The sequence below is a fragment of the Syzygium oleosum genome, unplaced genomic scaffold (genome assembly GCF_021117445.2).
Source record: "Syzygium oleosum isolate NSW1041296 unplaced genomic scaffold, Sole_v2.1 Sole_v2.26, whole genome shotgun sequence".
NCBI lineage: Eukaryota > Viridiplantae > Streptophyta > Magnoliopsida > Myrtales > Myrtaceae > Syzygium > Syzygium oleosum.
Window position 1 is genome coordinate 4,669,109 of NW_026607510.1, and position 71,233 is coordinate 4,740,341.

Here is a 71,233-nt window from a genome sequence, read left to right on the forward strand (position 1 = left end):
GGGTAAAAAGCCTAGTCTAAAGCATTTACGCGTTTGGGGATGTCCAACTGAGGCAAGGCCTTATAAGCCTAATGAAAGGAAACTGGATTCAAGAACAATAAGTTGCTACTTTATTGGATACCCTGAAAGATCAAGGGGGTACAAATTTTATGATCCTACAGCTAAGTCGATTTTTGAGTCGGGAATTGCCCGGTTCTTTGAGGACGTTGAGTTTGCGAGAGGAGATACAGTTAGGGACCTTGACTTTGAAGAGGAATCTGTTAATGTTCCTACACCTGCCATTGACATTGATCCCACAAATGCCATTGTCATTGATCGGGACACAGCTGATCAGGACGATGAAAGAGAACCTCCCATTCAAGAAATTATTCCAGAAAATCAAACTCTACCACCTCAAGAACATATGCCATTAAGAAGATCCACTAGAGAGAGGAGAAGTGCAATGCCAGATGACTACATTGTATTTCTCCAAGAGCATGATTTTGATATTGGAATGATGGAAGATGATCCAATTACCTTTCGTCAAGCCATGGAAAGTTCTAACTCTCAGAAGTGGAATGATGCCATGAAGGAGGAGATGAAGTCCATGAGAGACAATGACGTTTGGGATCTTGTCCCATTGCCAGAAGGTGTGAAGCCCATTGGTTGTAAATGGATATTTAAAACCAAAAGGGATTCAAAAGGCAATGTGGAGAGATATAAGGCTCGTCTTGTCGCAAAGGGCTTTACACAGAAAGAAGGCATTGACTATAAAGAGACTTTCTCTCCAGTTTCTTCGAAAGACTCTTTTAGGATTATAATGGCATTGGTGGCGCATTTCAATCTTGAGTTACATCAGATGGATGTAAAGACAGCGTTTCTCAATGGTAACATTGATGAAACAATATATATGGTGCAGCCAGAAAACTTTGTATCTGGAGATCCAAAGAGTATGGTTTGCAAACTTAAGAAATCCATCTATGGGCTCAAGCAAGCATCTCGACAATGGTATTTTAAGTTTCATCAAGTGATCGTCTCATTTGGCTTTGAGATGAATTTGGTTGATGAATGTATATACTATAAGTTCTGTGGGAGCAAGTACATTTTTCTGGTTTTGTATGTTGATGATATCTTGCTTGCCAGCAACGATATAGGCTTATTGCACGAAACCAAGAGATTTCTGTCTAATAACTTTGAGATGAAAGATCTTGGTGACACCTCTTTTGTATTAGGTATACAAATACACCGGGATCGCTCTCGGGGTATTCTTGGATTATCACAAAAGAGCTATATCGAAAAGGTTCTCAAAAGGTATGGCATGCAAGATTGTAAACTAGGTGATACCCCTGTATCTAAAGGAGACAAGTTTTGTCTCAATCAGTGCCCTAAGAATGATTTTGAAAGAAAGGAAATGGAGAAGATTCCTTATGCATCTGTAATAGGGAGTCTGATGTATGGTCAGGTTTGTACGCGTCCAAATATTGCGTACATTACTGGAATGTTGGGCAGATATTTAAGCAATCCAGGAGTAGACCATTGGAAAGCAACCAAACGGGTCTTGCGATACTTACAGAAAACAAAAGGATACATGCTCACATATCGGAGGTTGGATCAGCTTGAGATCATTGGTTATACTGACTCCGATTTTGCTGGATGCCAAGATAGTTTGAAGTCTACATCAGGCTATGTCTATCTGTTAGCCGGAGGTGCCATCTCATGGAAGAGTGCCAAACAGTCCATAACGGCCTCTTCAACTATGGCAGCATAATTCATAGCATGTTATGAAGCATCCAATCATGGAATATGGCTGTGAAATTTTGTCACGGGACTACGGATATTGGATAGCATTGAAAGACCACTCAAGTTATTATGTGACAATAAATCAGCAGTTTTATATTCTAACAACAACAGAGGCTCGTCGAAGTCAAAGCATATAGACATCAAGTTTCTTGTTGTTAAAGAAAGAATTCAGAGTGGACAGTTGTCTATAGAACATATTGGTACAAACTCCATGCTTACGAATCCGCTTACTAAGGGATTGCCACCCAAGGTGTTCCATGAGCATACTGCTCGTATGGGTGTTATGTTTATTGAGGATATTCAGTCTTAGTGGGAGTTTGTAATTTAAATGTTCTTAATATAGACATTTTCAGTTATTTCAGTATATCGATTTTTGAGGTTATTTTCTGCAGAAATATCAGGATTTATTCACACTCTGATTTTGGTAAAGTCTGATCTCACTAAGGTTTAAGGTGGACCAGTTGGAAATAGGCATGTTAATATCACATTTCATGAAATTTCCATGCTACACATCCACATCATAATCCATGTTATTCAGTTGTATCAATTTTGTGACCATTGATGGGTTGAGTTACGATAGACGTGACAAAAGCCGCTTTGATCCTATATTGATATAATTGATGGACCGGATTGGTTAGAGATACATTTCGGTAATGACAGTAAAGTTGAGCTCAAACAGTTGTTATTGCAAAGCATAATTATAAGGATACACATATAATCCAAGTGGGAGATTGTTGGATCCTTAATCCAACGTTGGGTTATATGTGAAATAATAATGCAATGCATACTGTCATATAAAGTTAAGCCCTTTAAAAGTGATAAATTAAGTTAAGGTAATTTAGGGCTTTAATGTATCAAATAGGGTGTGGCCCTTTAATGTGTAGAGACTAAAAGGGGAAATTACAATTTTATGATGGGCAAAATTGTAATTTCTAAAGGGTAACATTAGGGTTACCTTATAAGAGCGGTTATGGTCCCCAGAACGTACGTAAGTTACTGATTCCTCTTCATCCCATCGAAAGAGAGAAACACAAAGAGAATTCAAAGGGAACTCTCAGACAAAACGTATTGTTCTGGAAGGCTACCCGCACGACACCGAACAACAGTCTACGCTATGGATTCAGGTACGCTTCCGTGTTTATGCTTTCTCAATGAATTATACATGTATGATCTTGTTTCGTTGATGGTTTTCAACCGTTCATCGGTTTTCGGAATCTAACAGCAACCTGATCCATTATACGTGGACAACTCTTTAAAATGAGTATTCCAAATAATTACAGATGAGATGGTGACATTTGAAAGTGGATATTAACTTACAAAGCACTTGAAAGATTTACGATTTCGCAACAAGACAATAATGCCATCTCAAAGGTTCTATGAAGTTTGCGCATCAATTTTGGTTAATTTGATGGAAGATAAGAAGAAAGCGAACAACGATTTGGAGGTAAATTAATAAGAAGAGCAATACTAACGAATCAAATTGACACATCAATACATATTGTGACAAGCAAGCCGAATGGTCACGTCATACAAAACCCCATACTAACACGACCGAATTAACAGAAGGACTAAATTGTGTTCATCTAAAAGAGAACGAGAACGAAATCGACCGGACAAAATCATGATGACTTTGTTGAACGAAACAGAAGGTCAAGGACTATTTTCCACATTTTCCCAAATGCTAAAAGAAATAATTGTGGTATGCAGAGCAATAGAGCTAGGTTACATGTGAGTGCCAAGATGCAGCTAGACAAAGAGAATCAATTGGTTAGATAAGTTAGAAAAGTAAATTTTATTATTTTTGCGTTTATAAAAATATCACAAATGCAGGTTTGCCCATTACTTCAATGAAGCTGTATATGTAATGACAATATTTGCCTTTTTCCTCCAAAAAAATATCTGAACTCGTGTTCTCACATCCATTTTACTCTTGCCCATACTTCACATGAAATATTTCTTTAAAAAATTTTAAACTAATTTTTAATTAATGAAAACTTACATTATACTTTTACAGTTTCAAATTTCACGAGTATTATAATAGATTCTATTGTATTTTGTATGATGGAGTTAATTTTATCATTTATTTATATGAGTTGTGATATAGATAATTATAGAATATCTCTCTCTTAGTATATTCTAGTGTGAATTTAATGTCCGAAAGTCTATTTCACTGTAGCACTAGTATATTTGCCCATGTTTCGCACGGGGGTTTGTACATAATTTTCTTATTGAAAATATATGCCTATTAAAACTTCTTATGTACTCTTGCACATTCAATTTATATGAAAATAGTATTTTTAGAGTTAGAGCAGTGACAACGATCACTTGAAAATAATATAAAATCCATTTGGAAGTAAATTGAATATTATGGGTACAATGCTTAACATATAAATTCAGTCCACACATACCAAGCATCTTTATTGTCATAGTTTACAAAAATTGAATATATCAAGAGCTATTTATATTTAATTGAACTCAGTCATTTGGTAATTTCTTTATAAGTAATTGTTATCCTTTAAGTAACATTAACTCTATTATTGTATTTTACTACATGTTGTATTGGATGGAATGGAAGTAATTTAACTCTATATGGTGTATTATATTGTAAGCGACAAAATCAATTTGCTCTCCTTAAAATTCTATACATATATTAATAGATTTTTTTATGTAAGTATATCACATCATATACCATATATATTTGATAGAGTCAATTTTACATGAAATATTAAACATAATTACTTATTTGAGTTAGGAAAAATGACACAAATAGTCCCTGAACTTTGGCCCAATGTGCAATTTGATCCCTGAACTTTTAATTTGTTCAATGTAGTCCCTGAACTTTAGACTAATGTTCAATTTAGTCCCTGAACTTTCAATTTGTTTATTGTCATCTTTGAACTTTTGATACATGTTCAATTCAATCCCTGAACTATATGAAAATGATCAATGTGGTTCCTGAACTTGAATTAATGGAAAAGAATGCATTGAACATTTTCATATAATTCAGGGATTGAATTGAAAATGTGCCAAAAGTTTAAGGCTGACATTAAATAAATTGAAAGTTCAAGGACCACATTGAACATTAGCCTAAAGTTCAGGGACTACATTGAACAAATTAAAAGTTCAAGGACCAAATTGCACATTGAGCAAAAGTTTAAGGATTGTTTGTGTCATTATTTCTTTGAGTTATTGTACTACTTATTGTTTATGCCACCATACATATGAAATATTGATAATTATGTTAATATCTACAAAAGATCTCATTCTCATAGGTCCTTATTAATAAGATATTCCCTCTAAACTTTCACTTTTTCTTGGAAAACTTCTTAAATTTCATTTGGAGATGAAAAGACCCATCTTCATTAGAATCCAATGCATGTAATGCAAAAGTCACCTTGAATACATTTGATATTAGATAGATCATAGATGGTCAATTTTAAAGTTCTAGGGGAGTGAATAGAGGGGGACATTCCGGAAATTTAAGTGACGATTTCGTAAATAAACTCACGACGATGGCCAATGTTAGATGTGAGTTGATATATGAAAGTCAAAACTCATTAATTAATGAATTCATTAGAAGTAGAGGGAGCAAATTAATTAGGTCACAAGATAGAATCGCAATGCTTACGAATTGGACAAAACCTAATAATTATGGTGCGTTTGTTTCGCAAAAAAGTAATGGTTTGAAAAATATTTCCTAAAAATGATCACTTGCATCGCTTACAACAGATGAATTAACGAAAAATATTTTCATTGCTCACGAATATGTTCAAACAAAAATTATTGTTGATAACGAAAATATTTTTCATTAGCTAATTATTTCAAGCGATCATTTTCAGAAAATGTATTTTTTAAATTATTTATTTTTTTTGCGAAACAAACGAAGGTATACAGAACAGAGCCATTTTCCTTGGGGATATTATGTTTCGATCTTGGTAGAATCTGTGTTCAATTATTCTGTAGAGAATTTGAGGACCATATGAAAGAAATAAAATATACTGATTAAATAATGCAAAAAATATAAAAATAAATAGAATAGAATAGAATAGGAAAAGGTCGGTCGATTCATTGGTTAAACCGTGTACCGTGTATTGGTGGGGATTCTTCCATCTCTTCTGGGACTCTGGACAGCTGGCAAAAGGGGAAGCCAGCGACGGCGAATGAAAGCCAGTGCAAGGACAACGTCACTCGTCCTTAACACGTCGCCGCCGAAAGCCCTCAAACCGTGTGTGCAAATAGTGATCGCAGTTAAATAGGTCGCTTTTGGTCCTTTCAGCCAGCCAATTAGACGCAGAGATAATGACAGAAACAGTTCTCTAACTTTAACTTAACAGATAACGTGATATCTGAATTTTTAATTTATTTAATATAATTTTTTAACTTTAGCCTATACGTAATATGATTCTTGAATTTTTAATTTGTTCACATGATCCCTAGACTTTGGTATATGTTCAATATATTTTCTGAACTATAGGATTACATTGAACATTTTCATATAGTTCATGGACTAAATTGAACATGCGCCAAAAGTTGAGAGGTGGCATCGAACAAATTAAAAGTTCAGGAACTACATTGAATAAATTAAAAGTTTAGGGATCACATTCCACATTGAGTCAAAGTTCAAGAATTTGTACCAATTGAAAGATAGACGAGGTGCGAGAGCCACTAACAGTACTTAGGTAGCCTCGGATCCCAAACTTAAATGACCTACTTTTTTATGGGTAACCAAAATCAAATAATCTTTTTTTATGCCAGAATACCAAAACCGAAATGTTTTTTTTTTAATGAGAAAGTCTCGTGTTTTTGTGCAAATGATATTTTATTTTTGGTATCGAGTGCAAATGGTTGAGATAGTGCAAAAAGCTGCCCTGGCGGAACTGTAGATTTTCTTTTTACAAGTCAAAAGCGGAACTGTAGATTCAGCGAAGTAAAATTTGGGGGCGTGAATCGAGCTGTATATAAAGAAGAAGAAGAGGGCAAGAGAAGTGCAAGCAAAGCCCATCAGGCGTTAGTCAGGCTCGAATCCTCATCGGTGCTGTCTGTCACCCTTTCCTCGCTGTATCGTTTCTCATCACCATCACCAAACCAAGACCAGACCAGACCAGACCAGACACACGCAACACTGTTCCTTCACTCCCCTGGTCACCCCTCTCTCTCTCTCTCTCTCTCTCTCTCTCTTTCTGTGTTCCAGAGAGACCACATAAAAAGTCGATAGCCTTCAGGGACCGACCCTCGCCTTCTTGCATCCTCTACCACAAAACGCATCGAGGGCCTCCCCCCCCCTTTCTCTTGCTCGCGTAGCTCTTTGACCTCCTTCGCACCCGTCGATTCAATGGAAGATCGCAAGGAGGTATCCCCCTCTCCCTCTTTCTTTGTCTGTCTGTCTGTGTTCTGGTTGTTGCTGTTCTGTTTTTGGCTGCTGCTGCTGCGAGAGCTGAGCTCTGTCCAAAACGTTCGGTTTCGTGTGTTTTCTTGAACAATCTCCTCCTTTTCTCTTCTTTCTTGCCTTTCGTTTATCTGTGTCCTCTGGGGCGAGTTATGAACATGTGGGGGGGCTTCAGAGACTTTGGAAAGCGGTTCTTTTGGGGAGAATTCACGAGACCCATTTGAGTTTTGACGATCATCTTGAACTGAAGCTCGTGATGTTACTCAGTTTCCCATGATTTTTTTGGTAATTAACTGTGACGAACTGAGGGCGTCTTGTTCCCCTTGTTGTTCCCTGTTTCTTCAATTGAATAACAAGACATGCAAGAATCTGCTGTCCGTTGGAAGCAAAGTACGGGCGAAACTGTGAATGAATTTAGGCGGAAACCATTCAATCCCAAGATCATCTTGCTCAGATTTTATTTTCTGAAGCGTAATGAAATTGGTATGATTGCTGATATTAAAGTCGTCCAGCCATTTTCCAGACAGTTACCCGTATAATCTTCCTACCGACTTGTCAAATTTGTCGCCCTCTCTCTTCTGGCATTTCCAGCTTCGACCCTTTCCACTTTCACTTTTGTTTTTTCTTCCCATCTTTTTTCCGTCAAGATCATTCCCTGTTCTTTTCCCTGTTTTCAACTCGTAATTATCATCAGTTAAAGAACCCATGTCATGATTCCAACTCCTATGATTTATACTGTTCAAAGTTTGAAACTTTGAACTGAATTAAATAAGGAAGCACCGAGAATATTTTATTTTAGGGACATGCTTCTTTTTAGGACTGGAATGATCGCATCCTCAATAATCTAAAAGAATTGCAATCTACCGTAAGATATTTGTTTGGGGTTTGTGGCGTTTGTTTCTTGAGGAGGAGGTGAATTGGTCAACTTGCGTTTTTGTCACGCCGTTGCTGAATACATCCAATCTTTTGCAATCACTTGACTTTAAGCCAAGATTTAGAGGGTAACTATATGATGTAATGTAGATACCATTGGTACGCTGACATGGTTTCATGGACCAATGAAGCGTCTGCTTTCTTAGTAGGTTCGAAAACTATAGATGCATGTGTTTGGATTGGTCTGTGATATCATGTCAGTCATGTGATTTTTGCATTGCGTATGATAGCTTCTCAGTTTGAACAGCTAGCCTCCGTAACCATAGATTATGGACTGAGCAAATGATAAGCATGTTTAATCCAAAAAAGATGCATAACTTGGTCGAGTTAGCATCACTTGCACGTGATGGCATGTGTTATCAATTTTATAGACGTTGAGACTGCGACAATTTTTTGAAAATGCTTTTTAATGTTACCAGCGATGTCAACACAGCAAGAGTTTTAGTGTAATAATTCCTTAAAGTTCGATTGTGCACTGCTTCTAAGCACTAATGACTTTCAATGAATGACAGAAGAACACTCCATGGCTATCAGTCCCGCAATTTGGGGACTGGGACCAGAAGGGGCAGGTTCCTGATTACTCGCTAGACTTCTCAAAAATAAGGGAAACGAGGAAGCAGAACAAGAGGGACGTCTCAAGAGCCAGTATCGGGAACGAAGAGGAGCTCGCTTCTGCGAAAACCGTTGCCCCGACTGCCACCCCTGGCGACGACCACCACTACCACGAAAGTGACCACTCTCCCCCGGTAAGATAGTAATCCATGAATTTCTCCTTTTTGGGGCGACATCCCAGTACAGAAATTGCATGACCATTAGTGTTGTTTTGATGCATAATTGACTTAAACATGGTAGGTTGAGGAAGCTATTGAGTAGGACCAACCACTCAATACCTTATTAGGTGGATTGCTTTTTTAACTAGTGGACACAATAGATAATAGCATCGGATCAATCAAATCACGTGAAGAATAGAGTATTTTAAGGAACATCATACTTTTTCAGGGATAAATTAATGCTCCCTTTCTAGTGAATTTGAGCTGTCCTTGTTAAGATTTTAAGTTTTTAATGTAAATCACCGGGCAAAGATTATTCCTCTTCTTAATTATTTTATCTTTTTCCTAGTTCCTTGATGTTCTGTAACCGTATAGGTACATTCTCTTTTGAAAAAGCAACCATAGTACCAAGCAAAGCGCAGAACTACTATTAATTAATGTCTGATCCGGTGGTTTGATGTGTTGTCTTAGGAATATGTATCATTGAAAAGGGGGGACAAAAAATGTGTGCATGCTGCGTTCCTCAATTATGTAGTTTCCTTGAGATGACAATTATTGTGCATGTTTTTGCAAGAAAATTCCTAAGACAACCAAAGTGGGGTGATCCACAATATCAGTGAAAAAGGGGGTCCTCTCACGATGTCGTGAAGATAATCCGCAATAAAATTTTCCACTAATTAGCATATGGGTGATGCATGCGCTTCCACATACGTGCATAAACCTCAAGAGTCATGGATGAAGATGAATTAGATAGGAAAAGGTATGCCCTAGAAAATTTATGCCAGTGCAATCTGGATAGATTTATTAGACAAGAGTATCAAACTCATCAGAGACATGTTCTTGAGGGTAACCACAAAAGGGAAAAAGATGGACGACTCGTAGCATATCTGCACTTAGGCCGAAGGCCAAGTTCAAGTGGGGCTCGAGTAAGATGCTTTTCTTGTATAATCTTTAGGGCGCCCCATGTGTTGTGGCACATTAAAAGCGAATATTTCATCGTCCTAATTCAAACTTTAGATGATGATGATGATGATTATTGCTTTAGTTTTGTGGGTCATAGATTGATCGTTTGCTCTCTTTGACAGACGAGGAGGAGCATTCTCAGCTGCTTCAACTGTTGTGTAAAGGCTTGAGATCGGTGCTTCTTGAGAAGAGCTTCTTCTGCGTCAATGATGTCGTGGGATGTGTTGGTCCCCCCCTGCACATGTGCATCGTGATTGTTTTTCGGACAGAGATGGTCTATGTACTTTTGAAATTTGATAGTGATTGTTGTTTTCGCGTAGTCTACCGGTCCCCGGTACTTTGTGGGTAAGTGAATATTAAATGTGACGAGCACGCTCGATCGACGAGGGTCATGCTTCCAAAACGAGTATTCGGTGCCTATCGGACACCGGGGGATTAGAGAACCGCATTAAAAATGTGGACTCCAAAATGTAATGTTTGGAAAGTCTATGAATCTAAGTCCATAAGATCTTTCCATCCCTTGTTCCATTTATTTTGCATATTCATATTTTAATGTTAGAGATGAAAATCTCTTCTTTTCATAACTTTGAGTTAAATAGGACTAAATGATAAATTATAATAGTTATTTACCACGTATTAAATCCATTGTACATATGGTCCTTAGTACATTTCTATCCTTACAAGTCAATTATAAGTATAAATTTAATTAGAACACCCGAACGTCGTGTCGCGCGATCAACAATATTCAGCATTTATAATATTATTAATCCTCTTGTTAGACGAAATTTTTTTATATTGTAGGTGTGCTTGATCGTTTTTCGAATTTTTAGCACTTTATAAATCTCAAATTATCTAAATACATTTTCGTGGTAAAATTAAGATCTTTTTTATCTATATGTAAATATTTGAGGACCCTTCTATGAATCGATAAAAAAATAACTTCAAAACAACCTTTATACGTAGGAATCCATCTCAAATTAAAGTTGGATGATTTATTAAAATGGTTAATTCCTAAGCCATTCATTTTTTTGTCACAATAAAACTAAAGGGTTAATTTTTCAAATGAGATCTCATTTTAACTTAAATGTGTCTCATTTGCTATAATGAATTGAGGATCTTGCATAGGATATGTTCACATGCAATCATTATTATTAAAACTTCAGAGTAGTTTATCAATAGTGTAAACTTATTTTATTTAGAAACTTGAATAGAAACCTTTTTTTTTTTGGTCGAAAAAACTGACATTTACAAATTATTAGTATCGAAATTTCTACACTTTAAGTCATGTATCCTTATAATCATGCAATTATCTAATGAAAGAAAAATAATTAATATAGCTTGAAAAATAAAGAAAAAATATAATAACAAAGAGGAAAATTACAAAAATCATCTTTAGTTTTTACTCACATATCAATTTTCATGTTGATCTTTCTCTAAATCAAAGGGAGAAATCCAATGGAGTAGCTATGTGCACCATGCACTTGAATTTACATATAGTAATGTTCATCTTTTACCACAAACAAGCCATTTATGGATGTTATCATGGGATTTAATATAAGCTAGAACGACCCTCACAAATTGCAAATACTAATTTGTTAAGAATTACTCGAGTTGAAGCTATAGTGTTATCATTTGTTGGAATCAAAATATCTGCAAGATCCAGGTCAAAATTTGTAACGACTCAACAAATTATTGGAATTCTCAAAGTGGTACATTCTCGAAGAGTCGTATGTTTTTTTTCAAGGAATTTGAATTATTTGATTTTTATTTATTGGATCTTTAATATGAACTTCTTTTCATTTTCAGCAATTCATGAAAAAGATGCTAAATTAAGGCTTCGTTCGTTTGCAGAGCCATTTTCCAGGAGAATATTTTCCAAGAAGCCATTTTCCAAGAATATGCCATAATTTTTCGATGTTCGGCTGAAATCTGAAAAAGACTTGGAAAATTTTTCCTTGTTCAGTATGGAAACTCAAATCAAATTTTGCTCCATACACTACTTTTAATAATTTTTAATTTTTTTATTTTCTTAAATCGATTTTTTAATTATCTTTTTTATTTTCTTTCTTTTTACTTTCTTCTTTGGCCGGTCGAGGCTAGTGACCGGCCACATGGAGCTCGAGCATCGCAACCAGAGAGTAGCAAGGCTTGGGCCTCGCCAGATCGGCGACACGTGAGTGCTGCCAGAGGTCAGCAAGGCTCGAGCTTCGCCAAATCAGCGATGCTCGAGTGCCACCAGAGGGCGGTGAGGCTTGAGTACTTTGGCGGCACTCGAGTGTCGCCGATCTAGCGAGCTCGAGCCTCGTCACCCTTTGGCAATGCTCGAGCTCATTGTGGCCGGTTGCCGGCCTTCGCCGTGGCTGATGACTGGCTAGAGAAGTAGGTAAAAAAAAAGAAAAAAAAAAAGAAAAAATATTATTAAAAATTAGAATTTAAAAATATAAAATAAAAATAATTAAAATGAATATTGAAAGAAGGAGGAGGGAAACTGTTTTCCATGATTAGTTTATTTTCCGTAAAATGAACGCCGGAATATTCGGAAAATATTTTTCTGGAAGTTTTATTCCATGAAACGAACGGAGCCTAAATCCTCTTTTAGGTGAAGCAAGTATGTCTGCCTTACCAATAGTGGAGAATGTTTTAGTTTATATTCCTACTAATGTAATTTCTATTTTAAAAAATCCAAAATTAGCTTCTCTCACCCACAACCTACTAACAAAAAATCTAAACTACCCACTCGGAAAAGACACTAAAAGACCCATCACTTGCCACCAACCGTTGTTTCTGTGCACCCATAGCTAGACCTGTTAAAATGGGTCAATGACCCATTTCTTAAACTACATTTGATGGTCTGAGTCATTATATGGGTTAGACATGTTCAATAAATGGATTCTAAATGAGTTTATAATAGCAAAACTTAAAAATGTATGGGTGTTAAATGGGTTCACAATTTATCCAAATCTAACTCACCTTTGTGACTCTCTCTTTACCTTCTCTAAGAAAATAATGGACTCCTTGGATTGTTCCAAGTTTAGATAAGTCTTAGTGGGCTCGCAAGGTGAAACTGATTTCACCTTTACTAAAAATATCAAGATCGCTTCTTCTTTTTACCACTGTTTTTAGTTTATTAATCTTGTAAGTTTTTTCTGTTGGTTATTAGAGTATATCTTTCCTTGGTTGCATTTGGCATTGTTATTTTTATGTAATATTCTACTCTTAATTTTTGTCATTGCAAATCAGGGTTAGCATAAAATCATGTTCTTCAATATCTTACACCCCATTTAATGAAAATTTCAATTCCCCCGTGTTATTTGTTATTGTAATTTAATAAATTCACTACCAAGTGCTAATTTTTTCTTATTCTTCGTTGTGAACTCTATGCATTGTAAAAAGCCAATTCTTTAGCATTTTATAGTCGAAATAGCGATTTTATCCAAATAATATATACACATGAAGAGTTTAAAGTGGGTTGACTACGTGGATAAGAATTTTCATAGTTTAGATTAAATATGAAATAATTTAATAATTGGGTTGAGTTGGATATGAGTCACTAAATTTAGTATTACATATAAAAGGGTTAATTTGAGTCAAACCATATTCGACCCAACCCAAATCCGATCCAACCCATTTATTCGACAGCCCTAGCCCACGAATACTGCTAATTTGTCACCTCTATCTCGCTTTTCCCACCTCTCTCTCGATACCACCCACCGGTCTGCCATCTCGCCCTCCTCAAGCCACCATCCACACTGCTGCCCATGTTATGTCACCGCTATCCACCTTAGCTATAAAAGCCCACCAGCCCATCACATCAAGATATGGGATTTTGAATGTGGTATCTCGATGCCACGAATGGCCTCGCCATGGGCTCGAGTAAGGCTCGGAATACATGGCAAAGCTCGCAATGGCCAGCAGTTTCCCATGGCCACATCCAAGGGGACACAATCTGGTCCAGATTGACGTCGTTGCACCATATCCGAGGCAACTTATGAATCCAAGGTCGGCGATCGGCGATGGTAGTGACGGCAGTTGGCTCGACGAATAGAAGGTGGTGATTAGGAGAGAGATGGTGGAGGAGAGAGGAAGCGAATTAGGATTGTTAGGTTTAGTTTTTGAAGTAAAGGTAATTTGGGTTTTTTTTTTGTATTTAAAATTAAGATTTCCTTTTCATACATTGTAAATATTTCAAAGCATTTCATATCTTAAGATCCTTTATCCACAATATCTATAAATGTTTATGACACAAATTACTAATTTTAAGACTGAATCATACAATTCGATTTGATGTTTGATTCATGATTGATAAGGTTAAGAATTTTGATCATGATACTGTCTCTACAAAAGTTGCCAGACAAAGAACAGGCCTCAAGAAGGACTTTCCAATTCAAAGAAGCTCGCAATTGGCATTAAAACACTGTAATGTTCGTACTATCGTTCAAACTATTATAGTCTAGGAAGGAACATGATATAGACTAAAAAAGTTAAATTAGAACTAAAACCCAATAACACAAGCTCAAATCAAACTGATAAGAGCGAAAGTTTGGTGGAACAAAAGATGAGAAACAAGAACTTGGATAAAATAAGCTAAATCTTATTATTGGTTGAGTATGCATCTCCTTCTTCTCTCCTAAGATGTCTTTCTATAGTCATTGTTGAAAAGATTTCATGTGATAAAATAATTTCACAAAAAATAATGAAGTTTCGATTATCAACCTATTCGGCCCTTCTCTAAGTTGCATATATAACCATAACAGTCGTGAGCTTTTGGGATCTTACTTTCCAATTCTAATACTTGCTTTCCTTGTTTCAATTGTGTTCCCTACATTTTGGGTGTGCCCCCAAATTCCAGTACCAATTTCTATTAACAAGTTTGGCATCATGCCACATGCTTTGGGTGTGCCCCCACGTTCGGTTGTGTCCCCCACATATATATAGCCCCATGTAAGCCTAACTTATCACCACGTGTCTGGCAATGATTTCCAATGCTCGATATTTTAGACATAACATTGAACCAGAAAATAACCGCTGCTGCACTTTTTATCGGTGTACTACCGATTTAACATGATGCCAAGAGCTTCTTCACGTATGTTAATGCGCTTCAACCACATGCTTGGTCATGATCTCCATCACTCATATATTTTACGATGACAGACCAAAAAACAACCGCTCCCACACTTTTCTCAAACTTTAATCTGTTTGGCATCATTTTAGCCATAACTCTATGTATGCCAACTGCTCATGCCACGTGTCGACCGACCGTTTGTGCCATGCACTAACCATGATCGTCACATCTCGAGATTCTAGGGTCATGATGGCTTAAATGCCTCTTCCTATGTTGGAAGAGCACGATTGTCCAATGTCAATCTCGCACATGCTAAACCTTTTGTCGGCCAAGCTCATGCCAGTCATAACCTAGCTGGCCTAATCTCTATAACATATAGTCAACATTCAGTTTAATATGACCAATGCCCCACAAGGCGATGCCTATTATAAAATTGCCAATACCTATTTTGGTTATCTTTAGGTATTAACAGATAGACCTTACATTACATTTAGTTCAAGTGAGCCCCGGACCATAGGACGAAGCTCGCAATGGCCAGCAGTCCCCCATGGCTGCATCCAAGGGAACACGATCTGGTCCAGATTGTGGTCGTAGCACCATACCCAAGGCGGCTCACGGTTCCGAGGTCGGTGATCAGCACAGCCGCGACGGCGGTTGGCTTGGCGAATAGAAGGTGGTGATGAGGAAAGAGATAGGGCAGGAGAGAGGAGCAAATTAGGATTGTGGGGTTTTGTTTTTGAAGTAAGGGTAATTTGAGTTTTGTTTTTGTGTATTTAAAATTGAGATTTCCTTTTCATACATCGTAAATCTTCCAAAGCATTTTATATCTTGAGATCCTTTATCCACAAAATCCATAAATGTTTATGACACAAATTACTAATTTTAAGACTGAATCATACAATTCGATTTGATGTTTGATTCATGATTGATAAAGTTAAGAATTTTGATCATGATATTGTGTCTACAAAATTAGCTAGACAAAGAACAACCCTTCAAGAAGACTTTCCAATTCGCAGTTGACATGAAACACCGTAATATTCATACTATCGATCAAACTATTATAGTCTATGAAGGAGCATGATATAGACTTAAAAAGTTAAATTAGAGCTAAAACCCAATAGCACAAGCTCAAATCAAACTGACAAGAGCGAAAGTTTGGTGGAACAAAAGGTGAGAAACAAGAATTTGGATAAATTAAGCTAAATCTTACTATTTGGATGAGTGTGCATCTCCTTCTCTCCTGATATGTATTTCTATAGTCATTATTGAAAGACTTCCTGTGATTTAATAATTTCGCAAAATATAATGAAGTTTTGATTATCAACCTATTCACCTCTCTAAGTTGCATATATAACCATAGCAGTCACGAGCCTTTGGGATCTTATTTTCCAGTTCTAATACTTGTTTACCTCGTTTCAGTCATGTTCCCCACATTTTGGGTGTGCCCCATATTCTGGTACCAATTTCTATTAACAAGTTTGGCATCATGCCAAATGCTTTGGGTGCGCCCCCACGTTCGGTAGTGTCCCCCACATATAGATAGCCAAACATTTTTCCATGTATGCTTATCCTATCACCACGTGTCTGGCAATGATTTCCAATGCTCGATATCTTAGACATAACGTTGAACAAGAAAATAACCGCTGCTGCACTTTTAACCGGTGTACTACGGATTTGACATGATGCCAAGAGCTTCTTCACGTATATAAATGCGCTTCAACCACATGCTTGGTCATGATCTCCATCACTCATATTTTATGATGACGGACAAAAAAACAATCGCTCCCACACATTTCTCAAACTTTAATCGGTTTGGCATCATTTTAGCCATAACTCTATATATGCCAACTACTCATGCCATGTGTCGACCGACCGTTTGTGCCATGCACTTACCATGAGCCTCACATCTCGAGATTCTAGGGTCATGATGGCTTAAATGCCTCTTCCTATGTTGGAAGAGCACAATTATCCAATGTCAATCTCGCACACGTCAAACCTTTTGTCGGCCAAGCTCATGCCAATCATAACGTAGCTGGCATAGTCTCTATAACATATAGTCAACATTCAGCTTAATATGACCAATGCCCCATAAGGCGATGCCTATTATAAAATTGCCAATACTTATTTTGGTCATCTTTAAGTATTAACAGATATGTACCTCGATTAAAGGAGTATACTCCAGATAGACCTTACATTGCATTTAGTTCAAGTGAGCCCCGGACCACATGACGAAGCTCGCAATGGCCAACAGTCCCCCATGGCTGCATCCAAGGAGACACGATCTGGTCCAGATTGAGGTCGTTGCACCATATCTGAGGCAGCTCACGGATCTAAGGTCGGCGATCAGCGATAGCTGCGATGGCGGTTGGCTCAGCGAATAGAAGGTGGTGATTAGGAGAGAGATGGTAGAGGAGAGAGGAAACCAATTAGGATTGTGTGGATTTGTTTTTGAAGTAAGGGTAATTTGGGTTTTTTACGATGTATTTAAAATTAAGATTTCCTTTTCATACATCGTAAATCTTCCAAAGTATTTTATAATCCTTTATCCACAAAATCTATAAATATTTATGACACAAATTACTAATTTCAAGATTGAATCACGATTCGATTTGATGTTTGATTCATGAATGATAAAGTTAAGAATTTTGATCATGATATCGTATCTACAAAATTAGCCGGACAAAGAATAGCCCTCCAGGAAGGACTTTCCAATTTAAGAAGTTCGTAGTTGGCATGAAAACACCGTAATGTTCGTACACTATTATAGTCTTGAAAGGAACATAATATGGATTGAAAAAGCCTTAATCAGAGCTAAAACCCAACAACACAAGCTCAAATCAAACTGATAAGGGCAAAAGTTTGGTGGAATAAAGATGAAAAATAAGAATTTGGATAAAATAATTTAAATCTTACTATTGGGTTGAGTCTGCGTCTCCTTCTCTCCTAAGACGTCTTTTTATTTTAATTTTTTTGTTGAAAAGACCTCCTATGATTTAATAATTTCGCAAAATATAATGAAGTTTCGATTATCAACCTATTCACCTCCTCTCTAAGTTCAAAATATAATAGCTATTACAGTCACGAGCCTAGGAGATCTCACTGTGTTCTAATACTTGCTTTCGTCGTTTCAGTCATGTTCCCATATTTGGGTGCGCCCCCACATTCTGTAACCAATTTCTAGTAACAAGTTTGGCATCATGCCAAACACTTTGGGTGTGCTCCCTATTCAGTCGTGTCCCCCACATATATATAGCCAAATGTTTATCCATGTATGCCTATCCTCTAGTACCCTGTGTCTGGGAATGATTTCCAACACTCGATATTTTAGAGATGACATTGAATCAGAAAATAACTGCTCCCGTACCTTTTAATGGTGTAACGTCCTCACTTCGGGGGTTATTGTTGCAACGTCCCAAGCTCGTCGCCGTCCCGTTTCTTTTATCTCGTTAACATGAACATGCGGAAAACGTGTACAAACAAACTCCCAGACAATACAACAAACAAGTAGCTAGGAAAACACCATATATAACACACTACTTCCTTATTGCCTTAGTACATTTTCAATCCCCTTTTTTTCTACAGGTATTTCTTGTTTACATTATCCTCCTGTTCAAAAACACAGGCCAGGGGATTCCTATCTCCTCTAGCAAGGCTGCAGCTCCAAAATTGATACACCATGACAAAAAAGAGGTGAGACATCCATACCTACAAGTTTAAAAAGACAACGGAGTGAGTCAATGACTCAGTAAGTAAAATCACGAATCTTGAGTTAGGAGGATGTCTCGTCGTCGAACCCAACATGCGAACATCACTCGCACCACAACATCAATAACAATACTACTATACCTCGACTATATGCATGTGATCAATTCTGGCTTACCGTCAAGGCACGATTTACCTTCGGTTTATCAATAAACTTAATAACAACACACATCAACATGCATCAAAGGTTCATTAACTGTCTCACACGGTTCTTCCCATACTTTCAGGGTCTTCCAGCCTCAGGCTAGGCATCCGGAATCCACCGGGCATCCCATACTCTCAAGGGCTTCCTATACTTTCAGGAGCTTCCAACTTCAAACTAGGCATTCGGAATTCACCTGGCATCCCATACTCTCAGGGGCTTCCAGCTTCAAGCTGGGCATCCGAAATCCATCTGGCAATATTACCAAAATCCATTGGCGACGGCTATTTCCTTTATGTGACCACACAACAAGCATTCACGCAAGCCGGATTCTTATCTTTGTTTCTTAGCCAATGCATATACAATGCCTGTGGGTATACTCAAACGAGTGTGTGTATCGTGACTATCACTACATGGTATGCCGGGAACAATCCTTGATTAATGGCTTGAACCGAATGCCTAACGTCGATCCCCCATATCGAGCAAGACTTGAAACCGGCACGCCTCAATGCCGACCAAGGCCTTGCGGCTTGGTTTATCTCGCCTTAGCGTTGATTCCAAGCTGAGCGAACCTCGACCTTGTCCCGGGGCATGAATACACTCAAACATGCCATATGAGCAAACCATAGAAAAGAACATCATACATACGACAAAATATGGGTGAGCACATGTCCAAATTCAACAACGCAGCATATCGTCCTAGCTAAGGGTTAGTAATTTCACTTACCTAGAGATGAACTAGAGGGGGCTTGTCAAGAAATGGCCTAAAAGGAGGAGGTGGCGTGCAAGGAAGGGGAAGATGAGAAAGTGAGCCAAATAATGGAATTGAAAGAGAGGGTGCTTCTATTTGTAGGCTCCATCTTCATCATTGTTTGTCCAAGTTGTCCAATAGGTTTTCTAGAAGTGGTAAGCCTACTAGAATGAGTTGGCTAGTCTATTTGATAAGTGGCAAGCCTAACAAGAAAAGGTGGCATGCCTAAGTTCTTAGGAAAATGATGAAGCCAATATGTGTATTTCTAATTGGTACACTTGGTCATGAGTCACTAACTTCTTCTCCAAGCCAAATCTTACGCCATCATAATCAAATCTTCATAAGGCTATCTAAGCCATGAATCACTTGCTTCTTCTCCAGGTCAAATCTTTTTGCCAGCATTACCATATATTACATTGCCACCTAAGTGGACAGCTCACACCTTCATTAAATGCTCAAGATATGGTCATGATGGGTTTGGATTTTGTCACTTGTTTCTTGCTTAGCTTGCTTTCCAAGCCAAATCTTTGGCTATTATTACCAAATCTTAAGAATGTCACCTAAGATGATGATTCATCCCTTGTATTAAATGGCCAATGTTCTAGAGTATTCTATTATGTCCATTTTCAAGAATTTAGCAAACATGAGAATTAGGCCAATGGAAGCGCTAACTTGGTCAGGTATGAGTTTCTCATGTCCATCCACGATCGACCGTGCCAACCAAACTGAGGTTCGTAACTGAATCACCATCGGATGAGGCAAGTCATGGCCAAACTTGTTTTGATTGGCTAAGTCGGTGGCCCACTGCATGGGCTCTATGGCTGGCACTGGCCGGGCATAGGGTCGGGCTGAGCGGACGCATGGCCCGTGCCTATCCTAGCTCACGGCTTAACAGCAGGTTCCACAGGCTGGCTGGTGCCTGTGCTAGCTCGTGGCCTTACGGCAGGGTCAGAGTCCGGGCACATGGCTGGTTCATGGCCTAGCTCACGACTTGGCACATGGCCTAATCGGCAGGGTTACCAAGCCAATCCGTGACCGATCCACGATCGGTCTGTGACCCATCCAAGTGACCCATGGCCAGTTCATGATCGGTCCATGGCCAAATATACTTGATTCGTGGCCGACTCTCGGTTGTCATATAGTTGTGTGAGATTGATTATTCCGTGACCGATACACAATCACATGGATTGATCCATGGTCATCCGTGGTCGGTACGTGACCGTGCAGAATCACTTACGACCGGAATAGGACCGCACGGGATCGATCCATGATCGTCCATAGATCCGCGGTGGTACGTGACCGTCCTACGACCAACCCTTTTGGTCGAGCAGCTGAACCATGGCTGAATAGTTTGGGTCACTTGCATGGTCATTGGGTTGGTTCACTACTGATCCCTCGATCATTCTAGGGCCGATCCTTCAATCAGGCCTTGGCTGATCCCTTGGTTACCCTTCCGATCGGGTTGATCGGTCCATGATCGATCCTTGGATTGATCCATGATCGATTTCTCCACTATCGGCACACCAGTTCCATAGCCATTTCTCATTGCCAGAATCGTGGGTGTTACAATTGATGTTTTACCGATTTGACATGATGCCAAGAGCTTCTTCACATATGTTAATGTGCTTCAGCCATATGCTTGGTCATAATCACCATCACTCATATATTTTACGATCATGGACCTGAAAATAACCATTCCCACACTTTTCTCAAACTTTAATCGGTGTGGCATCAAGTTAGCCATAATTCTCTGTATGCCAACTGGTTATGCCACTTGTCGACTGACTGTTTGTGCCACGCGCTGGGCATGATCTTCACATCCTGAGATTCTAGGGTGATTGTGGCTTAAATGCCTTTTTCTCTGTTGGCATCATCATGAATGTCCAATTTCAATCTCGCACATGCCAAACCTTTTGTTGGCTAAGCTCATGCCGGTCACAATCCGGCTCGCATAATCTCTATAACATCTAGTTGACATCTAGCATAATATCACCAATGCCCCCACAAAGGCAACGCTTCTTATAAATTTTTCAATACCTATTTTAGTCATGCTTAGGTGTCGACTGATACGTAACTCAATTCAAGGAGTATACTCTAGACAGGCCTTATGTTGCATTTAGTTCAATGAAATGGAATAGGAAAATGAATTTAATATCTATATTTGGTTAATTCTAGAAATGGAATGGGAATTCTAGTGTTTGATTTTACGAAAAAACATTCTAGGAATCTAATTGAATGCGGATTTTATTAATTATAGTTTTATCATATTTGAATATGTACAATCAAATATTAATCTTTATAATTGAATATTTAGATCTATTTTAGATGTAATACTTACTTAATTAGTCATCATATTCGCTAACTATAATTTTATTAACTAATATCTAATTAGTAACTATTATTCAAAATAAACTCCTCATTGCAAATAATAATTGATAATTACTAATGTGTTTGATCATATAAAGTATTGATTATAATTTACTAACTACAGTTTATACATATCAACTAGTATTCATTTTCTGATTGTATAATACTTAATTTTTTAACTTATAATTGAAAGTAGATAATTAAGTAATATTAGTCATACTATATCATTGGTTATATCTTATTAACTGTACGAGTAATTTACTTGTAATAGAATATCATTATAATTATCAGTCATTAGTTATCTATAGTGAGAAGAGGAATAATTATGATTCCTCCCCTTTTAGCGGTGGAAATGCCCATTCCACTCCATTTGCAAGAACCAAACATTGGTATGCCCCTCTTCCCCAAGCCAAACATAGCATTGGTTTGTATGGTTTGGGGCAACTCTTATGTAGCAATGGGCTGGCCAAGACCCACTTCTTCTTCTTTTTACCTATTAACATGTTGGGCCAATCCATTAGCTCTTGATAATCATCATGATTTGGTCTCAAGACCTCGGAAGTAGGTAAACCAAACAAAAAAAAATCAATTAAATCAAAGTCAAATGTCAATGCTAAAAGCAAAAAAAATTAGAAGTCAAAACATGAAAGGGAAGCATTTTATGCCTCCGTCGCAGTCGATGTAGAACGGCCAATCGATCACGTCGTCCACGTGACATGCACCTCATTCTATCAAGCACTTGAACTTCCAAACCACTAAATTTTGACCGGCCGAGCAGATCGCCGGACATGTAGCCACCGCCTCGCATGGCGGCGTCCTGCGGTGGCTACATGAGATACTTTGTTTACAACAAAAGGTTTTTGGAGCATGAGGGCATGAGATGTGATGAGATTTGTGGGGTGGCTTTCATTGTTCGGCAAAAGCGTGTTGGCTTAATTTGGGTAATACAGATATTTTCTTTTTGAAAACATGTAGGAATGGTCCAGATGACTGGATCACTAGTCATTCCCTATAACATCAACACACAATTCAATTGAATATCCCTTTTTCTCCCTGTACTGCAGATCCTGTCCATATTCCTTTCACATTGAAAACACCTTCCTCCCCATTTTCCATGAAATTAGGGTTTTCATTTACCAAAATTTCGAGACACTCATTAGTTGATCCGATAGAAGAAATTTTAAGTTTTTAATTTGGTATTTTTCTCGTGTTAAACTTAACCCATGTTTCAAAATTTAAAATATTCTCCAATAAAATATGATCGACGTGCTGCTAAAGTAGAGTCTGAAAAGTCGCAATATGTTTTAGGAACCCGCCCCACCTATCTTTAAGATGTTGCAATTTCGAAAAAATTATATCATCACCCACACAAGTAATCGCACTTTACAATACCGGTCATAGTTGGATTACAATTGCACTAGGCGAGCTCTAATACGACTTCAAATGATCTCTAATGACACCACGCATATAGTTCAAATGATTTGAGCAGTATAGTATCAATTAGGGTCAAATTTATAAGGTTTAATATTACGAAAAACTCCAAACTTATATATTTATAATAAATTTACCCCAAACTAATTTTTGGATCACCAAAAATGCAAAATCGGTACACTCACGAAATATATACCCTTTGCAAGCTTCCATAAAATTTTAAAATTGCTAAATTAGATGACACATGGCGGTGACTCAATTAACATGGCAATCCACGTGGAAATCCATATCAGATTGGAGCAAATTTATTACGGATATACCAGGTTTGAGACAAATTCGTCACATGCGTCTCGATTTGGGGTTTTTCGTAGTATGAACCCGATTTATACATGCTAAAAATAAACATTCAACGAAAAATTTAAAAAGAAAAAGAAGAAGAGAAGATCGTTATTCTAGAGCCTCACATAACAAAATTGAGTCGTTGAAGTGGCAATTAGGGTGGGGGGAAGATGCCCTTCCTACTTCCTACCCAGCTTGAAGGGGGCCGAGTCAAAAGCGTGTTTTGGACGGCAGGAGCGAGCGAGTCAACTCGCGCGTGACTCACAGTCACGAAAGGCACCCCTAGCTACCGCCGACGAGTTGGGAACCGATTCCCACCTCCGACTCGGTCTGGTCACTCAGGTGCGCGACCTACCCCCCAGGCCTCGTGAGACCCCCCTCTCGGATGATCGCCACGTGTCCCGTCCACGTGTCAAGTCCCATTAGACATTTTCTTTTTTCGGTTGCCTCCCTCAGTTTCCCCCTTTTCAAACCATAATATGCGGGGAATAATGGTGCTGCTAATTGATACTAGCAGATGTGACATAGTTAGATGCACAGGAAATTAAGATGGAAATTTTGAAGTGGACTACCTTGTTGAATCTATCCCATGATTAGGTATCGGGGTCGTGCCGCGAGTGTGCAGATAAGGGTCGCCCATTACAGATTTGGTGTAGTGGCCATGAGAGCGTAGGAAGGACGAAGCCTTCGAGGGTTGAGATCTTGTTCGGGTCGGAGAGATTCAAATCCGTTTGTCGAGGTGTATATGTTCGGTGAGAGATCCGCCAGACCACTGCTAACTATTTTAAAGGTATTAGATGAAAGACGTGATTTAATATCTAATTATTTTTTTTTATAAGTTAAAAGGTGAGAAATGGGCGACCAGTGTAGGCGATCAAATGAGTTCCATGCCTATGTTCGGAATGTTTGTTTTGAGCCAATAACTACTACTCATTTTCATGTGAGCCTATCACCATCACACCATTGGATGCAAGTAGGAATAAATGCACAGTTACCGTATGCATGGTGCACGAGCCTAACCTATGCCCCAGTGTAATCGATTCTTTTATGCGATTGAAGAGCAATAGGATTTTCGAAATTGTGATAATATTTCAACACTCCCACTCATGTGTAGGTTAGGCTTTAACCTAATTCTAGAGCATGAAATTATATTTGGGGAGGAGCTTATAAAGATTTGAGCTAAAAACGTTTTATTCTGATATCATGTAAAATTATGCGGGACCACTACTAATTGTACTAAAAGTTTAAGATTATAGATGGAGATGGGGTTTAATATTTTGAATACTTCAACGTTAGGGAAGCTAGACAAGCATGGGAGGAAGGCTCACACATGAGAAGGTTTGTTAAGATGCACTTGCAATGGCGAGACTGTCCAACTTGCCACCACGCCCTCAATTTGCACCCTCGTCATGTTTGGCTAGCACACCCTTTGTTTGGACGTGCAGTATATGCTTGGTATCTTGACCCAAGGAGATTACTAAGGAGGAGTTATAATCTCATCAACATATCTAATTGGATTTACCTTCACTCAAAAATTTGAACTCGTCAATATATCTAATTGGATTTACATTCACTCAAAAATTTGAGCTAATGAGTTATGAGCTAACTAGAGTATATTAACTACTCACATTACTTCACATCCATGATACGATCTTTCACCTAACACCTTGACACATGCACATCAACAAATCCCCCCCCCCCCCCCCATGTGTAAGCCTATTGTAGTATGCTTATTCCCCCTTAATTCAGGTATCATTTTGCAACGATACTATCTCAACTCACCTCTCCACCTTGGTCCCGCCTAGTTTAGAAGATGATTGTGAGGAACAACATTTGCTGTTCAGACTTTACCCCAGTCACCTTGGCCCAGCCAAGTTCGACAGGAACCTAAAAGACATTATCCACCACCTAATTTTGAGAGTCACATCCGAGATTCCTTTCTTAAAATATTTACCATACGTCAATCAACACATGTTGGGCCCGACCCATCTAACCATCGGCTATGATAACACTAGTTGGAGCTTGTAGTAAAAGCTCGATACCTTCATCTCGAGGGTTTATCAATAGAGAGGCTTAATTTGAGCCTGTCAACATATTCAATTAAAGTCGCTATCGTTCAAAAGTTTAAGTCATAGTTATGAACAACTAGAATATATTAACCACTTCCATTACACCAAATTCTCCATGTGAGACTTCTTCCACCTAATATCCTTATGCGTGTACTTCAACACCCTAAATCTACGCCCTTGACACCATGAGGGCAGAATTGAACATGGAGAGGGTTGGCAACGTTAGAAGCAAGCTCTCTTCAAACAAGGCATCTTGTTAGTAGAGATCTGGGCAATGGAATCTGCTAAAGAAGATAAAAGAAATGCGTATAAGTCAATGAGATTGGCTTAGTGCTTAACGAACAAATGTTCATGTGGCTGCAGAGCACGATGTGGCTGTCACTTTCATTCACCATACCATCATCAAGTGCAAATAATTTCATGTTTTATCCCACAAATCCCAAATCAGCTCGTCCTTTCACGTAACCTGCGACGTTACATGGGTTTCTCACGATTTAAATTTTTTTGCATAGACAGACTTTCTCGTCATTAATTAAGAACAAAAAATAAATGAAGAAGATGTTACGGCAGGTTGCCTTTTATTAGCTCTTTTTATGGACTCTTTCAAAGAAGTTATCCATTTGTTATTATTAAATTATACGTCAAAAATTTTTAAAGTTGAATTTTTTCAGCTCTATAAATTTTTTCAAAAATGACAAATAAAGAGCATCCTGTCACGCAAGCAAAAGCGTCGTTCACCAGATATTATTTTTGGCCATAAAAATTCCTTCCCAGATAAATAGGTGAATTAAGTTATATAAATCAGATTGAAAATTATATGCAGCAGGTCGTGTGAAAAGCGACTCAATTACAAGTTTGAATGAGATTAATATTTTATGCCGAGTCAATCATCCTGTATATTGACATTCATATGATTCTCTTCTTCTTCCTCGCTTGATCCCAAAAATGAAATCCTTCAAGGTTTTCCACGTGGTTCTTCCCTTGGAAGTGGGGATCGGTGGTCAACAGCAGCCAGCCTTCGAGGAAAAAGCCCCAAAAAGGGGAGGTGGGAAAAAGCAGAGACACGACCAAATTTTTACTCACATATTACCTCACGATTCATAATATGACTCGAGTCGTCTCATATTACACTCGACACATGGTGATTGATCCGGGTTGATATAAACATCGTAGTTGGAGCATGATTGTCGCACTTAATGGGATTTAGTCATGCGGGGAAGAATTTTCAATTATCCCCCTCTCAATAGACAGAAGGGAAAACGGCACAAATAATTCATGAATTTTAATCCAACGTGCAACGTCATCTCCAAACTTTTAATTTGTTCGGTATCGTCCTCGAACTTTAGTCCAATGTTCGATATGGTCTAAAAACTTTTAAACATTTTCATGTGGTCTAGAGACGACATTGAACACAAACTAACGATACAGGGACCACGTTGAACAAACCAAAAGCCAATGGACGATACTGCATATTGAGCCAAAGTTCAGGGACCCTACTGCACAAATGAAAAGTTCGGGGACGACATCGCACATCGGACCAAACTTCAGTTACCACTGTGTTATCATTCCTGGACAACAACAGTAAGGCATTAATTGGGCAATGTTCAACCCATGATTTTCAATTCTTGGTGCCTAATCTTGTACGAGGGGTTTAATAATTTTTTGGTCTGGTGGTTGGCTAAGGGAAGGAGATAGGATGGCCTGAGAATGGCCCCTCTCACCTGTCCCACCACCATAAATCAAGCATTGTGCTACCAACCCAAGTGAAGAAAAACCCCAAAGAAGGGGGTTGGTGAGACTTGAGAGAGAGAGAGAGAGAGAGAGAGAGGGAGAGGCGCAAAATCTCTATTATGTCCATGTCAATGTCACTTGTATCTCAAATTCGCCCTTATCCCCTCATGAGAGGAGGAACACATTGATGATTCTTTGAGCCCAACTCTCTTTGGGTAAGAAGCACCTCACCAACTTCACCCCTCCTTCCTAATTTTTCCTCTTTGTTCTTTTTTTTTTCCTATTTTTCAATCCCCAATTTCGGTAATTTCCCAGCTTTTTCTTGGAAATAGGTGTCAATATAATTAATGGGAAAACTGATGAGACCAGACTTGACTAGTAGGACCAGCCAACCTGTGTTCCCCCCCGCCCCAGTAGGAGCCGCAAAACCACCCAAGTCCCAATCCATTTGTTTGGCTAAAAAAAAAAGATAGAAAAAAACAGGAAGAAAAAAGAGACGCAAGTGCAAAGATGGGACGGTTGTTGACAAATTTAATGATTTTGTGACGCTCCCCAAACACTTGTTAACTAACTAATTCATTGCTGGTCGAAACACGGTATAAATCATATGAAGGCGTAGCCTTTCCACCAAAAAAGACACCTATTGCAAGTAGTAATATTTTTTTGTATTTTCAAAGCATGAATTAACTGTATCTGAGCTTTTTAATAATACATTTTAATTGACGAAATTTTTTTAAATGATATCTTTTGACTTTAAAATTTTCAAAAAAATCTTCACATGCCCCATATTAAGGTAACTAACGATACTATGTCCTAATAAATTGAACAAAATCATGACTTTAATAGTCAACATAATTCATCATATGAAGATTCTTGATTTAAACTTAGATAATAACTCCATCATCTCATATGCAATTAGTTTTTTATTTTCAAACTGATTGCAAATTTTTCATTGTCTTCGTTCATTAAAACCAATTAAACGTGCATAGCAAAAAAAATGAGTCTATGCGCATTATTTTGATCATTATGGTCCACATAACTTTAAATACATATTTACAATGTATAAATTTTTTTTGGGTAATGATAGTGAACCTAAGGGATGATGACACAAATAAGTCATTAAATTTGATTTAATGTGCAATGTGATCCATGAACTTTTACCTAATGTGCAATGTCTTTTTGTTCAATTTGGTTCCTAAACTTTTATTTAATGTTCAAGTTAATCTCTGAGCTATATGAAAATGTTGGATGTTACCGGTAACATCGAACATTTTCATATAGTCTAAGAAATATATTAAACATGCATCAAAAGTTCAGTGACCACATTGAATACAATTAAAAGTTTGTAAATTCAGGGATCGCATTGAATAAATTAAAAAAATTCAGGAATTACATTTTACATCGAGCTAAAAATTTAGAGATCATTTGTGTTATTTTCTGGTAATCTTGCAGTAGCAACAGTTAATTTCCGAAAGAAAAAAAAAGCCCAATTTATTATTTGTTTGTACTGTGTTCACTGCGCTCTCTCTCTCTCTCTCTCAGTTCTCACCAGATCTTAATTGCCACTTTTTATAAATGCGTAGCGTCGACAAGGAGCAAAACCCAACTGGATATAGAGGCGCAAGCAAAGCTCAAGAGAGGTGCTCCCGTTTGTTGAGAGAGAGACGGAAGCGTCAGACGTGCCTTCGCAGATTCCTTGCCTTCAATCCTTCGGCGCTCGTTCGGACACACAATCTTCTCCAAGCTCCTGTCCAGGTACCCTCTCAGACTAGATGCTTCCCTTGTTACTGTGTAGGAACCTTGCAGATTTGGTGTGATTCTTGGAGTCACCCAAGTTTCAAATGCATTTGATCTTCTTCTGTTGGCTGGGAGAGGTTAGGTGATGCAAAAGTCCCATCGTTTGATGTGGGATGAATGACGGACCCACGTCAGTCTTTTCTTGGTTCCCGTAAAAATGTCGCCTTTTTTCTTGAATTTCAGCCAATAGCTGTGTTTGGGCTTCTGGGTGTCGGAGATTCTTGTGGTTTCTCTAATCTTGATTCTTTTGTAACCCGCCTTTTTCTTGAATTTCAGCCAATAGCTGTATTTGGGCTTCTGGGTATCGGAGATTCTTGTGGTTTTTCTAATCTTGATTCTTTTGTAATCCGCCTTTTGTTCTTGTTAATTCTTTGGGTGCTCGGTGATCTGCTTTATTTTCTAGACCATTGATCAGACCATCTCCTCTAAGAATTGGACATTTTCTTTTTAATTCTATTTGGCCTTTGATTTGTTTTTACCGTTTGATTTGATGCGCTGGTTCATTCATTCTGTTGTTCTAGGAAGATTTTCAGTGTTCGATTTAGCATTAATAAGGAGTTACTTTGTTTCTCATTGCAGAAATTTGGTGATCCAACTGGTACTCTCATCAGATTAGATAAACAGGTTAATTGATTTGGCACGGTGCAGCTGTCTTAAGGTTGATGATGGATGCCAAAATTGCACAAAGGCCACAGTTCTCAGCGTGGATTGATTCGGACAAGGTTGGAAGAAAATCAAGCTGCTCGCTGCAGGTTCCCCAAAAATTACGAGAAGGGAGCTGTCGTGTGCTCATTTCGGCCCATTTAGAGCCTTCAAGAAGTTCTAATCGGAATAAACCGATCTCTTTAGAAGTTCCGTGTTCGTACCGAGAGTTTCCAGGAGGTAGTTGCTCTTATATTGATTTCTTGTTCAACTGTTTTCCCACTTAAAGATGTGGGGTGATTCAGAGTTTTTCGTGTCCACATTTTATGATAAGTAGGTAATCTTATTTTATCGTTTGCCTTTTGAGCTGGTGATTGTGGTTAATCTTTATCAATGGATTCCTCTAAATTACTTTTAGATTGTTAATATCTGGGATCATTCTGGGATGATACTTGGGGAGAGATTCACCTTTTGTCCCATGACCTTAGGAAATAATGTATGATTGAGCTATCTTTGCTCAGAAATGCAAAGTTGGCGTTATTCAGTCGGGGCGAGAAATTTGATGTTTTCTATCAATGTATAATAAATAGATCAGTCTTGCTTACTTGTTATATTTGAACCACATAATGCAATTATGTTTTTCATTCTTTCCCCAATTGTATAGGCAGAGGGCAGATTCTGCTGTAAAATGTCAATCATGCTTTGAGTTTTTGCACTCTTCTTTTGTTTGCTTTTGCCGAAGTTTGGATTTTCTAAAGTAGCGATCTATATGGGGTGTCATCAAATTCTACTTTTGTTTTCTTCAATAGTGAACTTAATGGAATAAGGCCTTTTCTTATGGCTACCTGCATCATCTTCTTCTGTCTGTCTGATTTGCTGAGCATCAGCAGTGATGTGAATGACACATTTTTTGCAGCTCCAAGATTGCAATCTGGAAGTTTCAACTCCCCTTTTGATGAAGCTTTGATTTTGAAGGTACTGAATCCTATCTTCTGTTTGTCTGACTGAAGTCATAGGTGTGATGCTGGTAATCAGGCATCATTTTCTTTTATAGTGGTGTTTGTGTGAAGTAAGATGCAAATGTATATGAGTGAATTTGTTTACTTGTTAGTATAAGCATGTATCTTACTAAAATCAATAAAACTGCAGAATAAATCGCAAGAGATTGAGCCATATTTAAGTGGGCGCTGTATATATCTTGTTGGTCAGTTTCTATTTCCTCGATCGTCTGTTGGTTTGACTTGACAATCTATATCTCTAGTACTCACCTGTTTGATCCGATTTGCAGGAATGATGGGTTCTGGGAAAACCACCGTTGGCAAGATCCTATCTCAAGTACTTGGTTATAATTTTTGTGACAGGTTCGTTCATGATTCCTTATTTTCACTTCGAAAATGTTGCAAATTGCGGAATGTCTGTGGATTAGATGCTCTGACTGGAAGATACTTAATGCACATTATCTGGTTTTTCTTTTTCTTTTTTTGTGGGGGGGGGAGGGGGGGTCCATTACCTTATCTAATAGCTTATCAGTTGTTCTTGTCTGGTGGACCTTTAATTGTTAAGTGTGGTGACGTAATTATATTTTATTAAGAGGAATTATATCATCATAAGTAATACAGGCTTCATCTTGTAACCAGAAATATGGTTTTCTATTGGAAGAAAGGCTTTATATGTTTCGATTTCATGCTATGTAAAATTGTACAGGTTCGTTACTCCCGTGCTTTTTCTTGGCTTGACGTTTCATTTGACTCTTTAATGCTCCAGTGACACATTGGTGGAGGAGGATGTTGGAACTTCTGTGGCTGATATCTTCAAGCTCTATGGAGAGGGATTCTTCAGAGAGAAGGAGGTGAGCTGGGAGAATTTGCTTTTGACAGACCTTATGCATTTGTTTCATCTATAATATCATAAAGTCAGTCGTATTCATGCTAGGTTTTCCTGCTAATGAATTTGTAATTTCATATTGCAGACTGAGATGTTGGGAGGGTTATCAAGAATGCATCGGATGGTGGTTTCTACTGGTGGTGGTGCAGTTATCCGCCCTGTCAATTGGTAATTTTAATCAATGAATGAATGATTCCGTCCTATACATGTCTTCACCATTGCTTTTTTCTTTGTGAAATGTTTTAATTCTGTATGCGTTTTCATCTGTTATTCAGGAGACACATGCGACAGGGGATTAGTGTCTGGTTAGATGTGCCTTTGGAGGCATTGGCACAGAGAATTGCCGCTGTGGGAACACATTCTCGCCCACTTTTGCATGACGAATCAGGTGATGCCTACACAAAGGTGAGTTACTTTCATTGCAGACCCAGATACACAACTTGTGAATTTTCTTAGTTGAAGCACGATTTAATGTTGTGCCATTCCTGCCCTTACCAAAAAAAAATGTTGTGCCATTCCTGATACTAAAAAATTACATGCAGGCATTAAAGCACTTGTCTAATCTTTTGGAAGAGAGGAGCAAATCATATGCATTTGCCAATGCTCGGGTTTCTTTGGAAGGTACGCTCACTTCAATTTCCAGTGCACTAACATCTATGCACTTTTCATAATGAACCTTGAGGCAGTGCGGTTCTGTTAATTTACAGTTTGCTTCTTTCTACCTTTGATGCCTTGGATTGTATAATGAGATGGTCCACTCTTTGCAGAAATTGCAGCTAAGCTAGGTTACAGAGACGTGTCACATATCTCACCAACTGCTATTGCTATTGAGGTCTCTCTCAAGCTCCTCTCTTACTCGCACGCTCGCACTTCTACTTTGCCTGCTTTTTGCGATTTGCTCACTTGAGAATATCTATTCTGAAATTTCAGGCACTTGAACAAATCGAGGGTTTCCTGAGTGAGGAAGATGGCATGGCGTTTGGGACATTGTAGTGACAAACCTCGCTCTTTTTGGGACATGATATCATTTTTTGTATTCATTTCAGACTCCTTCGTGGTTGAGTCATTTCACATGCCCCGTCCGTATTTTATCGTCGGGACATGGCATTTCCTGTTGTTTGTTTATATCGTCATGTATGGTGGTTCGATAATCTGACAGTACTGAGTACTTCGGTGTACTTTTGTTGGACGTAAGGTGAAGTAATATTTGTAGTCAGAATGAGATGGGGACGTAGACAGTACAAGTGGATATAGAGTCCTTGTCTTTGAACCAGAATGATATGTTATCTCATCAATGTAAGGGAAAATGAAGAATCCAAATATACATTTCTCTTTCGTTGACAAGGTTGCATTCTCAATTTCTTTCATTCTACCGCTTTTTCTTCTTTAAATTCTGTTGATATGTACTTACAAAGCGATCAATGGATTGAGCTTGGACTGGAAAAACACAGGATCAGCTCAAAAGACCAAACCAGAAGTTTCAAAGGGAGGAAGTTCTTGCACTTCCAAAGATATTATCCCCTTAAAGCTGATGGAAATCTGCGGATATTACAAGATATGGGGACACAAAAGGTTAGAGCACGTCTCTCAATAGCCAAATGGATATCATATAATCATTGAACAAGATAGGCTTCCAACGGATTGCCTTTTGAAGTTGTCTTTTTCTTCTTGATAAGACAGCTCTTCAGACGCGGAAGTGGTACAGACAGCAATGAGACCTGGCCTACTACGTTTCCAAGTTGGTAGTATTCTGATTTACTCGAGACCAACTATTAGATCATGCACGGTCACGGATCCAAGTATAGACCGAAGCCCCACCATGATTTTTACGATCATTACCCCCGACACACTGTCCCGCCTTGACTCGTGATGTTTAGCATCGCTACTTGCACTCGTAAAATGCAAGATAGGGTTCTTGTGGAAACTCGTTATTTTGCAGAGCTTGGCCAGAGTGGATTCTGAGCACATATGGTCGCATTTCAGTTTAAAACTGGAGTAAACAGCGCAAAGGAACGAGATAGAGCGCTTCTGCAACAACCCAGAAAGTAAAGTTTTATCGCTATACCAAGCACCTGCATTGACCTCATTCATTGATGTGTGGATAGGTTATGGATAGGATCTGACTACGAGTCATAAAACATATCTATACACTTGACCAGTTGTCCGGTCCCCGCAAAGAAGGAAAAGGGCATATCCTAAGGTCATTGGCCCTTCACCACCACCAAGTACAGTAGAGAAACAAACAGACTCGCTGGTCACCATACTTATTACCGAAGAGCCGTCAAAGCCCGAAGCCAATCTGATGGTCCTCCCGCTGATGCATACATAGTAGACAACTTGGCACTATAAGTTTAAACATATATAAAAAGGGAGAAAAGCGTCAATATCATACAAGGCATCATATATTAAGAACGAAAAGAGTACAAAGTTTGTTTAGTTATTCATATACATCGTCACGATTTATACAACAGTGTTCTAAAACTTATTGGACTTAACACATGATAAGATGGATCATCCAGCAAGATGATGTTGTAATATACAAAAGACACAAGCTGCGAATAGGCGAACATCTCCTTCAAGAGGTCTTAAAATCCGATCACAAGCAGGCACCAAACAAGGTAGCAAGGATGTGCACTAGTTGCCTTTCAGAGTCTCGAATGACAGCTTCAGAGTAGGGCCATTCGATGATCGATTTACTCACTGTTGATTTTTCAACACCCTGAAGATGGAATGGCAATAATAATAAGCAATTTCACACGAGGGGACAATGATAAAAGACAATAAAAAAACCAAAGAAAGCAAGCATGTCCAAAATGAACTAGAGACGCCATCGCGTAGTGCTATAGTTTTCCCACGCATATCATCAGCTAAACAAATGGAAACAAAAGCAAACAAAAATAAAAAAGGGTCCCTCTGGATGCCGGTCACAATGTTCTTTGGGGTTCTCCCCTTTTTTCCGAACTTCATGGTTCATCATCTGATTTGATCATTCCAACTCACGTCATAAGCTGTGCAAAACAATCATAATGACAGCAGCAGCAATAACTGATGCACCAAGATCGTACCGCCAACAATTGACAGCAATGCTTGTCCTTTTTCTTCTTATGAAAAAAGCCATCATGCTACCAGAGTGCTTTCTTGGACAGTAAGCTGTATTGGGCAAGAGTGGACCACAACAAGTATTAATGGCAGGATTGTGAACTTAATGAACCGGACAAGAAAGGACGACAACCACATTTGTTTTCTTTGAGTAGGTTGACTGCACCGATAACTTCGGTTCATTGCTCAAATTCTTCAAAACTCTCTAAAAGATCTGTCCCTATCAATTCTACTAACATCCTTTCGATCATCTCCTCATTCTTCAAGAGAATCCATGTCCATAAAGCCATGCCTCCCAACTTTTCTTCTTGCAGTTTCTTGAGCCAAGCACAACTACTTCGGGCCACATCCATTTTGTTTCTATCGTATGGTCTGACACTAATGGCTCAAAAGTTTATTAGTTCCATAGCTCACAAGGATGAAGGTATCAAACCTATAACGTTATTCTTGAGAACAATTTGTACTCTTCGTTGAGTGGAAAAATCAAATATTATAGATTATGACATGATAAAAAATTGGCAGCCCATGTGAGACTACCTCTTCGTAGAGGAGATCCATGAAATTCGTCCAAAGGTACTTGCAGATAGTAAGGTACACCTCAGGCTGGAATGATTCTTATCCACCACATGGATCTAGCTCACTAGCATCAGCTATTCAGTACCTATGGATAGAGCGTAATAACATAAATCAATGATCTGAGACAGATACGTGAAACTTAGGTCCTTGTACGTCAACTGTTTGAACATATTAACACCATGTTGAACCACTTGTCCCTTGATCTATTGACGACCATCCTTCCATATAAGGCACATCCAATCTTCTGAGCAAACAAACATCTCCTCAATGTCAATGTGCATCCTCGCGGAAAATGTTCTACTATTAGTCCACTACAGCATCCTTTCACACAAAGAAATCCCCATTTTGACGTGATTCCTCCAATTATTTTGATGGAAGAATGACACAACGAGCTGCAAAAATCATATTCTTGTAGGCTTTCCTTTTGGAGTCAACCACCTAGTGCCTACATTATGTTTGACTAGCTGAACAACAGTAGGGACTGTAACAACAGCCAGAGCACTATGTAGTTTCATGTTCCTAGCTCTTCATATATGACATAGATCAGCACTCCATTCAAAATTACAAACCAGAGAATAAAGATTCTTCTCCTTGAAATGCATAACAGACCCATCTAACTAAGATCATATAACTACCAGACTCTGTCCCAGACTTCAGCAGACTGAAATTTGGAATAACGAATGATCTCGCCATCGACAATATTACCACAGAACAAACAGTCAATACTCATACCAAGTATCCATCTAGTGAGACTGTCTATTAGCAAGTAGATATTATGCTACACGCCTGAAATGTAGTAGTCTTTGAGATACTAGGTGGAAACCATATCAACTAATACCATGGAGCTTTCCTTCATTTCTCTCTAAGACAATTCCAAGCACTTCTAACTAGAAATAACCCCATTACAAGCCGCAGTCCATGTGAGTTTATCACATCCATCACAAGGTTGCAGAGTGCAACAAAGTGCAGACTGAATTGCCCTCATATCATGGCATGATATGCTCTAGCAGGAGGCCATCTCTAATTTGCATTACAATGAGCAAAACTTTTTAAAATTTACTGAGGAAAAGAACACTAGGAGTGCTATAATTTTTGTACGGCGCTCACTTGAGTGCCGTCCTCTCACTAGACAGAGTCGACAGCATGGAGGGAAAAATTAAGGCTTGTTGCGTGACGAATCTTGATCAACAGAGACTAAAGATGAGTAATTTGTTGTGTTTCGTGAGTTACATTTGTTGTTGTGTCCACTAACCGACAAAATCGGCAATTGCTTATTCAATTTCGTGTTGTTGACAGCAACTAAAGGCACGGGAAAAGGCGATAGCTTGGAGGGAAAAAATTAGGGTTTGGTGCCAGATGAGTGACTTATTGTATTTGGTGAGGTACTTTGTCATTTTTATCCACTGACCAACACCCCAAATTATTGTTTCTGAAAGTGGTGCGGTTGTAGGGACCGATTGCTGAAGTTGTTGTCTTTGTGTTGTGGTCCCTGTTACAGAATTCTTCTTTTTTTTTTTTGTCTTGGGTGCATCATTAACATAGTTGATAGCACTGCACCCATTAATGTTTGCTACGATGGGCAATTTGTTATTGGCGATAAATGGGAATATGGAGATGTCGTTGTTATCCTTGTCAGTGTGAGGAAGCTATTATATTAACTTTCTGAGAGATACATTGGAATAGCTGCGATGCAAAATTAAAAAATTGCATTAAAGGTACCCGGTAAGAGTGTTAAGGATGGTTTGAGATATCTATATGAGTATTGGAAGCTGGTATGGAAACTAGGTTGGTGATAGATCTCTTTTAAAAGGAGTTCTGAGAGTAGAGGAGACTATGGCTTCACATACAGCTCATGTTTTAGAGATTTGTGAGCAACTTGAGAGAGGTGGTGGCATATTTGATGATGGACCCATTTCCAAAAGAGGGAACTATAGTAAAATAGGGCTCTTGGGAAGTTTCACTGTCCAGTGATGAAGATGAGGAAACTCTAATGGATCCAACTTGCCCAAATGATGTTGATGATGAGGACATTGCACAAGCTAGGTAAGAAATGTGGGCATTTCGGCAAAGGAGGAATGCACCATTTGGGGAAGTGGATGGACCTATAAACAAGGATGAAGGAGCTCCTGTGGCTGATGGTCATGATACAGAATATGAGGAAAGTGGTGATGATGACAGCAATAGCTCAGAGGATGATGATAATGAAGATGTTGCACTTCTGCGTAGAAGGAAAAGTGAGTAACCTTCTTATGATTTAACGGGCACAAGTCTTGCGTTTAGTATATCGATGAGATTTGATGATGCAAAATAATTTAGAGATGCTAATGTGAAGTACTCAATCACTCAACAAAGGCATATTTGATTCATTAAAAATAACAAGGATTATAATAAAGCAAAGTGTGTACAAGAGAATTGTTCATGAAAGATATATGGTGCATTGGGTAAGAAGACTAGGCTCATTCCATATCCGATCACTCTAGGAGGAACATAACAACAGTATTGTATTTGACAACAAAAGAGTTATTAATGTGTGGTTGGCCAAGCACTTCTTCAACACCATGATAGAAATCATAAGTCCTCAATTGAAACAGCTAATGAAATAGCAAGTAGGTGTTAATGTGTCTAAAAAAATACAAAAGAGCCAGGTACAAGGTGATGAGTACATTGATGGGTACATATAAGGAAGAATATGCACAGATGGGACTACGCTAGGAAATGTAGGCTTCAGAATCCACTTAGTGGAATTCACGTAGGGAAGCCACTGCCTAATTATAAGACATAGTTTGGTACGATGTAGATATGTTTTGATGCATGCAGAAATGGATTATTGGCTGACTATAGAAAAGTGATAGGGTTCGATGGTGTTTTCTGAAGGGTAATGCAAAAGAGACATTAGGAGAGATGGAAATAAATAAATGTTTCAATAGCCCGGGCTGTTCTGAAGGTAGAGAACTTAGACACTAAGTCCTGGTTTCTGAAAATCTAATGACTGACCTTGGCATAACTGATTGAAGAGGTTGGGCATTCATGAGTGACCAACAAATTGTAATGTCATTGAACTATTGTCTTTCTAATATCATTCACATATTACAAATGTTTGTTAGTTTCATTATTGTAAGGACTTCTTCCTACAATAGCTGAGTTGAACATGTGAATGATATTAGAAAGACAATAGTTCAAATACTCAACCTCTTCCATTAGTTATGCCAAGGTAAGCCATTAGATTTTTCGGAAACCAAGACAAAGTGTTTTTATTTTCTTCCATCACAATAGCTAGACTATTGGAAACGTTTGGTTATTTCTGTCTCTCCCAATGGCAGCCAATAACTCTCCTTTGAATAACCGTTTTAGAAAACACCCAACTAATCCTATCACTTTTATACAACCAGCCTAGAATCCAAGGTCAGCCATTAGATTTTTCAGAAACCAAGACAAGGTGTCTTTGTTCTCTACCTTCACAACAGCCAGACTATTGGAAACATTTGCTTATTTCCGTCCCTCTCAATGGCAACCAATAACTCTCCTTTGAATAACCGTTTCAAAAAATACCCATCTAACCCTATCACTTTTATACAACCAGCCAAGAATCCATTTCTACATACATCAAAACATATATACTTCCAACCAAACTGTGTCCCGAAATCATGGGATGACTTCTCCACAATCTCTGCATGAATTATATTAAGTGGATTTAAAGCCTACATTACCTAGCATAGTCCCGAATCTATGCATATTCTTCCTTGTACGAACATATCAATGTACTCATCACCTTCTACTTGGCCCTTTTGCATATATTTCTAGACACATTAACACGTACTTGCTATTTCACTAATTGTTTCAATTGAGGACTTTAGTGCTTGGCCAACCACACAAAGTAACTATTTTGTTGTCAAATACAATACAACAATTATGTTCCTCATGGGGTATCGGATATGGAATGAGCTAGTCTTCTTACTTAATGCACCAATATCTTCCATGGACAATTCTCTTTTGCATACTTTGCTCTAATATAATCCTTAGTATTTCTAGTGAATTGAATATTCATATGTTGAGTAATTGAGTATTTCACAATAGCATCTTCAAATTGTTTTGCATCATCAAATCTCATCATTATACAAAACACGACTTGTACCAGTTGAATCATAAGAAGTATACTTACAATTCCTTCTACACAGACCTGCAACATCTTCATTATCATCATCATTTGAGCTACCGCTGTCATCATCACCACTTTCCTCATATTTTGTATCATGACCATTAGACACAGGAGTTCCTTCATCCCGATTTATGGGTTCATCCACTTCCCCAAATGGTGCATTCCTCCTTTGTTGTAATGCCCCCAAATCTTGCCTTGCTTGTGCAATGTCCTCGTCATCAACATCACTAGGGCAAACCATATGCACTAAACTTTCCTCATCTTCATAACTGGACAGTGCGACTTCCCAAGAGCCCTGGTTTACTCTAGTCTCCTCTTCAGGAAGTGTGTCTCCACCATCAAATATGCCACCACCTCTCTCAAGTTGCTCACATATCTCTAAAACACAAGTTGTATGTGAAACCTCAATCTCCTCTACTCTCAAATGTCCTTCTAAAACAGATCTATCACCAACTTGGGTTTCAATACCATTCCAATATTGTTTCCTCATCTTCATCACCGTGATATTACACATAAACATCTTGACCATGGAGATAATGGTAAACAAGATCCCTCACACCATTATCATCATACGGATATCTCAAACCATCTTCAGACTCTTACCAAGTACCTTGTAATGCAATTTCCCTATTTTGCATTGCAATTGTTCCACTATATCCCTCACAAAGTCTTTATATGACATCCTACTCACACTGACAAAAATACAATGACATTTCCACCAACATATTCCCACTCATCGCCAATAAAAAACTCCCCATCTCAACAAACATTAATGGGTTCAGTGGTATCACCCATGTAAACACTACACACAAGAAAAAAAATAGTACTTCTGTAACAGGACCCCAACATAAAGAGACGACAACTTCAGCAATCAGTCCCCACAACCGCACCACTTTCAATAAACAATCAATTTGGGGCATCGGCCAGTGAACATAAAATGACAAAGTATCTCACCAAATACATTAAATCACTCACTTTTACATTTTGGCATCAAACCCTAATGTTTGCCCTCCAAGCTATTTTTCCTTTTCCTGCACCTTTGGTCTCTATAAACAGCACAAATTGAATAAGCAATCGCTGATTTAGTTTGTCAGTGGACACAAAACAACAAATGTACCTAACGAAACACAACAAATCACTCACCTTTAGTGTCTGTCGACCAAGATTCATCGCACGACAAGCCCTAATTTCCCTCCATGCTGTCGCCTTTTTTACTCTGTCCAGCGAGAAAGGATCATACCGAGCAAGCAAGAGCTCCCTCGACAGACAGAGAATGAGTGTGTGAGTAAAGGGGAAGACAAAGCCCTAAAATTTTAGAAAGAGAGCTCGATTTGCTTTTTGTTTCGATTCTATGGGTGTACAAGTTGTAGTGAGGAAGCGTTGAGAGAGAGAGAGAGAGAAAAAAACGTGGTCGTTTAAGGAAGAGAGAGACTAAAAAACTCCGTCGTTTATGTGGGCAAGCATTTAAAGAAAGAGAGACATTTATTTATACTCTTGCCATGTTGGACAAAAAATTCCACGTTGGACTTTAATTCATTTTTAAAAATTCCACGTAGGAATGGAAAATTAAGTAAAAAATCCACCTAGAACAATTTGCTGGAAATGACCCTCAAATGAACGATTTTTCACCAATGTGGCACTCAAGTGAGCAGAAAAAATGTTACGGCACTCAAGTGCATGACGTATGGAAGTTATGGCACTCCTAGTGTTCTTATCCCAAAGTTATTGCCCACCCTTTCCCATTAGCATGCAGACTATGAGCCATCTTATTTTAGCACCCATTGCATTTACATCACTCCCCTTCCACAAATAAGCACGACATTGCTGCTCAATGATCGATCGTAGGGACAAATTTCATGGGCAAGAGGAAAAATTGACACCAGCAATTTGCACTTCTTTGAATGACATATTTGAATAAACTAAAGTCAACCAGGAATAGAGACTCTTAGCAGACCGAGCTCCAATTCTCGACAAAATTGAATAAATTTGAGCTTGACAATCCCTATTGGTAAGGGTCCTAGATATAAAGAACAATCCCAAATATCTAACTGGAAGATGATCCTGCCGAAAGTTGCTAATATCAACAAGCTGCAATCATCCCAGCAGAAACATCTCGCACTTCTTTCCTTTCAGTCCAGACATCACCTAAAAATTCTGCATACAGTAGGAACCCCTGCTATATCCTCTGTTCTACGACCAGAGAAGAATTTTTTCGTCATCAGCAGCACAAAAGCTCTTGTTTCTCCTCTTGCTCAAATTAGTAACAAGTACACAGAAGTTTTAAGAAATCTAAGCAACAACAGCTATGAAAGAAAAGTTAAATGACCATGATGATGATGATGTCACAACATCAAGTTAGCAAAGTTACACGATCATCTCCCAGGCAAACAGATTCCCTTCACAAGAGTGCCTCTACTAAGTACTATCGAGGAACCATCGCAATTGCATGTAGCAACAGATGTTAAACTCACCCAACACACCCACCCTATATTGCAGACACCACAGGGGTAACTCCAAAAGCAGATCATCCAAACGATAATTTTTTGCTAGATAAGTGCTGCAAAAATGGTTGTATACATAATTAAAGGAGCTACATATATATGGTGATTCTGCCAATTTAAGTGCAGAAGGGAGCTACTGCATTATACATTGCTCCCACAATGTATCGTCATTCGTATAAGCTTAGCAAACTTAATTTAAATGACTGGATTCTGCAAACATAGCAACCACACAGCAATGAGTTAGACCAAAGAAAGACAATAGTTCGAGCATACCATTGACACAACCGGGATCACAATGCCACCGCCAAGCAATTGACGATCGAAGACCCATTGGATACCTTGAGAACCGGATCCGACCAGCAAATACACCCCACCAGGTCCCCATGCTCGTCCTTCTTCACAGCAATCTCAGCACACCAGACCTCCATCTCCTTCCCACCACCCTTTCCCTCCCAAACCACCACCAAATTCCCACCCAAATTCGCCATCGTCGCACCGCACAAGAACTTCGGTAGCCCGCTCTCCACGCCCTTCAACTCCTTCCAAACCCCTTCCTTCACATCAAACCCTCTAATCTTCCCCAAATAGTCATAGCAATACAAAACCCCGTCAACCACACAAGCCCTCCCTCTCCAACCCATGTTGAGCTCACTGTCCACACTCTCCCAAACCTCCTTGTCCACGTCGTACACGACCCCGCCCCGGTCCGCCATCGCGTGGATCCTCCCATCCACAACCGCGCTAGCGTGCATCCACTTCTCCCTCACATCGAGCGACGAGGACGGAACCGCCGCCCACGATCCGCCCCCCGGGACCAGGACCTCCGCCCAATGGGCGGCCCGGGACCAGGTGTCCACGGTGCACCCGCCCATGACGTACAGCTTATCCCCGACCACGCCGGCGGCGGCGAACTCCCGCCCCACCCGCATGGCGGGCCCGGACCGCCACCGGTGGAACCGGCAATCGAGGACCCAGACATGGGGCGAGGCCACGTCGTTGACGGACCCGCCGAGGACGTAGATGAGGGGGCCGACGGCGGCGAAGGCGGAGCCGATGGAAGGGGAAGGGACAGGGGGGATGGGGACGAGGCGGCGGCGGCGGTGGCGGTGGCGCTGCTGCTGCTGCTGCTTCGGGGAGGTGGGGTCTGGGGCGGGGGGCAAGTGCAGGGTGAACCACAGGTGGCGGTAAGGGGAGGAGGGGTGGCGGAGGGCGAGGTAGAGGGAGGGCTGGGTGCGGCGGAGGAGGCGGCGGGCGGAGAAGAGGAGAGGGGAAGAGAGGAGGGAGCGGAAGGCCTTGGAGACGAGGGAGAGGGTCGGGTGCTGGGAGCGAGGGACGCGGGCGATGATGTTCACGGCGACGTCGTCCGGGAGGGACGGGATCAGCGGGGCCACGGCGGTCGGAGCGGCGGAGGAGGCGGCGGCAGCGGCGGACATGATCCGGAGATGGGGGGGTTGGAGTTCGAAGCCGGAGGTAGCTGGTAGTGAGAAACGTCGACGGTTTCGTCTGTCCAGCTACCAAATTCCACCGAAAATCAAAGGACAATTAAAAAAAAAGTTTAATAATACGAAATATCTTAAACTGATATGTACGTAATAAATTTACGTCAAACTAATTTTTTTATCATAAAAAATTTAAACCGATACACCTGTAACAAATGACTACCAAAAATTATAAATTGATACATTTGCAACAAATTTACCCTCCGTTAAATTAAATTAATACTACGAAAAATTAAAAACTTGTACACTTATGATAAACGGAGATAAAACCCCAAATCGGTACACCCGTCAACTCTTACTTGTCATCCAACTCAGCATTTGACTGTAAAATTTAACAGAAACTAATATAGGGTAAATTTGTCTAAGGTGTATCAATTTGGGGTTTTTATGATAAAATAATTAGTTTTGCGTAAATTTATCACAATTATATCAATTGAAATTTTTGGTAATATTAACCAAAAAATTATTATTATTATTATTATCGTCATCATGGTCATGGTCCTCGTCATCATCTTGTTTTCCAAGAGAAATCTTCAAAAATTCTTCTCAAGTGGAGCCGACTTTTCAAAATTCTCCTCGCACTTAATTTTATTTAAAATATCAAAGACTATATCGGATGATCGATTGATCCACAGTTTGATAGATTGAACCAAATCATTTAACAATATATGTTTTGTCAATATATGTTATGTTATATATCATAAAGAGAGAGGATACTCATTTTTAGATGGTTTAAGCAAATTGTTTTTGGGTGGTTGTGCAATCGAGACTCACCATGCGATCAATCATTTCCAGTCATATTGTGATGTTTGGCTCAACTGTGATGAGCGCATGTTGCACGATGAAAGCTGTTGGAATTTGAATTCGACCCCTATTGTATTCGTCTTTCTTTCACTTATTTAAAGGGCCGGTTTGATCCGATTTTAAGTGAAACATTAGAATCAATATCGCCGGTTTGGATCGGTTTGTCTGATACTTGACCAGTATCAACCATAGATGGCATGAACCCATGAACCGGATCGAAAGCCAGGTCGAGACTTCATTGAACCGGCTAGTCCGGTGGAGTTTTCAAATATCTCAAGAAGTTGATCATTTTGACTCAACGAGAGCTGATCACATGTGAAGAAGGTGAATCACTAGTGCAAGTGAGTGGCAAAGATGAAATGTGATTTTCCGGGGAAAAATGACCTTAGCAAAAGGACAAATCATGGGAATTTGGCAATCGCTTAGGGCCTATTTATTAACGTTTCTATTTTTTTATTTTTCTGTTCTTTTGTTCTTCGGAATAGAAAAAGATTATAAATCCATTGAGTAACATCACTTAGTTTTTTTGTTTCCCGGAACAGAAAAGCGGTCAGGGAATAGATTTGGAATAGAAATAAAAAATAAAAAAAATTTACTCTTCTGTTCCTGAAACAAAAAGAGAAACAATAGAGAAACAAGATAAACTATCTCTTTCACAAAATATTCTCATACTAAATCCTAAAAGCCTAAACCTTAACCATCAAATCATAAACCCCAAAACCTTAAACCTCAAAACCTAAACCCTAAAACCCATGACACTAAAATCAAAAAGCCTAAACCCTAAAACACAAATCCCTAAAATCCTAAACCTCAAATCCTAAACCCTAAAGTCCCAAACCCAAAACCCGAAACACTAAGATCTAAACCCCAAAACTCCAAATCCAAAATCCTAAAACCTAAACTCTAAAATTATAATTCCAAACCCTAAATCCTAAAACGCAAAACCGCAAAACCCCAAACCCTAAGCCCTATACCCTAAATCCCAAACCCCAATACCCAAAACTCGAATCCCTAAAACCTTAAACCCTATACCCTAAAACCCCAAACCCGAAACACTACCCGAAACTCTAAAACCTAAACCCTAAAATCCAAAACCTAAAACCCCAAACCCTAAACCTCAAAACCAAAATCCTAAAACCCTAACCCCTAACCCTAAATCCTAAAATCCTACACCCTAAATTGCAATTTCCTCAACCACCACCCGGTATTTGCTTTGTCTATAGGGAGTAATTTTCTTTATGATTGTACTAAGGTTATCCATTTATATATCATAATATGTTAATATTTTATTTCTAGTCTAATTTTATACAAACATGAATTGTTAAGTCTCTTAAACTGTAATTTCCTCGACCACCACCCGGTATTTGCTTTGTCTATAAGGAGTAATTTTCTTTATGATTGTATTAAGGTCATTCAATTCTATATCATAATATATTCTTATTTTATTTCTAGTCCATTTTTTTTCAAAAATGAAAAGTTAAGTCTCTACCGACAATTTTATAATTAAATAAAAAATTAGAAGTAGAATTTTTTAGTGTCATACCAAATGCATTTATGTTCTTTTTCTACTCCGGGAATAGAAATTTTGTGCAGTTACTAAACCCTTTTTTTTTTCTCAGAAACTCGTCTAGGGAATAGAAATAGAAAAAACTATTTTTGAACAGAAATTGTTTTTGGGAACATAAGCATTACTAAACAAACCCTTACTTTCACCGGTACGAATGAAGGAATCATTGGGTTAAAATGATCAAATTTTAAGATATATCTTAACAAAGCCGAATTTGGAGGAAATTTTGAGAAGCCGTCTTTCGAGGAGCTTTTGGAGCTTTTCCCTTGCTTCATTGTTATTACAGTGGATAAAATTTTGTGAAATTTTGCGTTTTTCTTCTAAGGTATACATCAGTAATTACTGATCTTTTTAACATGGCTTGTTTATAAATGAGTTCATATAACAGTTGTTTTCATTCAATTGTAAAGAATTTTAAGAAACTACTAATCGCTTTTTAGGGTTCCGTTTGGCCATCAAAAATGTATTCACTAGCAAAAACGGTTATATGAGTGTCATATCTTGAAATTTATTCTCGAGTGTCATTTCATTTCAAAATGCTTTACGACAAATATCATGAGACTAAGTACTTAATTATAGTTCGGGTCTCGTAGACAAATATTTCGTATGATCAATACATTGTTGAGGGCATGAAAAGGTTAACTTGATATAAATTTAATATTAGAAAATTGGTTCAAGATACAATTTAATTATATTATACAAAAAAATTGTATATATAAAATTTTTAAGCAATAATGACATAAAGTTGAGATGGCCGAGTTGGTCTAAGGCGCCAGATTAAGGTTCTGGTCCGAAAGGGCGTGGGTTCAAATCCCACTCTCAACATTACTTTTTTATTTTTTTATTTTATTTTTGTTCATATTTTATTTTATTTTCACACAATCCTCGCGCCAAAAATAAAACTGAAAATACCATACCTTATCTTCTCAGTTTCCTGAGGCCTAGAGCATGTCCACACCAACTTCCATGGGCATGGCCTCTCTCTCCGATCTCGGCGTCGGAGCTGCGTTCTTCTCCTTCTGCGAGCTGCACCCCCACCCCCACTCCCACCACCATCATCATAATCAGAGCTTCAACTTCTTCAATCCCCGCCAACAACAATGGCGGATCGGCGCTTCCTCTGCTGCTGCGGGAGTCGATCTCAACGCCCTCGAGTCCGCCATTGCTCAGGTGGAGCTGTTTCTGTCGAACTCCAACTTCGAACTATGTCGCGTTTCCTTTTTCAGTTTACCGAACAGTTTACGCGATTGAATTGGGTTGCCTGACTGCTGCGGAGCAAGATTCAGTTCACACTCAGTACTAATGCACTGTCACTGAGGAATTTGGTTCTGATCTTGACGGTTGTTCTTGGTTCATCTTGGGTTGTATGATGATGCTTAATTGACGAATGTTTGCAACAGAAAGACAGCGATGCGGTGAAGGACGCTCTCAATCAGCTGAGTGAACTCGGTTGGGCCAAGAAGTGGAGTTCTCAGCCTTATGTCTCTCGCCGCACGGTCGGTCTCCAGTTTTTCTTCAACTCTTTGCAGAGGAATGTGTTAAGCTTTTTACTATTGAAAAGGAAGGATCGGTGATACTTTCTTTGGGTTTGTGCACGTTCTTAACATGAGAACTTCATGCTTCATAGAGCCCTAAATGTTTCATTAGATTCATTGATTTGTCTTTTGTTGGAGGGTAACTTCTGCGATGCTTGTGTGGCAGACGTCTCTTCGCGAGCTGACAACTCTCGGCATTAAAAACGCGGAGAATCTCGCCATCCCTAGCGTTAGAAACGATGTAAGTATTGAAGCAACAACGTTCTTCGTCAAGAGATACATTTTTTACAATGTGAAGAGTAATTGCTAATTGCAACACTTCTTTCGATCTTCATCTTCATATTTCTTTAAAAAAATCGGAGAATTCATTTTCGCTGCTTATTTTATTTTAGTTTTTCATAACTTCAATATCTTCAGTAGTGCAGGCGGCTTTTCTTTTCACAGTGGTGGGGACAACTGGATTCTTGGGTGTTATAGCCGGCCAGCTTCCTGGGGTAACTACCGTGTGTTCTGTTTGATGTTGCTTTTTTGTCTGTCTGTAAATTGCCAAGAAATGGTGTACTAAAGTATAAGAAGTAAAATCCGACCAAAAAAAAAGTATAAGAAGTAAAAGAAAATGAATTTGTGTGAAACAATTGAATCACATACTCAACATCAGAATTGGAATTACCGGCCAGTGACTGTACTTTGCTGGTTTGTGTTGCATTTTGGCTCAGTTACTGAGCATAGCTGCTCTTAAACTGCTATTACCGGCCAGTGACTGTACTTTTGTAGTCTGTATGATCATCATCTATTTGGTGCTTTCATCTATAAGAGGATGAGTCGTGCCGAGGAATTATTGTGCTTGTTAGTGTTTGTGTTTGCACTGCTATACATTGTAAACATTTACATTGAGTATTGCTATATTTCGTCGGTCCGCCCATGATGTGTGTGTCCAAGGGACACCATTTGCTCTAATAAGAAGTGTGTCTGAGAAACACCTTTTGAAGAGGTGCGAGAAGAGTTTCTTAAGGGAAGTTAAGATAACTTCCTCGGATGATGAACAATTTACAAGAGTAAATTCAGAACTCTCTTTCTCGACGTATAAGGATTCCGTATCTATTCTTAGAAGACAATCGGCATTAACGCTGTGGAACAAGAATACTTTCCCTGTGATTGTATTCGGACCAACGTGAAGTAGATTCGTTCATCGTTTGCTAGTGATTCAACGTGTGATCCTGGAAATTGTGTTTGGAGTGCATCGAACAGGTTAGTCGATTCTCCCGACACTCGATTCCCACAAGTATATTATAAATGTTATAATTAGATAGGTGGTACTCAACAAACCACCGTCTGTACTCTTCACCTATCCACACTATTGTTGCCTCGTGGATATTCCGTAGACGCCGTTGACTTCTCACCATCGCCTTTTGGCCTCCTGTTGGTGCTCCTGTTTTCAGCCACAATTGTCGCTCGAGTATTTGTTATGTTAAGACGAGACAGCATATTGCGAATTGAGTAAGCTTGTGGCTGGATATTGATAAAATTTAGCTCAGAAAACGTTTTCTAGAGAAATTGAAATGTTGGTAAAACTAATGCAATGGACCATGCAAGCTTGCAAGGATTCATTTCATTTAAGCATTGCGTCAAACTAGCTGTAGGGAAAAAATACCCCTCATATTTTGTGTAAAACAACAAGATATCAAATGCAGCTTAGCTTTGTAATTATGCTGCTTCCTGGCTATGGAGATTTTTGTCAGTTGCATTTTGAAGCTACTCAGTCAGCTTCTCATCCCACATAGCTTTTCTTATATGGGTTTAGCATTTTAAACTTTTAATGTCAACCTTGAATGCATCTAATATCCGTCGTACCGCCATTCTCTTGCGAACAATTAGTCACGATGGATAAGACGAGGCAAATAACCTGCTCTTTGGATTGAATCTCTGTTTCTAGGATTGGGGATTCTTTGTGCCATACTTGATTGGAAGCATCTCTTTGATAGTTTTGGCAGTGGGGAGCATTTCACCCGGGTAAGAACTGGTATCTACACAAAAGTCTACGTCATTTCCATCGGTTTGATATGCTCGGCACTAGTCTTGGCACAGAGAGAGAGAGAAAGATGGTTCGTGAGTCCTAATTAATCTATAATTTTGTGCTCTACTTTAAGTCTTCTTCAAGCTGCCATCAGTGGCTTTTCAACGGTGTTTCCTGACTATCAGGAGCGGATTGCAAGACACGAAGCAGCGCACTTTTTAGGTAAGTTATATCGTCTTTTGCCTTACGATCTCTCTTCTTTGATGAGTTCTTAGAGGGGTTACAACTCAGAGAGAATGCCAGAATAAATTGGAATCGCTATATCTCACTGGATTTCATGCTCCTCAAATGAAATTCTTGTGTTTTTTTCTGCTTTTCAGTGGCATATCTTATTGGCCTTCCAATTTTGGGGTACTCATTGGACATAGGAAAAGAGCATGTGAATCTGATCGATGAAAGGCTGGAGAAGCTCATATACAGCGGTCAGCTCGAGTCGAAGGAACTTGACAGGTCAGATCTCATATCTGCTTAGCTTTGACAAGTCTCTGAAGATTTAGTTCTGTGAATACACTGCTCTCTGTGCTGTTCTTATCAAGACGGTCACAATAGTCATATCTTCTCACGCCCGAATCCTATTACAAGAAAATGGAGCAACCTGAGAAACTTACACGGCGAGTTTAATCGGACAAATTTGACACTTGAACCAATTGTACCTTACAAAGGCATAATGAACTGCGCCATCAAGACATGATTCCCCGAGTTCTTGAATAACAAGCTTTAACAGTTCCAAAACCATGGCTTAGAGGGGGGGAACAATCCCAAGTTCAAGAATGAGGTTGGTCATCTTTGTCAGAGCCTAAATCAGATGGGTGTGCCAAAGATTAGTTTGACCTAAAGCCTCTAGTTGTGTCAAGTATGAAGTGGTGATACTCTTAGAGACCGGATGGAAAAACATTAATCCTAGCTGTTTAAGAATGTCCAACGTTGGAGATTCCCACAAAGCGAAATACCAATGATGCCTTTATCTACACAGTTTGGCTGCTGTCGCAATGGCCGGATTAGCGGCTGAAGGTCTGAAGTACGACAAAGTGGTCGGCCAATCTGCAGACCTGTTCACTCTCCAGGTTTTTGTTTCTTTCTGCGTTACATCAAGTGTTCTTTGGCTGGCCCGTAGCAGCCAGTAATTGCATACCATTTTTATGCAGAGATTCATCAATAGGAGCAAGCCACAGCTCAGCAAAGACCAGCAACAGAATCTTACCAGATGGGCTGTAAGTTTTTTGTGTCCTTTAAACTCAATAATTCTCACAAACCCTTTGATTTTCCTTGCTCGTGAACGACACGGACTTGCTGTATTTCAGTGGATGACAATGAACTAGTGAACTGAAACTTAGTACAACTGAAATGTATTTTAATTCTACGATGCTGCTGATGGTAAAAAAAAAACAACCAATGCAGGTTTTGTTTGCTGGATCTCTCTTGAAAAACAATGCTGTCTTGCACGAAGCCCTTATGGCGGCGATGTCGAGGAAGGCCTCCGTATTGGAGTGCATTGAGGCGATTGAGCAAGCTGCATGAGGCCAGATATCTGGAGATATATATAGATGATTCACTTTCTGCAACTGAGATAAATTTCTAGCACAGGGTTAAGCTTTTTGGCTCTTAACACATCAGCATGTGTTTTTCATCTTGTAAAAATTGCACATCTTCATACGTGTTCTCCTAATAGGACACAGATGACTGATTCTGTGAAAAGAGATATTTCACATCTTCCAAATCCATGACAAAGTTGCAACCGTCGAGTCAGTGATCAAAATGTTCAAAGGAAAGGCTAGTAAATTCCAAAACAACCAAATTTTGTAGCCTAAACGTGTCTGCAAGTTACCAACAATTTTGTGAAAGCTCCGACACTAATTTGATTGTTGAGGGGAAATTATGTAAAACCCATGGAGTAAAACACGATAGCTCATGAACTTTCAACAGTTACACGATACCATCCTTTTAAAAATAGGATGAAATTGTACTTCTACCTTTTGAAAATTATGTGCATTGTGCATGCTAGCAGCAAAAACGGGAAAAGTGCCAAAAAAGTCCTAAACCTTTTGCATTAGTGTCAATTTAGTCCTAAACCTTTTTTTGGTGCCAATTCAGTCCTAAACCTTTTGCATTTGTGCCAATTTAGTCCTAAACCTTTTTTTGGTGCCAATTAAGTCCTAAACCTTTTAAATTGGTGCCAATTCAATTCTAAACCTTTTGTTTTTGTGCCAATTTAGTCCTTCCGGTCAATTTTGATCGGAATTTGCCGACGTGGACGCCTGCCGGCCGACAGCCGGTCACATGCGCCGACGTGAACAACTTTAATAATATTTTTTTGAATTTTTTTTCCTTTTTTTCTTTTTTTTTTTCCACTTTTTTTTGGGTCCCCCCTCCTTCCTCTGGCCGGTCGCCGGTCCGGCGAGCTCGACCTCGCCGGCCAGGCGAGGCGGCGGCCTCGCCGCGGGCGTGCCTCGCCTTGGTCGGCGAGGGTCGACCTCGCCGGTCCGGCGAGGTCGCGCCTCGCTCGACCATGGCGAGGCTCGAGCCCTTGCCGGAGGCCGCGGCGAGGCGACCCTCGCCATGGTCGGGCGAGGCCCGGCCTCGCCAAATCTAGCGGCGAGGCGAGCCTCGCCATGGTCGGGCGAGGCCCGCCTCGCCAAATCGGCGAGGTCGACCCTCGCCCGGTGACCCAGATCCGGCGAGGTCGGGCCTCGCCAGGCCATGGCGAGGCTCGCCCTCGCCGCGCGGCCTTCGGCGAGGGCTCGAGCCTCGCCTTGGTCGGGCGAGGCTCGACCTCGCAGATCCAGCGAGGTCGGGCCTCGCCCGACCATGGCGAGGCTCGAGCCTCGCGGAGGCCGCGGCGAGGCCCGACCTCGCCGGATCTGGCGAGGCTCGCCCTCGCCGGAGGCCGTGGCGAGGCCCGACCTCGCCGGATGCGAGGCTCGCCTCGCCGCGGCCTCGGGCGAGAGCTCGAGCCTCGCCATGGTCGGGCGAGGCCCGACCTCGCCGGATCTGGCAAGGTCGAGCCTCGCCCGACCAAGGCGAGGCACGCCCTCGCCGGGCGAGGCTGCCGCCCTCGCCAGTGGCCGGCGAGGTCGAGCTCGCTGGCCAGAGGAAGGAGGGGGGGACCCAAAAAAAAAGTGAAAAAAAAAGAAAAAAAAGGAAAAAATTAAAAATTCAAAAAAATATTAAAATATTATTTAAGTTGTCTACGTCGGCGCCGGTGACCGGCCGCCGGCCGACAAGCGTCCACGTCGGCAAATTCTGGTCAAAATTGACCGGAAGGACTAAATTGACACAAAAACAAAAGGTTTAGGATTGAATTGGCACCAATTTAAAAGGTTGAGGACTTAATTAGTACCAAAAAAAGGTTTAGGACTAAATTGACACCAATGCAAAAGGTTTAGGACTGAATTGGCACCAAAAAAAGGTTTAAGACTAAATTGACACTAATGCAAAAAATTTAGGACTTTTTTGGCACTTTTCCCCAGCAAAAGCTATTGAAAGGTTAACGACTATAACAAAATGAAATAACATGAGGACGTCATATAACAATTGAACATTCAGAATAAATGTGTAATACCTTAAAATTCATGTGAGTTTTTACGTAATTTCCCCCAATAAAAATTTGTTACATATATAATATGACCAATTAGTAGCAATACACCCACTATCCATCTTTGTCACATTTGTTCCCAATCAGACTAGTAGATTTTGTGTTGCAGAGTAGCATCATTACAGAGTCATTGACAGACAAGTTCTCACTGCAGAGGACTGAAGCTGTTAGGATTAATAGGAGGACCATGATAAATCAATGATAACTTTTCTCCACAACAAAAAAGTGAACCTAACTGGTAATAAATGGTTTGAATAGGTTGAGCTTTTCATTTTTCTCAAGCAAAACATTTGCCTAAACAAACATAATCAAACTGAGAAAAAGCGTATGCAATCGATACCGTTGAACTAACAATGCAAGACAAGTTTCAGCAGATTTGAGATGAACACGTTTCCTGATACTAGCAAGACTGAAAAGGAATCGAATCCACTGATCAGGCCTTTCGTGCTGGTAGCTCATAACTCGTAAGGACTCTGTACGTATACAAACTCAACTTATGCATAACTTACTTAAGCTATGACCTCAAAATTATACAGCTTAAAATAACAATGTCTACAAAATAAACTGAAACATATGTCCTCAATCATATAAAAGAACAAGAGCCCCCTGTAGCAATCTTTCCCTGGCTTATTATCATGCAACGCAGATTCAAATTAGATGCAGAGCTTCTCTACATCTCCAGCATAGCTAATGATTTGTATGTAGGCCAATTATTGAGTGTTCTCGTGTAAGATTGCGGGGGACAAATATCTGAACTTTCCCCTACAGCCGCCCATACAGTGAAAGCATGTCCTTCAACTTCATGGCTTCTTTATCCAAGCTCTCGAAGCTCATGGAACTTGGTAATCTCCAAGACCAGTTTCCAAGCTGCATGTGGTGAGAAGGGAAACACGGGAGAGGAATAAGTACTTGATTATTCTAAAGTGGATTACTCATTTCATCGGTAGTTAGACTCGACGAAATCCAGACGCTAATATGGAAGAAGGTCCATTTCCCTACTTTCAATTGGTCATATACACATATTGAAGTGGAAAACTCAAAGCATACAGAAAAAGTAGGCCGTTAATCCTTTATCCTATGTAAGCAATGCTCCGCTCCCTCATAGGGCCTTGATGAGCTTGGGCCAGGCTCATCTAAAAGTATAGGTTCAGTCATCAAATGGGCCCCCTCTAGAGAACTTCGCCGAGCCATATTATAATCCAAAGATATTTCAATAGTTTCGGCCAGCTAGTTGCCAAATTAAACCGACTCAATTTTTCGTTAGCAGAACTATCAAAGCTCCTTACGCTCCTTAACATGAAAATGTTTGTCCAGATTGGTTAACTGTATCAAGCAGACCATTTGGCCCATGATCAAGTCCTCAATTCTAATGAACCACGTGAGACATCTGGACAAATCTCAGTATCCCACTCAGTTTGGAATCTAACATCAGGAAAAGACTAAAAAAATAACAGAAACTAGAGGGTGTGAAGTGTAGGTTCTCTTCAATCCTTAGGGTTCACAGTATAGAATCTTAAAACCAGAAGGGGTGTAAGTGTAAGTTTTGAAACCAGAGGGCACAAAGTGCAATGAGTAATGGAAAAGTTGGATAGGCTTAGTTATTTCCCCAAAAAGCAAATATGAGAAAATGACTCACTGGGGCAGCGAGAAAGGAACTAGTTTTGCTTTCAAAAAATGTCTTGGCCAACCGAGTGAGTAACATCTTTTTGATAAATAAAACTATCCAATTATGAAGTACCTCAGTTGCAGGGGTATTCATCCTTGCAGAACTTCCCAGACAAAGGATATCTTGCATTGAGATGATTGCAGTTCTTGCAACAGAAGAAAGAACAGCCTGAATCAATATCCATGGCATATCATTCTCCCCATCAGTCGCAAGATATTTAAGAACCTGAAAAGTGTAGCCAATGAGAAGGGAAGAAACAAAACAAACTGCATTGATCCTAGAAGCTTCTTGCGAGAGGATAACTAATGTTAAAAAGGGCACTCCTTCAAAGACAATAACTTACATTGGACTTCTCATTGGGGTTCAAATTGTCCCACCAACCTTGTATCTATTTCCAGAAGCGGACATTAGTTGCCATTTACAATGAAATAGTATTGCAAAGAGGAACTAGGACATGGATAAACAAAATCAACTGATACTGAAACTCATTTAGATAGGCCAAGAGATCTAACAGAATTCGAGAGCAATGGTTGTTTCGTAACATTCAATGGAACCAGACCAAATTAACACCCCCCCCTTTTCTCATATCGCATCTTTAGCCAAATTAAAAGAAAGTTGGAAACTGAAAATATGTTAAGTGAGCGTGGGACCCGGGCTCTAACCAGTTGAGCTACCTGAACCACTTTCCTAAAGTCTGTTGGATTCATCAAATAGTGCCCCTTGACTAGTAAGGGAAAAGCCCTTTACTAATCAAATAGTTAGGGGGGGTGACGGAGGGAGAGAGAGAGAGAGAGAGAGGGAGAACAAATAGGCACATAGGAAGCCAAATCACACACGTAACCAATTCATCCAACCAGCAGCCAGCCAGATTGCAACTTCAGAGGGACACGAACTGAAACAACTTAAAGAGAGAAACCAATTGGCAATATTGTCATCAAGTTCAATGGAAGCTTGTGACACTACCAGTGGGATAAGGGCTGCTCCCTCTCTCAAATCAGCAAAGGTCAAACAATCTGTACATTTTTTTCCTTAATCTGAGATGGAAGAAATCCTTTCAGGTCTTATCTGTCCAACTCGGCCCATATGTGTGGGTTTCCACCATCATCCAGCCTAATCTCTGGTCTCAAGTGATAGGATGATTCTTAAGCTCAAGGGGACACAGTGTGATGGATTATCTGACAAAAAATTGTAGAAATCATTCATACAGCACAGCCTACAACCCCCCCCCCCCCCCCCCTCTCCCTAATCCCCATATTTTTACAGTATCCTATATTGCTAGGCTATGGAGTTTCGACTCCCTCCCCATCGAGGTTAAGCCTTTAGGTTGGACTTTCTGACATGGTATGAGAGACAGGTTTTGCTCAGTTTATTTCGCCTATGTGGCTCCTGTTTTGTCAATTCTACATGTTCCTAGTCCAATTTGCACATGAGATTAGGTGTTTAAATCTCCCACGTTCACTGTCTGTGGGATTACATGGGTCTTATATACAATTAGTCTCTCTCTAGCTACAAGCTCAAACTTTTCAATTGGGTATCCAAATAATATTGATCTGACCCAGTATAGCACATAAAGAAATGCGTATTTCATAAAGAATGTCTACCGTGTCATTATCATGAGTCCCTGTATACACAACTTGGTTGCTCTCGTGGTTATGAGGCAAGTGAGGATTGTCAGAATTACTTCCAAAAGCTGTACAAGAGAACGGAAGGACCTTAGGTTGTAGACACTTCCAATAGAGATTGTCATTTGCAGGCAAAAAAACCAAAAAGTTGATAGGATTAAGGTTCTTTACCAAACTGCAGCACAGCCATTCCAGGAGCACCAATGGACTTTCTTAGCTTAACTACATCCTCCGTGATAACACCCTGCAATAGCATAACCTTTTAGGAAGTTGAAGCAATTTAACTGAGATTTGCACAAATTCTTGGACAATAGATGCCTTTAACAGGTACATGGCTTGTATTGCTTAAGGCATATGAGAACCAAGTTACACAATAGTGGTTGACTAAAAGAAGAATATATGTGTGGGAAAATTCGCAGCAGTTGCAATGGCTGCTTCAGCTTACTACTGCTATTAAGTGAATTAAATTCATTCTGACCATCTCTTGTTTCTTTTTGTTTTTTGTTCTTTTTTGGTTAGAAACTTTCTTCCAACTACCAATGAGCATGAATTGGCTACTAAAAAATGGCCCATAGAGTCCAAAAGACAATTTTCAAACTAACTAGAAACCATTAGTCACATTGAATGATGATTATGCATGATGATTCCATCTTATGTGTGCCTAATTCAATCTGGTGAAGCTATTGTTCCTCCAGAAATGCTATCCACTATTATGCAGCCAATCAAAATTTCCACAAAGAGTCAAACCTCAAGCCCTAAACAGCGCACTAAGCTATCAAAAATATCATCAACTGATCTTAAGTGGTGCTAAGCCCCGCCGAAGTAATATTATCTGGAATTATTCAGCATTTCCATGCTAACCATCTTAAGTCAATGATGACAACAAAGCTAAGATAGCAGGTTGCCAACAACTCACCAACTCTTATGAGCACATGCAGATTCGAGATATAACTACCTTCAGTGCAGATCAAATGCATAATATACTGAGATAAATGAGCTATAGGACTGAAAAAGTCTTGACACATTGAGATATAAACATATAACTCCCACAGAGGGCTGAGTCTAAAAACCCAGAACAGGACATTAAATGAGAAAACAAAGAAACTGAATGAATATCACAACCCATCAGCTGACCACCAAGCATAAATATCAAACTCCATACCTAAGAAGGGTTCATCCTCGAAGGACTGTCAATGGTTTTTAAGTCTCACATAGGAGTTGACCATATTTCTGACTATACATAAGAGGTAATTACAGGCTAGTATACTAAGAGCGAAAAAAGACGCACCAAATCTTCCGCTATTATGTTCATCTTTCCAAAAGCTTTGGAGATGGCATCAAAAAAAGGTTTTCCAGGTCCCACCTACTGCCATCAAGTGAAGAAGTAAAGTGGACATGTATTAAAAAGAGAACATTAGAAACTTCACTTTGAAAACTAACCTTCCAACGCCCAACCATCGCAACTTTTGCCTCTGTTCAGGTAAGAGTATAAGATTAGATGAAACAAAAGAACAGAGGTTATATTTCATTAATCTACGATTACTCACCTGCAGGAACAGCCCAAAACCCAGCAAATCCTCTAAAATGGTCTATCCTGAATTCATCGTATAGACTCTGAGCTCTTCTCAACCTCCGTATCCACCATGAGAATCCTTCATTTTCCATCGCTTTCCAGTCATATAGAGGGCTTAATTTAGGCACACAGCCGATTAGCATACTAGTACATAGCATACAAATGGCAACGTGTAGTGCATATAGGCGAGGCAAAGCATGTTGGCAACAAAGACACATGATTATAGAAAAATATCATATAGCTAGCCTTGCAACTTGAATTTCTAAGCATGAACCTACGTTCCATGCAGTCCAGCTGAACTACAGACCTACGAAACTAGTAGCGACTTCGTAAGAGTCCAAAGTATATGTCCTCGTCTTATGAGATTACCCTGTTCAAAATCAAATGCGAGTTTCCTGCTTCTCAGCCAATAAATAACACAATTGCAACTAACATAAGCTTCCAGCAAATAGTTAAATATCATGAGAGTGGACATGTAAAGTTTGAAAAAGAAAACAAGAAATCTTATTCAGAAGCAACGGCATACATAAATTCTTAGCAGTTCAGATGGTTTGAGACAGTACAATGTCATCCTGCACCGATTTAATTATGTGATGACCCTAACGAAATTGCAGTCTGATCATTCACCAAAGGAGTTGATCATTGATAACGACACCACTTGAGAAATATGTCTTGGAGATATAATTGCCTCAAGCAGACATGCGGATAGCCTCCCCAGTGATGGTCAGATAACTAGGTATGCCTAATTAGCAAGGAAGAAGCAACCTCTCATATTCTAGAGAATATAAATGGCGCTAATTGTCTCCTTATGTAGGTAGCTGTTAATTTTCCACTGGTTGACTGGTTGAAGATTTCTTCTTCCTTTTTTTTTTTTTCTGCTGTTCAGTTTGTTTTCGGCGATAATTGAAAGGGAACATTAAGCAAAATGAGATGGGTGTCCTGATAAGACAAGTCAATACTTCTAGAATCCTCTGACTTTAATTACTTTTTTCAGCCAATTATATTCATTTCTCAAGAGTAAGAATCTAGGGACTGGCAGACCTAGCAGGGGTAGTGGTGGCCCCCGCACCCCCGCCTCCACCCCTAGGTATATTGTCATTCAAATGACAATTTTATCTATAAATATTTAAATGAAGTTTTTTATCTCGACCCCCAACCCCGAATTCTTGATGTGCCACTTGTCTGGCGTTGGATGTTTCAGTGCCAACTTAATGGCTGATGTGTTTTACTTATCAGCTTTTCACTTCATTTGCCACAATTCTTCTCTGATAACCATTTTTTGAATATTTCTCATTCATCCTTTGGTTGATAACTTACTATAATGAAATTGTTGGCTTCGAATTAACATAGTAGAGATTGACAATTGGTCAAAAAATCTTAAGGTAATTATTTCATATTACTTCCATGAAAGACGCATGAAGGACATGAAAATAACATAGTAGCATCTATCAACAACAGGTTATACAGGTTCTCTTATGTACTTAATGTCCTACGGAGGAATCAAATGATATGCAAATGCAATGCCAAGTCAATCTAATTTCAACGAAATGTGGCAAAAATAACAAGCAATCATCTGCTAATTGTGCTCGACTTTATATGCCTATACACATACCTGTTCCACAGCTGACCAGTCTCACTGAAAGCATCAGGTGGAACACCACTGACCAACAACGGGAATCCTTTCCTATTCTGCGGTATAAAACAATATAAGCTATTTAAAAAGTGCAAGGCCCATTGGCATGGTCCCTGTAGAAGTACTAGTCAGAACCGAAAATAATGTCCCACCAGTAAAAATTGTTTCTTATTTGCCCAAACATCTGCACTATGATGATCAACATAGATTGGCATGTCTCCCATGATTCTGATGCCCTTCATGTGAGCATAGTCATGAATTTTCTGCCACTGCCTTTGGAACAGAAACTGTTGTGCAACAAATACATCTATCTGGGCCAGTAAAAGAAGAAACATTAATATCAGTGGCTCCTAATATTATGGAAGAGATGCTCTATGACACAAAGCAAATGCAATTTCTGAGTTCAATGGACTTACAAATTTTTTTTTGCTCTGGTAAATTTCTTCCAGTGCAACAAGGTGGCGATTTTTTAATGGTTCAGGCCACTCATACCAGCTGAATGTGTCCAAAGTATCATCAATAGCAGCAAAATAAGCTGCATCTTGAAGCCAACCTGCAGGACAGAAGGGATTTACTGAGCTATCTGAAGTTTTGTATGTCTAAGCTAGATCTAAGTGAAAATAGTAAAATTTGGTTCAAGAAAATCATTATCAATTGGAAGAGAGAGAAATAACATAAGTGAAATGGGAAAATTAGAACAGAGCGAATAGAGCAACATGAGTATAACAGATGGAGGAAGAAAACGGAAGCAGCTAAAGTAGTATATCAACATCCAAGGAACTTATGCAAGTGCTACCGGTTGACTCTCAAATTATGCAGGTGGTCTGGTACACAAATCTGTAATCTGCTAAACAGACTGAAGTTACTTTCTTTGCCCATACACAATTTTGAAAGATCATTTTCCCGGGAAGATACCTTTCTGTCTTAGATAGCAAGTTTTTATCAGTTTCTTGGGCAAGTCAGGTGAATCTATTGTTGACTGGGGGGCAGCCCATGTACGAGGAGTGGAGAGTCTTTCAATCAGCTCCTAATTCATGATGATTGCACATCTAACAGTTCGGACCCAGCACAGAAAGAGAAACACTCTATTGTTGGAGGGAATTTTTTAGTTCCCTTTCATTAAGCATCATGAAAAATTATGACTGGGAAAGAATTCAGGACCTTTGATTGACAGAAAATTCCAGGCATTCTCTATATTTATATATTAAAGTGATTGGGTGGGATATACATGTGGTGATGTGGCCACTTCAAGGATTTTTCACAATATAACTTCTCTTTTCACTTTGAATTTTGGAGTTGGTAAATTAGTGTGGACCATGGGTGCTAATATTTAGATTGTTTTTTCTTTGCTCTTTTGTTTGGCAAATACAAGTCACTCCTTTTCTCATTATTTTGTTTGTCAAATAAGTCTTTTAAGGTTAACCTTAACCTTCATTACCAAAAAAAACCAAAATTATATTTAAATATCGAATAAAATACTCTAAAAATAAAATTTGTCAATTATCCACTTATTTGCACTAGGATTATTATTTGAGGAGTGAAACAAAAAGCCATTGGGAATATTGGCAATACATACACATAGAGGTGACATCAATTCATAGGATGTGACATAACTTTTCTTTTCATATGTAAAGATTAAAAGTTGGATAGCATTAACAAAAAAGATCCAATGATTTTCTCATTGGCAATTTCAGAAAGAGTTAAATCTTGTTAAAAAAACCAATTTAATTTCCTAACAAAAAGAAATCGCTAATCATCATGTGATGAGTTTCGTATTCAATCATTTTACCTTTATGCTTGACCATGATTAATCACCAATGCCAGTAAGTAGATAAATTTTATAGCATGTAAACGTACAATTGTTACCTCTATTGAGAGTAAAAATGAAAGCACATATCAAAACTGGGGAATAATAAGCTCATTAATGTTGTTTTCCTCATTTGATGACCCATATGAATACATAATACAAAATTTGTCACTTCTCCATTCAATCCTCAATGCTCAAATATTCTAATTAAGCATGCATAATTAGTGATTTATATCAGTAAATTAGAAATGTTGCCTTGCTTATTGCAGTTCTTAATTTTTAATTGTAAGATTAATGGAAATTACAAATTTGAACATCCATGAAATAAATACTTTTACACAAATGTAATGTACAATCTTCGTAATCTTTCAATATCTCCTCACGTGCCAATTACATATTTTGTTGTTTTAGAGTCTTCCTCTTTTTTCTTTTGGTGAATAAGAACCAATAATTTTTGGTTTCTGTTGGAGTCTTACCTAAGGTTAAAATTTAATAATTTCCTCCCTTTTTTCAGTTTTTTGAGTCGATGAATGCTATATGCGCCTTTTTCTTCATTTTATCCAATTGTTTACAGAAGTACTCTAAACCTCCATCCCTCCATATAACCATATGTTGATGAAAACTTCAATTTAGATAGTGCAGGTGGTACATGGTATACCTAAAGGTTTCTAAATCAATTCTATTTTCCCCATGATAAAAAAAGGATTTTCTCAATTGTCCTCCATAAAGCGGAATTAAAGCAATGCGGTTTGTGCTACTTATACAAAATAATTTCCATTTCTATATGTGCTTAGAAAAGTTTATTACTAATGTCTCATTAAGAGAATCAAAATAAATATAATGACATGGCCAACTTTTTTAGGTCTAATCTACTATTAGCTAAGTCACCATGACATACTGAATACTTCATGAGCCATTTTCTGACTTTGAAATAAATTTTAAGACAAAAAGTATGTATTCATATGTAAACACCAACCGGTCCCGTGTGTCTGCACAAGTTAGATTCTAGTTAAAACATAAATTAGTTGAAGCCTGGATTGCTGTTTGGGTTTGGAAAGTTCTCATCTTTTCATAATTTGACTGGGTTAACAGGACTTCTCTCCCTAATGTAGTCACCTGCCCTCTGCCCACTCTCTCAAACCCAACCTCCTAGGAAGCATGGCTGTTAAACCATGCAATTCTTCCAAGTACTAATTCCATCTCTCTCAAAAACAGCATTAATTAATTTTTTGCTATGTTCTCTCTGTAGTGCAAAGCCCAAACTCGGTCCCTATTTCCGATTTTGGCCCAATTTTTCAAGCTTAGCATGAAAAGGTAGGATATCTGACTAAGTTTTATAAGTCAAGCACAAGTTGAACATCGGGACAGATTTTGACTCTTTTTTCATCATTACCCTAATTTCTGGTGTCCTCTATTTGGAAATCCTTTATCCTGTAACAATGGAGTAAGAACAGAGTATGACCTGATGTATCTTCCATCTTAAAATGACGAGCATCCCAGCAAACAAAATGTCAAACAACCTGTATTTACATGGTCAATAATGCATCAAACTTTCTTCTTGTTTTGGCATGGTGCAAAATAGGAATTCACGAAAATGGTGAGAAAATCTATTAAAGTATATATAGTCACTCAACAATCTCCTGACTTGGAAAGGAGTAAACAAATTTATAAAAAAAAATGTACACAGAGAAGAGCATTGAAAAGTCAATGACACAAAATTCAGCTCTGACATAACTATTAAAACCAATCTCACTTGATATATCAGGGTCTTTACAGAAGCCTTCAAATTGACGCTTGAGGTCTCCTTCACTCTGTAGGAGCCTCTCTGCAGCCTAAGGATAAAAAAAGCAATTAATTTAACTTGAAAAGCCACTACAAAGTCAACCAAAGTTCAGGAATTATGTAGTAATTGAGGAAGAAGAGTTCCCTTTATAGGTAAAAGGATCAACAATTGAGCACCAAGGGGGATGAAAACCCATATACAAAACGAGCTCAAAAAACTAAAGCCATACACAAAACAGCTCTCAAAACAAAAAGGGAGCTAAATTACAGGACAAATGATCAACTATATTAACTAAGAAATTTTCATCCTTGTGCAAGTTTCCACTGTACCAAAAGTGTAAACCTTCAAGCCAACTTTCATTAAAAGGAGAAATGGAGATCCCTCCGCTCCTACCAAATCAACAAAAAATCAGAGAGAGGAATTTCCTTCTTGTCTTGTTGTACCGTAAGTGAATGCCCTGCCAAGCCCATAATTCTTGCTCAATAGAACCTCCAATAACCCCAAATAACCCGGTGCAAGCACAGGAAGCTGTCCACATCATTCTCATCCAAGAACAATGAAGGAGGAGATGCCACCCGGTCTCTGCATCCTTTTTGTAGAGGAAACACCTATGTATCAATACTTTGTCTCTTTGTTGTGAATTATCTAAGGTAAGGATTCTTCCCTAAATTGCTTCCCAAGGAAAAAAGAAGCTCTTCTCAGAACCCTCACTTTCCAAATTGCTTTCCAAGGAAAATCCATTCTACCACCCAACAACCTTGATATCAAGTGGCTAGTACCAAGACTTTACAGAAAACATTCCCTCTCTTCCATTTTTCCAGACCAAAGCATCCTCAGAAGAAGTAAAAATCTTCATATTATAAAAAACATGAACTCCTAATCTTGGGCTTGCCTCAAAACTCAATATCCCAAATGATCATACCTTCGTTTGAATGATAACAATCCGCTACCAATGCCTCCTTGCTCCTGGCAATGTCAACCAGATTTGGGAACTGATCTTTTAATGCTGCGTCCCCATGCCAAACGTCAGACCAAAACTGTGCCTGATTTCCTTTACCTACTCTAAGTGAAGTAGGAATAAGGAACTCGCTTTAATCCTCTCCAACCATCCCTCATACACCGGTGCCATGAGAAGCTCCCCCAACCTTAGCGATCCAAACTGCCTTTTCAAGACCAAAATTTGCAACCACTACTTTATACCACAGATGTCCATTTTCGACAGGAAACTGCCGAAGGCATTTGCTGAGAAGAGCCTAGTCGAATAACAAGAGGAACTTAATGGCTACTCCACTGCAACAAAAAGGTTGCTTGATTGCTTTCCAATTCACCAAATGGAACTTGCAAACCTCCTTGGTCTTGTTAGAGTAATTAAATATTAAACCACGCCTTCATCTAACAGCTTAAGCTTTTAGAACAGTTGGCAGTGGTCCCACCAAATCTCACATGGTATCAAAGCTGGAGGTCCTGAGTTCAAATCTTTTGAGGCCCCATTTGTCTCTCCGGTTAAATATGTCCATGCTTAATACTAGGCCAAAAGACCAAACTAAGCGTGAGGGTGAGTGTTAGAGTAATTAAATATTAAATCACGCCTTCATCTAACAGCTTAAGTTTTTAGAACAGTTGACAGTGGTCCCACCAAATCTCACAGGTCTTAACCCACAAAAAATTATTTGAATGGCTTCTAACCTTTTAGCTACCAAGAGGGATGGGAAAAGGAGACGTGATAAATAGGAAGGTTGGACAGAGTACTTTCAATAAGAGTAAGCCCCCCACTTTGGACAGGGAAGATCTTTTCCACCAAACAATTTCTTCTCAAGTTCTCAAAACAGGCTCCAACATACGATTTCTCTTGAAAGTAGCGCCCAAATGGAGACCAAAGTAGGTGATTGAGAAAGAACCTAGCTGACAATGGACAACCAAAGATGACAAAGTGTCGTTCATTCCTTCACCTTGTCAAATATGCTTGCTTTTACTTAGATTGATGTTAAGCACAGAAATTCCCACAAAACCCAATAGTACACTCCTCTAATAAAGCAACTGCTGAACATCATCTTCACAGACAATGATGATATCTTCTGCAAGATGACATAGAAAGTCATTTCCATCCTACAACTGTCCACTTAAAGCCAAAAAACCAACCCAACTCAGATAGTTTCCGCTGCATTTTGCTAAGTACCTCCATCACCAGGATAAACATCTAGGAGGATAAAGGGTCACCTTGTCTATGACCCCGAGAAGATTTAAAACAACCGGTTAAGCAACCATTAACTAGAACAGAAAATCTTAGGAATGAAATACATGGTTTTATCCAATTGCACCACATCTCCCCAAGCCCATCTTCTTCAAAACAAACAAAAGGCAATCCCGCAAAACATGGTCATAATCCTTCTCCATATCAAGATTGCAAAAAACACCTTTCTTCTTTGCCCTAAGCTAGGAATACACTAATTTATTTGCAACCAAAGCTGCATCTAGAATTTGTCTCCTTCAAAATAAGGATTTGAGGACCCACCACATTACCGATAACACGTTTTAATCTTGTTGCAAGCACCTAAGAAAGAATTTTATTACACTGGTCACTAAACTAATAGGGTGGACATCCATGATGTTAAGTGCACTACCTCTTTTAGGAATAAAGGCGATAAAAGTAACATTTAAACTACAAACATATGATGGGCAGAAAGTCCTATTGACTGACTTATCATGACAGTGCATGCATAAAAGACAAATTAGAGGAAACATGAGCAAAGGCATAAAGTTACACTATACCCAGATATTCTTAAATGTGATGCAAGTTAACAGGTATATAAGAGATGGCTCTAGATGATTTATGTAATTACCTTTGCTATCAAAGGATCCTTCAACTCAGCAACAATTGAATAGTTCACACTGTCAGCATCGCTGCAAATAGGTAACAATTTGTAAGCAAGACACCTACAACCATAAGGACCTCACTATGTTTGCTCCTTACACCAACATATAGTTTCTTACATTGCATCTGGAAGCTCATCCTTCACTAGCAAACCCTCTTTTACAAGCTCCTCTAGAGATATCAGGAGTGTGTTACCACAATTAGCATCCTGTCAACCACAATGGAACTCTCCTTAAATGCATCCACAGGACTGCATGCCCGGTGGGGCTCAATTCAGTTTTTATAAGGATGAAGTCCTGTTGGTGTAAGTTTTCAAATTCCACTATGACAAAAGCTAATCATGCAAACTGAATTAAAGAGTCAAAGGCCAATCATCATTCCCACAATATAACAACCACTCAGCAAGGGACAGTAAACTGTCCGTTGCTGACTGCTTGCGGCATAAACTCTCTCTCAGAAAGGCCAATTCACAAAGTTATTCAAACAACGAAAAGAAAGAAATCGCACGACTAACAAAACAATAGCGAAAGGAAGTTATGTCACCTGGCCAGAATAAGGAGACCCCCCTTCATAAGGTTTCCTCGCAGGGGGGACGAGAGGGAGAACCTGAAAAGTGCAAAAGAAACGAAACCATTTGGATTTAACACCAATAGAATATTTCAGACAAACAGTACTGATTGAAAAATTCCACAAGATCAGTCCTGAAAGACATAGAAGACAGTAAAAACATAGTAAAGACTGTAACAGAACATCTAGCCTATGCCCCGGTCAATTCTAGCAAAGAAAACCCACATGCAGTCACAAAGCAAGTAAATTTTAATGCTCATACCAACCTAGGATTGCCAAAGTTACAAAACATAGAATCATGAGCTGAATTCCTCAGCCTCACCGACAAAAAACGGAAAGCTCGGTCCACACCAACCTGCCAGACGGAGCAACCGGAGGCGTGAAGCCAGTCCAGGAAGCGGAACGCCTCCTCGCCGAGGTCCCCAATCCCGTACGGGCCCCGGAACGACGTCGGGTGGAGGAGAACCCCGGCGCGCCTCCGCTCGCCCGGGTCGGCCTCGGGGAACCGCTCGCCGTAGTCGGCCGGCAAGTCCTCGCCGACGGCGGCGCCCCTCGCGGGGGAGCGGCGCGCCACCCGGAGGGCCCGGCCCCAGGCCGGTGGCCGCGGGTCGCGGGCGAAGGTCGGCGAGGCCGCGCACATGGAGGGGGATGAGGAAGAGCCGCGTAGAGTGTGAGCGAGGGAGGAGGAGGAGAGAGAGGTGGAGATCGCCATGGAAGTAAAGTAGAGAGAGAGAGAGAGAGAGAGAGTGGTGGAAGGAAGAAGGAAGAAGGAAGAAGAAGAGGAGGAGGAGGAGGAGAAGAGGGAGGGCGACGGACGGCGCCGGGAAGCAAGTGAAGGAGTGCGGCGCCGCCGCTCGTGGCGGAGATTGATTGCTTTGAATGTTGTCTCCAACGTGGGCACGTCTTCCAAAGTTAGAAATTGCAAATATTTATAATTTATCCTCAATTTTTTTATAATAAGTTTTATATCGGATCACGCATAATTCATCAAATTGCCATTTTATTTTTCGAATTATCTCCACACTCGCAAATTTGAGGACAACCCCGATTGCTGCCGAGCTCAAGGCCATATCGAGGTCGATGGTCGCCATGGTTGAGCTCTGCTGCAGGGCATGGCCTGACGACCTTGAACCGTTGGCCCAAGCTGAGCTCCCGTGGCTCGCAATGGCATGACTAGAGCGATCTCGCTATAGATAGAAAGGATAATGACGCGAACAGTCTATGAATTTTGGTTTAATGTGCAATGTTATCCCTAAACTTTTAATTTGTTCAATGCAGTTCCTAAATTTTAGCATAATGTTCAATATGGTCCCTAAAATTTTAATTTGTTCAATATGGTCTTTAGACTTTTGGTACATATTCAAATTAATCCCTAAATTATATGAAAATGTTCAAAGTGATCCCTAAATTTGAAGTAATGAAAGGACTACATTAAAATATTTTCATATGGTTCAAGGAATAAATTAAACATATATCAAAAGTTAAATTAAAAGTTCATGAATCATATTACACATTAGGTTAAAATTCAATGATTACATTAAACTAATTAAAAATTCAGAGATGATATTATGTATTGGATCAAAGTTAAAAAACTGTTTATGCCATTTTTTTTCAAAATAGAAACAAGCATGCAAGGAGAGGTACGTGGACGGCGCGAGTGGCCAGGTGTCGTTGTTGACATCCGAGTGTCGTTGCGCGCTATATGCTATTGTACGTAAGAAGATAGAAAACGCCAGAAAAGAGAGTAAGAGACGGGTTTAGGTGTAGATCTTGGGTGCGCACGAGGCAAATGCAGGTGTGTTTTTTAGGTTGGGGAGATGCAAAATTTAAGTTTTGAAATGTGAGGAGTGAATTTGATATGGAGAACAAAGATAAGGATGGCTTTCGCAATTATCCCACTGGAATAATACTTAAAATTACTGAAAAACATCCAATGTTTTCATCTCACTAACATTTTCCATCCTCTATTTTCAAATATACATCTTTTAGCATCCACCCTTTTTTTATTTAAACACCGCATCCTATCGGAGTAACGAAGTTTTTTGTGCTAATATTTGATTAGTGTAAGATGCGGTTTCCTACGAATTTGACGTGATATTTCTAGAGTTAACGTAACGACAAACCCCAAATTGATATATATGTAACAAATTTACCTCAAACTAATTTTTTTATCATGAAAAACTCCGAACCGGTATATCTGTGATAAATTTACCATGAACTAATTATTTGACCATAAAAAATTGGTACATTTGTGACAAATTTGTTATCCGTTAGTTTCTGTTAAATTGGATTAATACCATGAAAAACCACAAAATGATACACATGTGATAAACGGAAAGTAAAACTCTAAACTAGTATATCTATCAACTGCCACGTGTCATCCAACTCAGAAATTCAACGGTAAAATTTAACGGAAACTAAACAATGGTAAATTTGTTACATGTATACCAGCTTGGGGTTTTTTATGCTCAAAAAATAAGTTTTGGATAAATTTGTCACATATGTATCAATTTGGGATTTTTCGTGGTATTAACTCATATTTCTATCAACATTTATTGTCCTGTTTTGGGCCTACCGATCCTCACGACTTTAAATCGCAAGTATACGTAAAAAAAGTCACCCAGGATTCCCCCTAGGCGATGTGGGACAAGAGAGGCTCCCCTCCCTTCTCTGCGCACATCTGAAGACTGAGGCGTAGACACATCACCATCTCTCCTCCCCGTGCACCGCCGCCTGAGCCATCACACTCTCCACCCCTCAGGAGTACAACGTCCTTATTGTGGCCCCACACGCGGTCGGGAGTCGGCTCTGATACCATAATGTGACGTCCTGGATTTAACTCACTCGAGGTATTGTCCGCTTTGGCCCGTCCCATACCAAGCCTCATGGTTTTGTCCTTTGGCATACAAGCATGCATTTTCCCAAGGAGGTCACCCATCCTAGTAGTGTTTTGGCTTGGGTTCGCTCGCTTAACTTTGGAATTCCAAAGCAAAGCTTGCTGTTACGTCAAAAGGCGCCTCCGTGAGTTAATTCCAGTTTTTCACATATATATTCCAGAATCTCTCTCCTCATGTTCAGTGCACAGTTCTGTTCATTCCTGCCCCATTTGCCATCCTAGAAGCTTGCCAGGAGCCACTTGTCCAGACCCTCTGGGTCCGGTGACCACTTCCCGCCCTTGTCGGACTGGGTTGTTACAAGCCCACCAGCTTCCGAGTGGTTCGTCCCCAAACCACACGCCTACTGGAAGGGGTCCTGCTCTGATACCACCTGTAACACCTCGGGTTTACACTGTGTAATAGTGTTCGCTTTAAGCCCACCGACCCTCACGGCTTTAAAACACGTTACATAGATAAAGCCAGTCCAGGACTCTCCCCTAGGCGATGTGGGACAAGAGAGGCTCTCCTCCCTTCCTTGCGCACATCCGAGGACCGAGGCGCAGACGCACTGCCATCCCTCCTCCTCATGCACCACCGCCTGGGCCGTCACAATTTACCACCGAGCATATAGGTGATTAGAATACTAAGGAACGGAGCATAAACCTCGGATCTCGATACTCTCGGAGCTCGAGTTTCTTCAAAATCATGTGGTCGGAGCACAAACTACAAGTCTCGACGTTCTCGGAGCTTGAGTTTTCCAATACACCATGGCACACGCAGGCACCTCAAAATACTATTGAACAGAGAATAAACCTGAGGCCCCGATACTTTTGGAGCTGGAGTTCTTTAAATCCTGTGAGGCGGAACACAAACCTTGGGTCTCGACGCTCTCGAATATGCTACCTATGACTAATTGCAGAATAAGTTCCAAGCACATTCAATCAATGTGGATTAAGTTCACAATGAACTTGCCGGATGGAAGACAGGAACACCTTTCCATGGCAGATTCAATCATTTCCGGCTCGATTCGCCGTCGTGTCTGTCCCTATAATAATCCCGATCCCATTCGTGAACCGCAGAGTTAGCGAGGAGAGTCGTCGGGCCGTAGAGCTATGCTTTGCTCCATCTCCGACCGGAGAATATTTCCTCGAGTTTCTTGACATGGTTGGGCCACGCGTGTAAAAGACCTCCATTGCAGAGTGGTGTTTCGAGAGCAAAAGCTAAGTACCCTTCACAGCTAGTACTTGAAAAGAAAAAACGTCGAAAGAGATTATGCCAATCCTAGACTTGCCAATCAACATCGAAATCACTAGCAAGTGCACTATGACCTCCATTTTTAACACTCAAGAGCAAATTATGCTGTTTACATATCTAATCACCTAATCACATCTTATATTACACCCCAACCCAACTATATCAGATTGCAGTATCAGCTCTTTTTGCGACGGCATCGAATTCCGCCTCGAAACTTTGTTCCTTTGCATGCCAATATCATTACTTGCAGCGAATTATACCATATGCCCAATCCCTAGCTCGACTTCTCATTCTCGCAGTTCTTTTCAACTTTCTTGGTATATATAGCAGCTACAATTTTCACACACAAGAGAAGGGCTACGAGGAATC

The 71,233-nt window shown here is 39.5% G+C and overlaps 6 protein-coding genes and 1 non-coding gene across 11 annotated transcripts in view; 4 read left to right on the forward strand and 3 right to left on the reverse strand.

The window, feature by feature from the left end:
- The first annotated feature begins 6,748 nt into the window (after positions 1-6,748).
- LOC115681964 (uncharacterized) lies at positions 6,749-10,150 on the forward strand. Of its 2 annotated transcripts, none has more exons than XM_056303231.1 (3): positions 6,749-7,129; positions 8,614-8,844; positions 9,954-10,150. In XM_056303231.1, exons 1-3 carry the CDS (start codon positions 7,112-7,114, stop codon positions 9,999-10,001), a joined length of 297 nt encoding a protein of 98 aa, XP_056159206.1. In that variant the 5' UTR covers positions 6,749-7,111; the 3' UTR covers positions 10,002-10,150. The 2 variants fall into 2 exon arrangements, with proteins under 2 accessions (XP_056159206.1, XP_056159205.1); XM_056303230.1 differs by having other exon boundaries at positions 6,750-7,129; positions 8,611-8,844.
- Positions 10,151-29,042: 18,892 nt separating this feature from the next.
- On the forward strand, positions 29,043-33,152 carry LOC115681948 (shikimate kinase, chloroplastic). 2 transcript variants are annotated; one of them, XM_030606059.2, is made up of 11 exons: positions 29,043-29,240; positions 29,931-30,164; positions 30,841-30,899; positions 31,074-31,128; positions 31,213-31,285; positions 31,689-31,773; positions 31,894-31,976; positions 32,084-32,213; positions 32,351-32,429; positions 32,576-32,640; positions 32,739-33,152. In XM_030606059.2, exons 2-11 carry the CDS (start codon positions 29,945-29,947, stop codon positions 32,799-32,801), a joined length of 912 nt encoding a protein of 303 aa, XP_030461919.1. In that variant the 5' UTR covers positions 29,043-29,240; positions 29,931-29,944; the 3' UTR covers positions 32,802-33,152. The 2 variants fall into 2 exon arrangements, with proteins under 2 accessions (XP_030461919.1, XP_030461918.1); XM_030606058.2 differs by having other exon boundaries at positions 29,045-29,240; positions 29,862-30,164.
- Positions 33,153-34,194: 1,042 nt separating this feature from the next.
- LOC115681963 (F-box/kelch-repeat protein SKIP6) lies at positions 34,195-43,659 on the reverse strand. 3 transcript variants are annotated; one of them, XR_008814478.1, is made up of 4 exons: positions 42,414-43,659; positions 40,783-41,829; positions 40,615-40,685; positions 34,195-34,527 (listed from the first exon to the last, which is right to left on the reverse strand). XR_008814478.1 is itself a non-coding variant. In XM_056303105.1 (2 exons), the coding sequence occupies exon 1, from the start codon at positions 43,571-43,573 to the stop codon at positions 42,431-42,433; it is 1,143 nt and encodes a 380-aa protein (XP_056159080.1). In that variant the 5' UTR covers positions 43,574-43,659; the 3' UTR covers positions 34,195-34,527; positions 42,414-42,430. The 3 variants fall into 3 exon arrangements, 1 of the variants encoding a protein (XP_056159080.1); XR_008814479.1 differs by lacking the exon at positions 40,615-40,685; XM_056303105.1 differs by lacking the exons at positions 40,615-40,685; positions 40,783-41,829.
- A 3,095-nt stretch (positions 43,660-46,754) lies between these two features.
- On the forward strand, positions 46,755-46,835 carry TRNAL-AAG (transfer RNA leucine (anticodon AAG)). The gene has a single exon. It is a non-coding gene; the product is annotated as a tRNA-Leu (tRNA).
- Positions 46,836-46,914: 79 nt separating this feature from the next.
- Positions 46,915-51,336, forward strand: LOC115681949 (uncharacterized). Its single transcript, XM_030606060.2, has 10 exons — positions 46,915-47,180; positions 47,411-47,506; positions 47,712-47,786; positions 47,971-48,039; positions 49,479-49,555; positions 49,693-49,781; positions 49,940-50,069; positions 50,593-50,683; positions 50,765-50,830; positions 51,018-51,336. Exons 1-10 carry the CDS (start codon positions 46,959-46,961, stop codon positions 51,135-51,137), a joined length of 1,035 nt encoding a protein of 344 aa, XP_030461920.1. The 5' UTR covers positions 46,915-46,958; the 3' UTR covers positions 51,138-51,336.
- Positions 51,337-53,586: 2,250 nt separating this feature from the next.
- Positions 53,587-67,485, reverse strand: LOC115681962 (4-alpha-glucanotransferase, chloroplastic/amyloplastic). The gene is made up of 16 exons (XM_030606072.2): positions 67,090-67,485; positions 66,711-66,773; positions 66,287-66,375; positions 66,136-66,196; positions 63,266-63,344; positions 60,122-60,258; positions 59,858-60,016; positions 59,685-59,761; positions 58,047-58,186; positions 57,940-57,971; positions 57,788-57,862; positions 56,671-56,743; positions 56,479-56,567; positions 55,221-55,265; positions 54,950-55,102; positions 53,587-54,078 (listed from the first exon to the last, which is right to left on the reverse strand). The coding sequence occupies exons 1-16, from the start codon at positions 67,444-67,446 to the stop codon at positions 53,974-53,976; spliced, it is 1,734 nt and encodes a 577-aa protein (XP_030461932.2). The 5' UTR covers positions 67,447-67,485; the 3' UTR covers positions 53,587-53,973.
- Positions 67,486-70,897: 3,412 nt separating this feature from the next.
- Positions 70,898-71,233, reverse strand: part of LOC115681950 (stress enhanced protein 2, chloroplastic) — a 1,985-nt gene continuing 1,649 nt past the window's right edge. The window contains exon 2 of the mRNA XM_030606061.2: positions 70,898-71,233. This exon is cut by the window's right edge and continues 322 nt beyond it. The gene's annotated coding sequence lies outside the window, so the exon portion shown is untranslated.

Bases quoted from the DNA above. Each gene is read 5' to 3' on its own strand.
- LOC115681964 (XM_056303230.1), top strand. The intron at 8,845-9,953 runs GTAAGATAGTAA...TCTCTTTGACAG, and splicing joins AAAGTGACCACTCTCCCCCG to ACGAGGAGGAGCATTCTCAG.
- LOC115681948 (XM_030606059.2), top strand. From the start codon at position 29,945: ATGATGGATGCCAAAATTGCACAAAGGCCACAGTTCTCAGCGTGGATT. The intron at 30,165-30,840 runs GTAGTTGCTCTT...CATTTTTTGCAG, and splicing joins GTACCGAGAGTTTCCAGGAG to CTCCAAGATTGCAATCTGGA. The intron at 32,430-32,575 runs GTACGCTCACTT...CACTCTTTGCAG, and splicing joins TGCTCGGGTTTCTTTGGAAG to AAATTGCAGCTAAGCTAGGT.
- LOC115681963 (XM_056303105.1), bottom strand. From the start codon at position 43,573: ATGTCCGCCGCTGCCGCCGCCTCCTCCGCCGCTCCGACCGCCGTGGCC.
- LOC115681949 (XM_030606060.2), top strand. From the start codon at position 46,959: ATGTCCACACCAACTTCCATGGGCATGGCCTCTCTCTCCGATCTCGGC. The intron at 47,181-47,410 runs GTGGAGCTGTTT...TGTTTGCAACAG, and splicing joins TCGAGTCCGCCATTGCTCAG to AAAGACAGCGATGCGGTGAA. The intron at 49,782-49,939 runs GTAAGTTATATC...TCTGCTTTTCAG, and splicing joins CGAAGCAGCGCACTTTTTAG to TGGCATATCTTATTGGCCTT.
- LOC115681962 (XM_030606072.2), bottom strand. From the start codon at position 67,446: ATGGCGATCTCCACCTCTCTCTCCTCCTCCTCCCTCGCTCACACTCTA. The intron at 59,762-59,857 runs GTGGGACATTAT...TTTATACCGCAG, and splicing joins ATAAGAAACAATTTTTACTG to AATAGGAAAGGATTCCCGTT. The intron at 55,266-56,478 runs GTAGACATTCTT...TTCTGGAAATAG, and splicing joins GGACTCATGATAATGACACG to ATACAAGGTTGGTGGGACAA.